The sequence below is a fragment of the Loxodonta africana genome, chromosome 5 (genome assembly GCF_030014295.1).
Source record: "Loxodonta africana isolate mLoxAfr1 chromosome 5, mLoxAfr1.hap2, whole genome shotgun sequence".
NCBI classification, from domain to species: domain Eukaryota; kingdom Metazoa; phylum Chordata; class Mammalia; order Proboscidea; family Elephantidae; genus Loxodonta; species Loxodonta africana.
This window is the reverse complement of record NC_087346.1, coordinates 23,573,602-23,634,549: the sequence shown is the minus strand read 5'-3', so window position 1 is coordinate 23,634,549 and position 60,948 is coordinate 23,573,602. Positions and strand designations below refer to the sequence as shown.

The 60,948-nt window shown below is 40.4% G+C and overlaps 1 protein-coding gene across 2 annotated transcripts; it reads right to left on the bottom strand.

Annotated features, from left to right (window-relative positions):
* Positions 1 to 312: 312 nt before the first annotated feature.
* ANXA5 (annexin A5) lies at positions 313 to 34,456 on the bottom strand. Of its 2 annotated transcripts, XM_010590529.3 has the most exons (13): positions 34,328 to 34,456; positions 34,031 to 34,074; positions 20,329 to 20,413; positions 18,744 to 18,838; positions 16,755 to 16,868; positions 15,115 to 15,205; positions 13,000 to 13,079; positions 12,508 to 12,564; positions 6,545 to 6,638; positions 5,557 to 5,652; positions 3,041 to 3,099; positions 2,678 to 2,800; positions 313 to 835 (listed from the first exon to the last, which is right to left on the bottom strand). In XM_010590529.3, the coding sequence occupies exons 2-13, from the start codon at positions 34,037 to 34,039 to the stop codon at positions 773 to 775; spliced, it is 966 nt and encodes a 321-aa protein (XP_010588831.1). In that variant the 5' UTR covers positions 34,040 to 34,074; positions 34,328 to 34,456; the 3' UTR covers positions 313 to 772. The 2 variants fall into 2 exon arrangements, with proteins under 2 accessions (XP_010588831.1, XP_064141467.1); XM_064285397.1 differs by lacking the exons at positions 18,744 to 18,838; positions 20,329 to 20,413; positions 34,031 to 34,074; positions 34,328 to 34,456 and adding an exon at positions 17,532 to 18,430.
* Between the last annotated feature and the right edge of the window lie 26,492 nt (positions 34,457 to 60,948).

Sequence of the window (60,948 nt, the reverse complement as noted above, 5' to 3'; positions counted from 1 at the left end):
GATGATGAGTAGGAAAAACAAGGGGAAGGCAGTGCTCCGAATTTCTCAGCTTTAAAATTAATGTTTCTATCAGGCAACTAGCACCACGAGCATCACCTTAACTGATGCCCGAGTAAAAGTGCTGCAGATAAATCCGACTTCCCCTTCAACCTCATTGCACTCTGCGGAGCAGAGAAAGGCATTTCAAGCCTATCACCCCAAAAGCTAACTGTAAATTCAGTTCTCAGCTAGCACCACTGTCAACTGATGGGTTTGAAAAAAAGATAATATGATGATAAAAGTTAAATAAATACTCGAAACACACATACATAATTCAGGGGAGAGGAAATGTTTATTTTCATTAATCTTTTGAATGCAACTACCATAATTTTGCAGGCTTAATTTCGTAGCAAAGTTGATTAATAACACTTCCGAGAGTTTACAGTTTCAAGGCTAAGGTTCCGGTTAAGGTAATACAGTTATCGATTTCATATAAATGAAGTTTATATGAAGAGGCTAAAAGCAGTCTGATCTTTAAAAGTAAAATATAAACGACCCAGACTCTAGACTTAGTGACGTCACGTATACTTCAGTACTGTAACAGTCAAAGAGACAGATCTCACTTGAAGATCAAAAAGCAGCAGAGGTATGTACTCCTACAGCATGTACGTTTTGGTCATTAGCATCTTAGCATGAATAAGGCAATATGTCAAGCATTAGCATACAAAAGAAGTGCGGCTAGATGTGCTGGAGACGGTGGCAGGCACAGAGCAGGGTCTCACCAGGAGGCACGTTAGTCATCTTCTCCTCCACAGAGCAGCAGGAGGGCTTTCTTATAGTCCCCAGATGTATCGCTCTGAAATCCAAATGTACTCGGTTAACCTCCAGGAATCACAGAAAACAATAAACTAAGAAATCTACAGGAACAAATTTTATTCATATGATTTTTTTTTCTTCTAAGTGGGTAATCTCTGTGTGCGTGACTTTCACATCAGGAATGTCATCTAGGGAGTTTCCTATCAATGTGACTTAAGTCTAACTTTCTAACTCAAAGGCACAGCTCTCTCAAAGACAGTGAAGTATGTTCTTCCCTCTAGTAACAAAGAGGAAAGGGAAAAGGACCTTTGCCCTTGCTTTTAACAACTATATTAAATTCAAAATTTCTAAATAACCTCTAAATTTCGAATACACTGTAATAATGTGGCTAAGGGGGGAAGGAGGGGCAAGTGAAGGCCAGGTGGTACAGTGGTTAAGTGCTTGTCTGCCATTTCAAGCCTACCAGCCACTCTGAGGAAGATGTGCCAGTCTGCTTCTGTAAAGACTACAGCCTTGGAAACCCTTTGGGATAGTTCTACTCTGTCCTAGAGTGTTGCTGTGAGTTGGAACTGACTTGACAGTAGTGGGGTTTTTTTTTTTTTTGGAAGGGGGACAATGCTGGGGCTGCCTGACTGTGATGGCTTTGCCTCAAAGAACACGTTGGGCCTCGACTTGCCTCACAGACAGATATGCGTGATAAATTACTGTTGGGAGCTACGAGTGAATGGGGAACTCTCTAGCATGTTTCAGCCCAGCCACACCACCACACTAAGTTAAAGGCTTGCTTAATTGAGATTCTGCTTTTGCATATGGACCACATTACCCTTTGAGAAAAAAAAGCTAAAAGACCTTAAGCCAAACTTAATTATAGGCCCTTGCTTCTAAAAGGACAAAAAAGACAGTGATATGTATGGTCTTTAATTACTGCAGGAATGACCTGCTGGGTTCTTTCCTGATCTAGGAACAAATGCCAGAGGCAAGGTGAGAATAGACAAAAAAAAATTAAAAACTGATATGCAGGAAAGGAGGAACTAACAAAGACAGCTAGAACTGACAAGAGAGAGAGAACAAACACGTCACCATCATAAGCAAGGGGCTGGGTCTGCTGAGTCACTCCCACCAAAACACCAAACCCATGGCCGTCCAGTCAATTCCAACTCATAGCAACCCCACAGGACAGAGCAGAACTGCCCCATGGGGTTTCCAAGGACTGGCTGGTGGATTCAAACTGCCAACCTTTTGGTTAGCTGCCTAGCTCTTAACCAGAATTCACAATTTCAAGGCTAAGGTTCCGATTTAGGTAATGTGGTTATCAATTTAATATAAATGAGGTTTTACAAAAAGGCTAAAAGCAGTCTGACCTCTTAAAGGAAATATAAATGCCCCAGACTCTAGACTTAGTAATGTAAATAAAATTCAAAATTATTTAATAGGAAAACAACTACCATCACATATTCTATTACATCACAGATCCTCTTCTTCTAAACCAAATACCACTACTAAATCATGCTGTTAAGATCACTGAGAGTCTAGGGAGCCATCATCCCGACTTCAGGAAACAGAATCCAAGCTTTATAACACGTAGCTCTAAAATTTTAAACTTAACACAAGAATTGGGTTCTTCCACCCATGTCTTGCTTTGCTATACACTGATCTGCTTCAGACAGGAGTCCCTGGGTAGTGCACACAGTTAATGTGCTTGGCTGCTAACTGAAAGGTTGGCAGTTGGAGTCTACCCCAAAGCACCTCAGAAAAAAGGCCTGGCAATCTCCTGAAAAATCAGCCACTGAAAACCCTGTGGAGCACAGTTCTACTACGACACACACGGAGTCACCAGGAGCTGGGATCAATTGGACAGCAACTGTTTTGTTTTTCCTATTACCTTAATCATGGAATAAAGAGAGGTGGCAAAATTCTTCCTAAACTCCTTTCTTATGTTAAACAGGTCAATCTCACTCCTGGAAACCACAACTCTGATGAGGGTATGGTCATCTGTCCCAGCTCCCTTTACACAAGAAAAAGAAAAAGACACATTGTTTAAAAACTTCAATTATAGCATCAAACTCCCCTGAGTTGGGGTAAATCAATAAAGTAAAACAATTCAGTAGAATTGAGCTACATGTTTTAAATTAAAAAAAAAAAAAATCCCAAAATCTATCATCTGAAACATGATCAAATAATTAGATCAGAAAAGAATAATAACTGCCAAGGTAAATTAATTAGAAGACTCAAGGTATCCACTTACCTTCATAGCATAATAGAGGGTTTCTGCAAGGTAGGCAGGTATACTTCGAATAGATTTTACTAAGAAAATAAATAATACAATGGTCTGATGTTATTCTGACATGAAAAACCAAACCCAAAAGCCAAACCCACTGCCGCTGAGTCAACCCTGACTCACAGTGACCCCATAGGGCTTCCAAGACTATAAATCTCTACAGAAGCAGGCTGCCACATCTTTCTCCCACAGAGCCAATGGTGGTTTCAGACCTCACACCTTCAGATTAGCAGTCCATCGCTTTAACCACTGTGCCACCACGGATCAAGGATTAAGTAATTGAAAGTAAATAGCACCTCAAGCCTACAGCTCTACTTCTATAAAAGTAACAAAGGAAGGCACTGCTCATTTGCACGCTAATCTGATCTCACTCACCAAGTTATTATCATCTTAGATACTGGTTTGAGCTTTCCTTGGAGTTTTGAGTTACATAGAAAGGTATGTAGGACAAAGGGTCCAAAATTTTTCTGTGCCTCTTTGTTCGATGGGTACTTCTTTTAAATAGCAGTTTGGGCATCCTGGGGTTGTTATCATGCCACATCTCATTGGTCCCCAATATATTATACAAACATCTTGGAGGTTTTCATTTCAAGAATCTCAAGCAAATGATACAAGATTACTACTCTATCTTTTCTTTTTTTTAATAATAGTTTAATGTGTTTTAGGTGAAAGTTTACATAGCAAATTAGATTTTCATTTAACAATTTTTTATAAGTTGTTCTATGACATTGGTTACAGGTTTCACAATGTGCCAGCATTCTCATTGTTTTTATTGTTGGTTCTCTTTGCATTAACCTAGCTTTCCTGCCCCTCCTTACATTCTCACCTTTGCTTTAGGGTAAATGTTGACCATTTGGTTCATATACTTGATTATGTAAGGAAGCACAGTACTCACAGGTGATACTGTTTATTTTATAACCCAATCTATTATTTGGATGAAAAGAGACCTCCAGAAGCAGCTTCAGTTCCAAGTTCAAAGCGTATCATAGGGTGACAGTGCAGGGAGTTCCTCTCGTCTCCATCAGTCCAATAAGACTGGCCGTTTTCAGGAATCTGAGTTTTGTTCTACATTTTTCTCCCATTCTATCCGGGACCTTCTTGTGTCCCTGGTCAGAATGGTCAGTAGTGGTAGCTACACACCATCTAGTTCTTCTGGTCTCAGGCCAGATGAAGTTGTTCTGTCTAATCTTTGACAAATCTTGGACTATCTTCCTATAATCTTAATCTAGTTACTCTTTAATATCCATGATTCACAGAGCAGCATGAGATTTATTCATGTCAGTAGACAAACTAATACATGAAAAGCTTATCTTCTCTGAACATATATACGCCTAATACAGACTTAAAAAAAAAAAAAAACCCCAAACCTGTTGCCATCGAGTCAATTCTGACTCACAGAGACCCTATAGGACAGAGTAGAACTGCCCCATAGAGTTTCCAAGGAGCGCCGGGGGTTTCGAACTGCCGACCTTTTGGTTAGCAGCCGTAGCACTTGACCACTATGTCACCAGGGTAGACTAGGGTTACTTAAACCTCAGTCAGCTTAGCTTCAGAAAACCTAACACATGAAAATCCTTTAATATACAAAAATAACAATCCTTGAATTGCAGGAATTTGATTTCCCATTTTCTGATGCTTAAGAAAAACATCCGCCAGTAACTAAAAATGTGATAATTTTGATGTGTATTCTAATTACAAAAAGGTGGTCCAAAAGTTTTCTAGTAAAAGTTCATTAACTGCAGACACAAGTGGAAAGGTCTTTCAGTGTTGATTCATGCCCATCTATGGACTTTCTCCAGAGACAGAAAACACAAAAACTTTAGCCTACCACCAATACTCTGAACAAACGTTTTCATATGACAGAGGTTCACTCCAGATCCATATGAAAACTAGGACCACTGGAAACTCGAACTAGATTCTCCCTGGATGTGGAGAGTATATACTACTACAACCAACTGCACAAACTCCATTCTCCAATTTCTCCAGATTATTCTGAATACTCAGCTAAAATAAAATTCCAGATTATTTAATATGAAAACTACTATCTTCATATATTCAGTTACATCAAAGATGCTCTTTTTCTAAACCAAATACCAATTTCTTAGTCTCGAAGTTGAGAGGCTATTATTCAAAACAATTCTAAATTCCATGGGTATCAGGAATAACATTTACAAGCCTCTAAGATAATGTCCGTAACTTTTCAGGTTATAATGAAATAATAATTTCGGTGCAGCTTTAAGATAAACTTAAAATAATTCTGTTAGTATTTCCATAGCATTAGATGAGCTAAACAGATTATTATGAACTTCTAGTATCAAAGCAGACATTCGGTTAGAAATTTAGGAGTTTGCTTCACCCAAATATCCTGTCAAGCTCTCCTTTTAATTAAGAAATAGGTGATTATTTTTAGATACAGCCTCAACTGAATAAAATACTTTAGCTCTTATCACCACAAATATTACATACATTGTAAAATTACCTACCAACGGCAAGAAGTAGTTGCTCCAAATTACCGCAAGTCTCCCGGTCAATGGTTTCTTCAATTTGAAATCCTGATATAGTCATGTATTTGTCAAATACTAAAAAAAATGAAGGTGATTTCTTAACCACATAAAGACCGCTCTTTCCTGAAAGAAGATATTTACTCTGACCAGGTGTTGTCCTACCCAACACAAATCTCTCCTTCTTCCTTGTTAACAGAACCCTCGCTGCGTTCTGAGCCTCAGCGTGCCATGCCCCAAGCAATAGATCATGAAAGTTCTACATTCACTGATTTTCCTGGCTAGTATAGCCACTGAGAGCCAGAGGGAAATCTGCTAGAGGAGATTCTGAGAACTACTTCTCTTTCTTGATAAAAAGTGATAGATGGACATGACTAGTTAACTGCTTCCTTTTCTCCTGCTGTGAAAATATCTGATGTGTTTGGGGCTACAGCAGCCATATTGTGATGATGCCATAATGAGCATAAGGAAGAATCAAAATACTAAGGACAACGGAGCAGAAAAACAGAAAGAGCCCAGGACCTAACAAACCAGACATGAAATCCTAGGGAGAGAAATAAACCCTAATTTTTAAAGTCACTCTTAGTAGGACTTCCTGTCACTTGTCTCTGAATTCATTCCCAACTAACAGCACAAGTACTGGTGGAAATCCAGAGATGAGGTCTTGGATACCACTGTCTGGAAAAAAATACTTGCAGTGAGCTACTACCCAGTGGATTGTGACTATAAAAGAAACAATCTAGAGGTCTGACTGCCTTCACTACCCTCTGACAGTGAGAGGTAGACAGAGGACTTCTAGTTTTATAAAACCTACAATAGCAGCAAAGAGAATTATAAGGAGATTTCTCAAGGTGGCTACAAGAAAGAAAGAAAAAAAAAATCACTCATTCAGTAAGTACCTGCTATGTAACTATTCCGGCATAGTGGTTCATGTACCTTCATCTATTCTATACACATTTTTTTCACTCACCCCTTCTCAAATGAGACACACTTCGTGTTCCAAAGATCGTGATAAATTTTTCTTCATCTGTCCCCCATTTGAGTTCTCCAGCTTGAAACAAAGCCTGTGAAAATTTCAACCTCAATTAGTAAAAGGTTCCTCCACCTCATTCCCAAGTGCTTAGCCACACTTTTTTTATTTATTAAATATTAGTTCCCTGATTCATCATCTTATACTTTGCCATTTCCAATATTTCATACTCTAAAACTCAGATCACTAAATCTGGAGCTACCTGGGAGCTTGCTTTGGGTCAAAGCAATAATGTAGAACAATAGTTCAAGGTTAAATGTTCCCAAAATATCTACCCTAAGTGACAATCTTTCAGGAGCAAGGACACAGGCTGGGGGAAATTTCTGATGGCCTCACTGTTGACAGCTCAGTTTGCAGACTGGGGAAGAAGTTACCTGGGAGCTGAGGCGTGTATTTTGTTTCGCCTGTACTGTGTCAAAAAGCACACATAAAAAGCAAACTCCCTATTTTCTCTTTACAACTGAGATCTAATCAAAGTTAGGTACAAAACATTTTTACATTTCTAAAAGATCACAACAAATTGTTAAAAGGTTGTGAATGCAGCACAGAGCCTGGCACATAGCAGGCACTTAACACTTGCTAAATAGTTTGAGCGCCCACATTTACTTGTGACATATCTTCCAGTGTTCATGTAATTGCCAATAAAATAAAATAAAATTATACACAAACATTGTCATTAAATCTCTAAGTTTACTTGCTGAGAGGTGATGAACTTATTAAAATTCAGAATCAATCTTTAAAATATTATACATACTACCCTTTTAATTTTTCATTTCAAGATAAATATACCTATTAACCAAGATAAACGCAATCTGCTACGGCTGCTATTCAGAGCTGTTCTTACACCCATAAGTAGTAAACCAAATAGAAAAGAAGATGATAATAGCCATGTGTTTGGACTTAGAAGTCCTGACTGCAGTATGTTTAAGAAGAAAATATATGACAGTATAGATCTATTTTATATTGTATTTTCAGAGAATAAAGAAAAGGTAGGACTCACATCCTTACACTCAATTTTCAAATTAATGATAAAAATAGCACATGTTCATTGAGAACAGTTGTAAAACAGAGAAAAAAAAAGCAAATAATAAAAAGTATCATTAATGGAAAAATCCTGAGGGTGCTGGTTACTGCTCCTAGTATGTTTTCTCCACACAGATAAGATATACACACACAGAAACACTTGAAAGGGGGAAGGCTTATCCTGCTCAACCTTGCACGCACTGCTGAAGCATTCATTTTTATTGACTATTCCATGTTTCTGGGAATTTTCTCTAGTAGTTATATCAGTAAAGGTTGTTTTATGGGCATAATAGATGAAGTGGCAGCTTTTTTTTACTATAATGTAATATTCTTGGGATATTATGTTTGGGGTCAATATCTATTCTAAAACAATCACTAAGTAAATCCTACATGATAGTAATAATGGCATCTTTGTATAATGGTATTTAAGAGTTTTGTTTTAACCTAACGATCCTTTCTTCTAAATGAGGATGTCCAATATCCATGGAAATGTTCTAGATGAGGGACCCTCTGCACCTCCTCACCCTCCCCCGTTCCTACCAAAACCCACTGCCGCTGAGTCAATCCTGACTCATGATGACCCCATGTGTTTCAGAATAGAACTGAGCTCCATAGGGTTTTCAAGGCTGTGACCTTTCAGAAGATCACTGGGCCTTTCCTCTGAGGCACCTCTGGGTGGGTTCGAACTGCCAACCTTTAGGTTAGTAGCCCAGCACTTAACCTTTCATGTCACTCAGGGCACCCCCTTCCTCATCTTCCTACAGAGAGGGCTTATAGTTCAGTCCAAGTACAGTTTGATAACTGCTGGCTCAGTAAAGTACAGAGACAAGAAAATCTGGTCCTCTGTGACTAGCCAGTGAGATTTTGGATGAGTTACTTAATTTTTTTCTTGAGCCTCAGCGTCCTCACTTTAAGTGGGACTAATAGTACGTATTTCCATAGAGCTGTTGTTTGTTGTCAGGTGGCACAGAGTCACCCCTGACTCATCGCCAATCCATGCACAGCAGAACAAAATGCTGCTCAGTCCCGCACTAGCCCCAGAATCAACTGCAGGTCGGACAGTTGTGATCCCGAGCATTTTCACTGGCTGATTTTCAGATGGAGATCACCAGGCTTTCTTCCTAGTCTGTCTTAGTCCGGAAGCTCCACTGAAACCTGTTCGGCATCACAGTAACACACAAGCCTCCACGGACAAACAGGTGGTGGCTGGGCATGAGGTGCACTGGTCGGAAATCAAACCTGAGTTTTTGAATGGAAGGTGCGAATTCTACCATAGAATCACCACTGCCCTCAGTACATACAGCTGTTAACGGAGATCGTATAACGTATGTAATGCACTCAACGGCACTACGTAATCAACAGCTGGTGCTCAATAAACATTGATTCCTTTCTCTTTCCCCCTCTTGCCATAAGAATTCAACTTTCTTTCCAGAGAAGGCATAAAACAAGGATTTGGGGGCGGGGGAGATAAAACCCATTTTAACACATTAAAAAAATGTTAAAATGTAATGTGGATTATCTACAAAATGTTCAATTCCCCAGTGAATGACTCACAGTAGCTTATCAAACCTCTGAAATGATAAGAATCCACCTAGTGCCAAGAATCAGCAGAGAGAACAATTCAAAAGCTTATGAAAGGGCTCTTCAGATGTCTCAGCTTACTCTCGTTAAAAAAAATTTAAAAAATCTTCAATTCCTAATCATGGTAACAATCCAGCTGCCATTGCTACAATGTATAAATGGGTGTATTTCTTTTCATGATGAAAGAATATTTTCAACAGGTTGTTTGTATTAGTTAAAAACACTACATCTTAAAGAATCAAAGACTAACACGCAGCATAGCATGTTCTGTGTTGCTCCTGGTTGCTGGAAGGGCAGGGAAAGCCTGGGTTCTATCCAAGGGGTGCTTCAAAGTAACTCCATAAGGCAGTTTTCGGATGTACAAAGTTTCCCTTTCAGGGTTCTCAGTAGTCACGTCCTCTGCAGGACCCAGAAGTGACACCTATAGGGCATATGGAGCCCCTAAGTGGTGCAGTCAAGTACTTGGCTACTAACGCAAGATTGGCTGTTTGAACCCACCCAGAGGCACCTCAGAAGAAAGATCTGCTCCTGAAAGGTCACGACCATGAACCTTTATAAATTGCAGTTCTACTCTGCAACCATGGAGTCTCCATGAGTGGAAAACGACTTGACAACAACTAGAATACAGCATTTGATTCTCAAAGTGTGGCCCCAGCATCTGCATCACCTGAGAGCCTGTTATAATCTCAGGGCCCACCCCAGACCTACAGAATCAGAATCTACAGTCTAACAAGATCCCCAGGTGATTCAAAGGCACATTAAAGTTTGAGGAGCACCGCTCTATGGTGAGTGCTCTGTGGAGAAAAATCAATGAAAACTAAGTCATGCTGTACTGTTTTTCCACTCTTTGGCCTCACACTGCAGCAATGCTCTCGTTACATCACCGACGGTGCTGGGAAATCTGCCCACTGCTTTCTAATGCAGACCTCCCCGCAGTTACCTGAGACGACTAGAGTTGGTTTTGTTACTGTGACCGTGGAAAAGCATCCAGAGCTCCAACTCTGAAGAGAAGGGATGCAAGACTCAGCTCCACCTTGTACTGAAGCCCACAAACAATGTTTGGTAAGCAATAAAGTCAGCTGGGAGTGTAAGTTTGTAGGGCTGTTCTAGTCCTTTTCCCCTCAAAAAGGCAGAGTTAAGCTGGATCTGTGTTTCCAACGTAAATTTAATAAATCCTTTATGTGGCAGAGGAAACCAAAGGGAAGTACTACTGGCCAAGAACACTGGGACTATTGTTTAGTGAAAGAGAAGGCTTTGGAGTCAGTCAGGACCGGGTGAGAATCCCAGCTCCATCGCTTACTTGGAGAGTGAGTGAGGGGGCATGGGCTCATTTCTCAAATCCCTGACCCTCAGTTCCCTTAACTATAGAAGGGAAAGTTTCCCCCCACTTTAGAGTTATACACGAATTCACTCATCAGCTATTTTCTGAAGGCCTTCTAGGTGCTAGGAGCTGAGGACACAAATTGAGCCAACAGAGCTCAAAGTGCCCTGGGCAAAGCAGTCTGTAGCAAGGGCTGTGACAGGAAGCTTGCAGTGCTAGAGTCTTCCCTGTAAAAGGCAGCCGGCTCAGACTTGGAAGTCAGTCAGGGTTACCTGAAAAGTGTCTAAGCTGAGGACTGACCTGTGAAGAGAAAGCGGCCAGGTGAATGAGCGGAATGAAGGCGAAAGAGAGAGCATGTGAGAGAGAGGCTGGAGGTAGAAGCAAGCAAGGGGCAGATAATGAAGGGGTTTATAAGCCACACTTAGGGGCTTGGATTTTATCCTGAGGACAATGGGAGCAAGTAAAGAGTTTTAAAGTTTTAAACAGGGATGTGACATAATGGGTTTGCATTTTATAAAGTGGTAGTGAGGCAAAAAAAAAAAAAAAAAATTTTTTTTTTTTTTTTTTTAGTGAGGCAAAGGGGACATTGGTGGTTCAGTGGCAGAATTCTCGCCTACCACGTGGGAGAATTCTCTGCCAACGCTTCTCATGCACAGCCATCATGCTATGATGCTATGATGCTGAAGAGGTTTCCGTGGATCTTCCAGACTAAGAAGGAAGGCCTAGCAATCTACTTCTGAAAATCAGCCAATGAAAACATTACGGATCACAAGTTCCATGGAGCATGGGGTCACCATGAATTGGGGACTGATAACCGCAGTGCGGCAAGAGTCAGAAAATGCACAGACAGCCCTCAGTAACGACCAGTTCCTTTCTTTATTCACCTGGGCAAAAATACAACAGCATTCTGAAGCCATTATAAAGTCAAACTACCCAAAAGGAAAATAATGTGCTCCTTTTTCCCTATTAGAAAGTCAGATCACACATCTGTAGGTTGTATATCACAGAAATTAGGCTGGAGGCACAAATATGGCTCTTCCTTTTCAATGGTGTATGACTAACAGCCAAGAATTGTGTTATTAAATGAAACACGTGGCCAGACAAACGGGGCTGTGATATGTGATTCTGGGAACCCAAGTAATTCCTTTTTTTATCAATTTCCAGTTTTCAAACAATTCTCACATTTCAAATTTCCTAACACTTGTTTCCTACGTTTCATTACTTTATAAACCACACTAAGCCCACACTGGGATTTAAAAGCCACTTAAGTGAAAAATTTCACTTGGGAGTTACTAAAAAGCCGCTGACAAAAATGCAAACCTACTTAGAATTCTATTAAAGTAAATAACGAGAAAATTCCTAATACTAAAATAACTTGTCATCTGAAAAAAAAAAACCAAACCCACTGCCATCAAGTCAATTCCAACTCATTGCTACCCTACAGGACAGAGTAAAGCTGCCCCACAGGGTTTCCAAGGAGCAGCTGGTGGATTCAAACTGCTGACTTTTTTGGCTTAGCAGCCAAACTCTTAACCACTGAGCCACCAGGGCTCCAACTTGTCATCTACTAAGTAATAAAACACCCTTTACCACTGAAATGTTTTATTCTTTCTTCTCAATCCTTTCCTGCATCATTGGCAGTGGAATCAATGACTCCTGTTTGTAAAATTCTCTATTTTGTGAATGTTTTGTAATCACATAAATTTATCATATATAGGAAGAATTCGTATGCACGTCATTTTGTTTTATTCCAGCTTTAGGCTAAAGTAAATACTTTGATGGCCAGTTCAAAATGAGAGAAATTTATTTATGTTGATTTTATACTTTGTACAGGACCTATAAGCTTAACCAGTGCACTACCAGGACTCCTATAAATAAGATTATTTTTAGAGGTTATTATAATATACATTGATTTTTTATAACCATTCTTTTTTCATTTCTACATCATAATAAATTTATCACGTTAGGCCTCACTCACCTGAGCATCCAGTTCTACTTGAGCTTCATCAATTCGAGCATCAGGGTCTCGGTTAGCCTGTAAGAGGTAATATGTCACAGTATCGAATTATATAATCAGTTTCATTCTAAAGGACAAATGGTTCCACCTGATTGTTATGCACATGAAGGCTTCTCTCTTAGGAATAATATGCAATATTTGCTTTTTCCAAGGTGGTCTCAATCTTGCAATATTTCACACTATCACACAGCACTGTCGAAAACCAACTTGATCTGCTTGATTTTAAATTCTATAGATAAAAAACGATACTGCTATCTAAAACACTCTATGAGTTAGCCATTAAAAAGTTTAGGTCAGACATTCTGAAACACAGACACAGGCCTCATACAGCCAGAAACATCACTGGTTGCAGTAAGAATCAGCACGCACCAAAAATTATTAAAAGATTCAGGCCAGTCCAGCTGCAGATTTTTTAACCAATCAATCAATCTATAAATAGTCCCCACCCAATACCTGAAGGAGAACCACCAACATCCTCTGGTAGTACCCTGAAGTGTCTCCCACCACGTCATCTTCCAGGCTTGAGCCGTATTCTGCAACAGAATAATTTCATACTTATTTTCAGCTTCTTTCAGCTAGATTAGGCAGATAATCCAATGGAAGATACATGAAGAAATATTATATTTGATTAAGAAATTCTTCGTCTCTGAGCACTCTAAAGACTAAAGGCAAATGCTTGAAGTGGGAAGCTGGATGAAAATAAATCATGGACTCAGCCATTTGAAAACACTCTCAACCAAAGTAGTTATTAATTTGTAGACACACCATGGTACTGGAAAGCCTCTTAAATACAATCAATCATAATTTTAAACTCTTGTTTTGTTTTTTTCAATTGTTTTTCATGATTAGTTTCCAAACGTTTTCCACTCTCTAGTATTCTGACTTTTCTGTGTTCATGACCCTTCCTACCCCTTAAAGATATTTTTCCTCTTCAGCAAATTAACTCTAAGACACAGCAGTGATATTTCAAAGTATGCCCCTGCCCCATCTCTATTTCCAGCTATTCAACATATAGTAGCAGTACTGGTTGTCTTCGATTCTGACTCACAGCGACCGCATGTGTTTCAGCATAGAACTGCCCTCCATAAGGTTCTCATGGCTGTGACCTTTCAGAAACAGACCACCAGGGTTTTCTTCCGAGGCACCTCTGGGCGGGTTCAAACCACCAGCCTTTTGGTTAGTAGCCCAGTTCTTAACTGTTTGCACCACCTGAAGACTTTCCTGTTTAACATACAGACCATAGAAAGGGAGAGAACTGGGATCTCCAAGAGGCAATGAGCCATTTTCACTAACTCACAAACAGCTGGCATTAAAGGAAAGGAAGTATTGCACCAAGGCACTTAAATATTTAATCATTATTTGAAAGCAGGCAAGCTTTAAGAGCCTGAAATTTCTATTTTAAAAGGCCCAAGGAGTTCCACGTTTATTTCAACCAGTTACCCAAATATAAAACTTTGAATGACTCTGATTCCTTCCTCTACTCCAACACCTATATATAATCAAACATCAATTTCTACCAAATTATTTCTCCTCTCTCCAATTTAGCCTCTTCACATCTTTCAACACCCTAAATTGCGCCATAATTACTAAATGCCTAGCTTATCTCCCCACACAGTAGCTGCCCAGCCAGCCTGTTGATTCAAATCTCCTTCCTCCCTCTACTGTTTCTTCAGCATTTCATCACTGCCCATTCAGGAACTTGCACTGCCTTTGAAACAAGTTCAAACTCCTAATCCAGTCACGCAAAGCCGTATGTAACCTAGCCTAACCTCACTTATTCAAATTCTCTCCCACAGTGAAAATATACATATCTTCCTCTGCAGCCAAGTTCTGTCCCTAACCAACAAACCAACCCATTGCCAGTGAGTCGATTTTGAATCATAGGGACCCTAAAGGACAGAGTAGAACTGCTCCATAGGGTTTCCTAGGAGTGCCTGGCAGACTCAAATGGCCAACCTTTTGGTTAGCAGCTGTACCTCTTAACCACTGCACCACCAGGGTTTCCAAAACTGCTGCCATGGAATCCTATAGTGACCTTATAGGACAGACCAGAACTGCCCTATAGGGTTTCCAAGAAGCGCCTGGTGAATCTGAACTGCCAACCTTTTGGTTAGCAGCAGAACTCTTAACCACAATGCCACATGGGTTTCCTCTCTGTCCCTGGATGGCACAAATGGTTGAGCGCTTGACTACTAGCCAAAAGGTTGGTGATCTGAACGCACTCAGAGGTCCCTTGGAAGACAGGCCTGGTGATCTACTTCTGAAAGGTCATAGGCTTGAAAACCCTATGGAGCAGTTCTACATTGCATACATGGGTTGACCATGAGTCTGAATCAAGTCCACAGCAACTAACAACAACTGTTCCTTCTGGCAAACCACTAAAATCAGTGAAAAAAAAAAAAAAAAGCAGTCTTTACTGAAGGAGAAAAATGGCTTAAATTGTAGCTCCTTCATTCATTCATTCAACAATCATATACTGCATGCCTCCTGTATCATCCTATGAGTCCCTTAGAGAAATGAAAGGAGTGATCATGGTAATGAAGCAGAAATACCATTTTAAACATTTACCTTCTTCATAAACTTGTTTTACGGCTCTCAGTTCTTCAGGTGTCCTTGAAGCAATAATTTCTGTCAGTACTTTTTCATTTGTCCCAGCTCCCTATTTGAGATTTAATGTCAACAGAGAAAACATATGACAGTAAGATCAAGAAGAAACTTATTTCTTAGAATAGATTTTATCCAAATAACTACACAAATATTACCCAGCATGGGCTTCTTTTGTATACGAGTTCTATTAGTTAAAGAAATAAGAAATTTTTAATTAATTTGCACTCCAAAGACTATTTTTTTTTTAATTAATAATAAGCAATGTTCACTGCATCTATGTGTATAAACATACGATATATGATAAATTATATAAATTTATTATTTCATCAGTTTAATTTTAAATAATATAAAAGTAAAGCATTTTAATGAGACATAAAATAGTTTTTTAAAAAGGCTTAAATAGTAAAAACGAAAGCTCTACATAATTTACCTGAAGGAGCCCCGGTACGTAAACCATCTGTGACTCACAAACCAACCAGTGGCCCCCTGTTAAATTCTCAGTAGAGCCACTGAGAAATCCAGCACCAAAAGTTACAACAAGTACAGCTCTGCTCTGTTATATTCCAGGATCAGTAACAAGGAATTGGGACTTACCTTCTAGATTTCTGAAAAATAATCTTAGTTGGTTTTCCTTTTTCTGATTATAACATCTACACTGCTAAACTAGAAGCTACCAACAACTATACAGCTGAAGGCAGTGAAAAAGATATCGTAGTTCAGCCTTATTTTATTGGTACTTCTGTTTCTTTACCAAATATCAAGCACTGAAAAACCGAGGTCCAGGCTCTGACCAAATTTTAGAGCTACACATCAGGTGCTGCTAACATTTCAGAAGCACTCTGCAAAAATGCCCCTTTTTCAATAACACAAACTTTTATTCATTCCAAAAGAATCATTTTAGAAAAATGAAGAGATTAAGTATACAAAGGCTCCTAAATTTTGATACGCCCTTTCCTCCACCCACTCCATAAACAAGAATCCGTGAGTTACGCTATCTCTCTTTTATAAAATCTCAACTTGTCTATTCAAAATCTGTTAAAAATTGAACTACTTCCTGTCAAGGCAACACACATTTAGTTATCTGTCACAACCGAAAGTATGGCAAGTTTGCCAGCTACGTCATTTTAAATGAATACATGATATCTAGCGTTCAGAAATACAGGAAAGAAGAAAAGGACATTAGAAAATCTTATTTTGAAAATTCTCTCTCAAGCTTCTTTTTACCTAAAATAATGAATGCTATTGTTCCCTAATCATGCAAGTTTCTATTTAAAAAGATGAAACACTTAATTTTGTAACACTTTTATAACACATCTCAAAATCTGAAAACAAGTATGAAAATAAAATATAAAAAGGTACAAAAAACACCAGATTCTTAAAGAAGCCAACATAATTGAGTTAATGATACAAAAAAATTAAATAACATGCTTGTCACTTTTCTTCTTCCTTTTCTTCTTATTGCCTCCCATATATTTTTGTCTTCTAAGAAACCCTCACTGAAATAATTCAAATAAATTTTTTTTAAACATAAGATAAAGCGATTACATAACAAAATAATATATTTCTCACGGCAGAAATTTTCCTTTCATTTATCCTTTCACCTTAAGAGCGTGCTTCAGTTCATAGGCGTCATAAAGCTGAGAGGGTTTCATCAGAGCCACAATTAATTTTTCAAATTTTCCAGTCAGTTCCGATTTCAGGTCATCCAGAAGATCCTAACACACACACACACACACACACAAAAACACACACACACACACACATTTGTTAACAAGGCAGAAATTTAAAGTAGATTCTTTCTGAATATAAATGACTGCCCTTTGCTATAATGAATTCTTTATATTTTAAAATAGGAGTTAGGAAGGCATGAAAAATGATTTTAGAGGATTCCTAACTTGCTCACTTTTACAACAAACTATTGCCGTCTCCAACTAGTACCTGGAAGGCACATCAGCTCAACGAAAACCCTGTAGTCCTGAATAATGTGCTTCTGATATCTGACCTAAAGCTAAAGCAAAGCTATGTGTATATGCATTAAAGTATTAACTTTTAAAAAGATGCTTTTCTTTACCTTAAGAGTTAAAATAATAATAATAATGAATACCTTAAAAAGTAAGTCAAAAATATTTTACTTCTATAAATCTATTTTAAGAAACGTGTACCATAAGAAAAATTTTTCCCGAAAGACATATAAAGGTATTCTACAGATAACAAAGTCTGGCATATATTTCTAAACACACCAATTTTCTGTTTTTTCTCAATATTTATTAATATTGTGATCCATAACAGATTATGCTCATTATTATGCTCCTGATTACTGGACAGCTGCTACTATGTGGAAACTTAGTAAATAATAATGAAAAGAAATGCAGCATTACCTGTTTCAGCATGTCAGGCAACTAGAAATGATGGTTACAATACTCCATTTTTTGTTTTTGTTTCTCAATGGAATGACTAACACAAATTTCAGAAAAACAAGAATATATTTGTAATTTTCATAAATGTGCTAATTTGTTTAATACCAAACCCCTATAAAATACTGTATACACCTATGACAAAGTTTAATTTATAAATTGGGCACCTACCAACTACCGGTTGCAGTCGAGCCATTTCTGACTTATACAAACGCTATAGGACAGAGTAGAACTGCCGCACAGGTTTTCCAAGGAGTGGCTGGTGGATTCGAACTGCTGACTTTTTGGTTAGCAGCCAAGCTGATAACCACTGTGCCACCAGGGCTCAAGAGGTTAATAACAATAACTAAAAAACAGAACAATTATAACAATATGCTGCAGTAAAAGTTATGTGACTGTGGTCTCTGTTTCTCTCTCTGAAAATACCTTATTGTACTAAGTGACTAATGGGAGGGTAGCATACAATGTGTATTCACTGGACAAAGGGACGATTCACATTCCAGGCAGGACGGAGTGGGATGGTGCAAGACTTTATCATGCTGTTCAGAATGGCATGCAACTTAAAACTCATGAATTGTTTATTTCTAGAATTTTCCATTGAATATTTTCGGACCGTAGTTGACCATGCGTAACTGGAACCGTGGAAAGAGAAACAACAGATAAGGAAGGACTACTGCTGTAGTTTAATTCTTTCCTTGAATTGGTAGTCAAATAAGGACATTTTAATGAAGTGGAAAGTCATTTATGAAAACCACTGCAAAAGGAATCAAGACTGTGATTACAGTATGTGTCATTGTACAACATACTGTACAATGTGTAACTGTGTTACAGTATGTGTCATTGTACAACATACTGTAACACAGGTTTACACCTACAAAACAGATAATAAAATAATCCTGGGTGGGAGGCACAGAAGAGAAGCGATGGGCAGTTATCACCATGAGATCGCTGGGACTCTACAGCATCAAGCAAGGAACACAATTAAGTGAGGGTAAGTTGGGTGAACATTGTATACTAATAGCTAATAATTAAGAGGAAAGTGAAAAATAAGCAAAGTGTAGAGAAGTCAGAATCACAAAATCAACGACGTTTACAAAAAAGTATTATTACATTTCAAACGACCCTTAAATTTATAGTTGCTCTCACATTCTACCCGGGGATGAAGTGGACTCTTACCCTGCCATACAGAGTTTTAAAAGCAGCAATGATTTCCTGGCGCTGAGCATTGCTTCGGGATGTCAACAGAGTCAGGATGGTCTCCTCGTCGGTACCTGCAATTTATGTTTAAACAGTTACATCTAGTCTCTGACGTGCCACTCTCCCAATAACCTTCACAACCAGCTCCCCAGTTGCTTTATTTTCTTATCTACATGAAAATATAAAACATTCATAAATACATACATTTCTAGGATATATAAATTTATAATATATAAAATGCTCTATCTATTTCTAACATATACCATTTGACATACTGTGAAATAGGTGGAAAAATATTCCTGACTTTTTAAAATCTGAGTGCCCAGAGCTTTCCATACAACAAATAGTTACTCAAATAACCACTATTCACGAGGCACAACCTGCTGGGTGTTACAGAGGATTCAGAGAGAAGGAATATATAGACCTTGGCTTCAAGTTACAGTTTAGCATGAAAAATATAAAAACACGCAAATAAGTGTGACTTAAGGGAGAATGTGACAAGTGCCTCAGGAGAGGTCCACGTATTAAATGGGGTTCAAAGATGTTTCTTATAACTGATAGGGAGATGGAAGGCAGTTTTGGGAAAGGTTTCAAACCAAAACGATCTTAAAGGATGATACACATTCGACAGGAAGTGATGTAAGGAATAAAGTCAGGCTTTTAAAATGAGGGAAAAGTGCAGCTGCAAGAAAATACCAGGCTTTTGTGAATGGCAGACAATCCAGAGAGCTTGAATCAGGGAACACAGCAAACGGTAATAAGAAACGAGCCTGACAATGTGGGGCGGAGCTACTAAGGAATGTCTGGCCCTGCCAGAAATCCTGCCTCTAATCCTGCTACGACGGGAAATCTTACAAGCTGCTTAGAATGGAGAGTGAGGGATCAGAGCTGAGATTGAGAAGAGTGGATCCTTACACGTGGGCGCTAGTAAGCGAGGGGCCTGAGGACAGACAGATCAGTTACGTGTGGAAATCCTCTAGATGGGGGTTTTTACATGGCTGGAAAGGAGAAGGTATTCCTGTGTGGTGCAAACAGTTAAGCACTCTGCTAACTGAAAAGCTGGTGGCTTAAGTTCACCCAGGGGTGCCTCAGAACAAACTCCTAGCGACCTACTGCCGAAAAATCAGCCACTGAACACCCCACGGAGCACATCTCTACTCTGACACCCATGGGGCTGCCATGTGTCAGAACTGACTGAGGGCAACAGGGTTGGCTTTTTTTTTTTTCCTAGAAACTGGATATCTGATTGGGTATAGGGAGCAAAGAACTAAACAGCTAATCTCTCACAGAGAAGTCTGCTTATCTACTCAATCAACTTCATGTAGGTAAAGCTGAAACACTAAGAAACCAAGAGACTGAATTTCACTTCCTGTTCATCTCTAAAAAAAAACAAAAATGTTTCAGACTGAATATTAGGAATGGTCAGTATTATCTTAATGTACCTTTTCTCTTTCTAGAAACTTCATGTTAAAATATTCTAAAATTAATTATATATAATCAAGAACATTTTGTTTGAAAAAACAGATGCCACATTTTCTGAGAACACAAAAGTGGCTGGATTTACCCAGCCCTTTCATGGCCTTGCGAAGAGTTTCTGCATCAGCCCGCTCATCAAATCCAGGGAAGTCAGTCACAGTGCCTCTGAGAACCTACGAAAAGGAAACATAATGGTATTACTCATGCCATAGCTAATCACAACAGCAAGCTGCCTGCTGTATATCACATTCAGTCTTTAAATAAATTTACCATTTGATAAGATTTGTGACCACACTGGAAATGAGAAAAGGACCATTTGTCCATTTGAAACGTGGATGAGCAGGACCAGCTACCCTGTCTGCCTGCGATACTAGTAGTGGAAAGTCTCACTCCAAAGGCTCCTGTGAGCAAGCCCCACCAACACCTGGGGGTTCACGGAGGGCATGTCCTTGCAGGCTTTCTCCCATTCTTTCCCCACTCTGATCTAAGAGCATGTTGAGCCAGCATTACAGAGGATTCGGAGAGGAGAAATATATAGACCTTGGCTCCCGAGTTACAGACAGTTTAGCATGAGAACACACAAATGATTGTGAATTAAGGTAGAATATGACAAGTGACTCATGGAATTCAAAGAAGGTTCTTGTAGCTGATAGGGAGGTGGAAGGGATACCACCTTGGAATCCCCTGGTTCACATGGCTGCTAATCAAAAGATCAGCAGTGCAAATCCACTACCCACTCTTTGATGTCCTACCCTGCGCACTCAATTCCAAGCAATGCTCTTGACTTTTAATCTAAGCCTTTCTATATACTTACTCAGGTATTTTAAGATAACCCAGCAAAGCCTGAGAAGATATTTGATGGTTCACATGGCAGAAGAACCCAAATCTTTGAATTTAGAACTTCATAAAAGTTTATTAGATGACATTCTTGCTTGTAAGTTTTCCTGTTACATATTATTTTATCATATATAGTATCTTCAATCATCAAAATATTTTAATATTTCCATGAAAGTATGTAACATCATTAGATCTTTAGGATCAGAATGCTTTAATAATACTGAGCTATAACTGTATCTTTGTAAAAATCCCAGTGCTTCTAAATTATGCACTATTCAAAGTAATGCTCACATATTTACCTTTTATGTGAATTAGATTATCCATGTGTACTCAGTGAAAACAGTGATATGATGTTGTGATTCTGGCAATCTCTCAACATTTATTTTTACCAATATATCTTTGTAAAGTCCCTGACAACTATTAAGCTACCATTTGAAACTCAGAAGCAAACAGCTGTGGGGGAGTGCAGGAGCAGAAGGGGGTGAATAAATACCTAGCCTGGTTTACAATCACATGTGTTTTATTATGAATGTACGGAAGCACAGTCACCTACAAGGGAAAACAAAATTATTTTTCACCTCAGCTTCCAATTACAGAATTCGCCAACAATAACATTAAGTGGTTGAGCGTTTGGCTGCTAGCCAAAAGGTCAGCAGTTCGAATCTACCAGCCACTCCCTGGAAACCCTATGGGGCAGTTCTACTGTGTCCTACAGGGTCTCTGTGGGTTGGAATCAACTCCATGGCAATGAGTTTAATCTAATTAAAAAAAAAAGATGACAACAAAGGGAGATAGCCATGAAGAAGAACTTCCACAGAACACCACCAAAGGGAAATAAGCACCCGTGAGATTCCATATCATCTCAAGGACTGTCTCTCTTTAGTGGCTCTGAATTACACCACCTGAAAAAAATGTCATTCATGGAACCAGCGGACAGAATCAGCTGTGTGATTTCCTACAGGAAAACCTGAGCTTATAAGGTCCTTAGAACCAAGTGTATGATTACGAGCCCAGAAGAACGCATTTCAAGAGAAGAGGGGTGTTTCCCAGTTTGATCTCCCAGGCCCACACTGTTGAGTGGTAGCAGCTTTCATTACCTCTGTCTCTTGAGCTAAACAAAGGATTGTGGCCAACTAGTACAAGGAGAGGGGGAAAGACTCTTTCCCCCTTGTCTTAGGACATAGTCATGAAACTAAGCCAGAGCTTCATTTCTCCAAGTGGGAAATCCACCCACAGCCAGTCTAGTCTCCATTTCCATCCCATTTAAAGAGCACAGATACACGAAAACCAATAAATTCCCTTCCATTCATTCTACAGAATGAGCCATATGACACTATAGGGAAAGAACAATTGAATATTGGCAATTTCATGTGTTTTAATACAATTAAGGCACTGGGTGGTTTTTTTTTTAATATAATTAAAAGGAGTAAAATAAAAGAAGAAAAATATTGAAAAAGAAGTTGGCAAGATTTACTTGAGAGGGTGCTCCTTAAAATTAGTGTAGGTCGAGATTAAGTTATTTCCTTCAAAACAAATTGCCAGTTTTTCTCTGTTTAGTGGTAGCATCTCAAAACAATTAGGAAGATAATATCAGTGCCATCTGAAAAATGAACAGATGCCACAAGTTACTTAATGTGAGAATTTAGGACTAACTGTATAATAAGGCATATGAAAGTTCACCTGTCTGTTTACTCACTCACTCAACAACCATTTTTTAATGTCTTCTATGTGCTAAATACTGTAATAATCAACTAGAAAACAACTCTACAGTTGAGTAGAAAAAGGAAGGCACATAAATGCTCAAGTGTGGCGGCCCATGCACACACAGATGTTCGATCAGGGTAATGCTGGCACATAAAGGAGGGAGTGGTCAACGGTCTGGGCAAGGGCAGGGTGGAAGGAAAAGATGCAGAAAAACTTCCAGAGAAGTCTATGCATTTGCCAAGCATGTTCAAGAAAGTTGAGATGTGCAGGAGGGCATTCCAATACACGTAAAGGCATAGAAGAAGGAAACAAACTGGTACTTTGGACAACATGGCAGTATTTCAACAGAGTGGAACAAAAGGTGAGGTTGGATAGGAAAACAAACAAGGTACAGTCATGGTGTGGAGAGGAGCACTGGAAAGCCATGCTAAGGAGTGCAGACTTCACCCTGTAGGGCTGGTGGATGTTTAAACAAAGAAGAATGATGTCAACACTGCACAGTAACATTACTGTGGCATCAGGGGAGACAATGGACTGCACTACCTAAGAGCGGAAACAGGAAGACTGTTTAAAAACAATTGCTGTTGTTGTTAGCTGCCATCCAGTCGGCTTTTGCCTCGTGGCTACCCCATGCACAAAGGAACTAAGCGCTGCCCAGTCCTGTGCCATCCCCATGATCAGTTGTGGATCAGACTGTTGTGATCCATAGGGTTTTCACTGGATGATTTTCTGAAGTAAACCACTGAGCCTTTCCTCCTAGTCTAACTTAGTCTTGAAGCTACACTGAATCCTATTTAGCATCATGGCAACATATAAACCACCGCTGACAGACAGGTCGTGGCTGTGCTGAGGTGCACTGGCTGGGATTCAACCTAGGTCTCCCGCATGGAAGGTAGACTCCTACCACTGGACCACCAATGTCCCCTCCTTAAAAACTATTAACAGAGGAAAAAGGTAAGGAGAACCTGATCTAAAGCAGAAAACAGTAGAAATGGAAAGGAAAAGGCAGGAACGGGCTAAATGGAGAATAGAACTGCTTAGGACGATTCATTTTTTGGATGGGGAGTAGAAGGGTTGGTTTTATACTTTACCACAGCAAAACGCAAGAGTAGAAGAGAAGCAGGCTTGTGAGTTGTCAGCACACACAGGCAATAACTGAAGCTGCATGAGAGGAGGCTAACACACCAGACAATATTAATGGGCAGAAAGAAAAGCCAGACAAGAATGAGAAGGGAAGGTCACCTACCATCAGAATGGCAGCTAACAGTGCTGCAGGAGGTGGTGAGCCAGGCACTGAGCTGAGCTTCATATGGCTCATCTCAGTGAAACCCCATTTTACAGATGAAGAAACACACTGGCTTAGAAAGGTCTAGCAACTCACCTAAGTGACTAGCAAACAAGTAGCCAGGCTGGGGACCTGAACACAGGCCACGGGACTGTAATTCCAGGGCTATACTGTCTCCTACAAGGCAAGGAGAAAATCAGCAGAGGGTGATGACATGGAAGTCAAGGGAGAAAAAAGTTGCAAGAGGAAAGGAAGCAGCAGTGTCCAATACAACAGGGAAGTCAAGTAAGAAGACGGACAAGGACCTACTGAACTTGGAAATTAGGAGGTCTTTGGTAATCAGGATGGAAACCCTGGTGGCATAGTCGTTAAGTGCTATGGCTGCTAACCAAGGGGTCGGCAGTTCCAATCCACCAGGTACTCCTTGGAAACTCTATGGGGTAGTTCTACTCTGTCCTGTGGGGTTGCTATGAGTCGGAATCAACTCGACGGCACTGAGTTTGGTTTCTTTTGGTTTTTGGTAATCAGGTACTTACTTACCTGATTAGGTAATTAGGAGGTTTTTGTCAAAGGAAGAGTGGTGAGGGTAAAAGCCTGCTTGTAGAAGACTGAAGAGTGAATTGAAAGATAGATCATCTCAGTGAAATCCTATTTTACAGACAATAAAAGCACATTAATGGAGAAAACTAATGAAAAAAAGCAGAAAAAGGAATAGTAGAGAGGAAGAAAGGTTTAAAGGAGGCCCTCTTTAGGAAAAAAAATGACCTAGTTTATAGGCTGTGAAGAAGTTAATATCTCCAATAAAGGGATATGCTGAAAGCAGGGCAGAAGGCAGCTCCTAGAGGAAATGGGAGGGATTTGCCATAAAGAGAAGAGACATCTGAGCCCTGAGACTAGAAACAATGAGATGAAAGAAGAAGGGAAGTGTCCTCAGAAACTAGCTACTAACTACAAAGAAGAAATAGCTGCTGGTCATATTTTAGAGAGCTTTCTAGAAATTGGGAAACACTTTTGCTATATTCCATACAATCAGAGTCATCTGACAAAGCTAGCAAAGCCACGTAGCGGTACTAAAGGACCAAATGTGAATCACAGACATGAGTCACAAGGGCAGAACACTTGTTTGGTCATCCTGCCCAAACCTCCCCTGCCGCCCACACAAAATAGTCTGCCCTATGAAAACCTCACTTTAAGTGGCTCATACAAGAGGGTTTCCCCTGCTTCCTGTAGGGAATTCACCCACTAGCCTCAAGTCAAACATGCTTCCTCAGAAATCTAAGATAGGGTTAACTCCAGCTATAGCTAGGTACTGTTCCCTTCACCCACTGTCAATTCATCCTCCATGCCTTTATCCTTGCCACCAATGCCCTACCAAGATAATGATTATACATTCTTAGACAGTACTTGGCCAAAGTACATAATTTACTCTTTTAACTCTCACCTTCAAAAATATCCATTCCTCTAGCTCTATAATTTTGTTGCTTTTCTTTTTCTCTAAATGAAAAAATCTTCTACCTATAAAGATTAGGTGTGCAAAAATAAGACTAACAGAATTGTACAAAAAGACAAGTGAAGGGTTGCTTTTCTAGACGCAGAACGTAAAGACACAGGAAAGTAATATAGAGAGAACCTTCAAGATTCTAGAACAGAAGACATTCACCTGTCTGGTACATTTTAAATAAAGTCTTCCTGAAGGCACAGAGGAAGACTAAACCCTCTTTAAATCTGTCTTCCAGTTTTACGTAATCAATATTTAATCAAATACTCACGCAACATCCCACATAATACCAGTCGGGAATCAGAAATCATGAAGCAAACCAGTACAGCTGAGCAACTGCTAAGCAGCTGAACGGCCATGTGTGTGAGCAAGTACACAAGCGTGAGCACAGGAGTACAGTTCTTCTGGGGCTCAGGTTTCAGCAGAAAGGCCTCAGGGGCCAAATGGAAAGGTGAGGAGGAGGGGAAGCCAGCTGAGCACAGTCCTGCCTCCTCTCCCCAGTCAGAGTAGTTCAGGTCTTACCCAATGTACATATTAAAAATAGCTCCTTGGAAACCACATGGGCAGTTCTACTCCGTCCTATAGGGTTGGAATTGACTCGACAGCACCGGGTTTGGTTTTTTTGATTTAAGTAAAACGTTGCCCTCAAGTCCCTTCTAGTACTGAGCTCCGTAAGGTTTTCAATGGCTATGACCTTTTAGAAGTAGATCATCAGTTTCACCAAAAACACAATAAAATACTTTTTAAAAAGATCTCCAGGCCTTTCTTTGGAGGCACCTCTGGGTGGATTCAGACGGCCAACCTTTAAGCTAGTAGCTGAGCACTTAATCATTTGTGCCATTCAGGGACTACTATGTACACATTAGAGGTCCACATAAGATTTTCTGTGATAACTGGATCCCACTGATGAGCAAAAATAATAATAATCACTGTACTAAGAAAGGTGCCCTGGTGGCACAGTGGTGAAGACCTCAGGCTGCTAACCAAAAGGTCGACAGTTGGAACCCACAGCTGCTCCTCGGAAACCCTATGGGGCAGTTCTGCTCTGTCCTATAGGGTCGCTACGACAGCATCGAGTACGGGTACTAAGAAAGAATTAAGATTAGCAAGAAAAGAGGGCCAAGCTAGGATGGCATAATTACATTTTGGACCGAAAAGTAAAATAAACATCAGAAAAAGAGCCAGAATCTCCAAAAAGACTGAGGGGTACAAATACATACACCATGTATCAGTGATCCAATCTCCACCCCTAATCCTTACTCTTCTCCAGTCCCATCAGAAAAGGTGACTGTTCAGCTCAAAGCCTTAAACTCCTTTTGACCTGTAACTATTGCTTACTCTCACAAAACTTCCTTTCTCTTTCATGATCTTTCTCACTTGTTTTTGCTTCTTTACATTTCTTCTAATTATCCTACCTTGGACCTTTTTCTTAAAAAGACCAGAAAAAGAAAAGTATCACCGAAAAAATTTTATTTGCCCAGTAGTAGGCAAGAAATTGTCGGTAACTTAGCAAAATCCAGATTTCGTAAATATAATTTAAAACTTTGTGTGTTTCTTTAATGTTGCTATGTTCACCTCCCTGTCAGTATGAGAATGTCATCCCTTGACAAATATCAATAAAATGTAAGGATAAACTGTGCACTCTTAGAAGTTACCCATGAATAATAGTGATGACTTGAGACCATTAAAGTTGGCAAATGGCATTAGCTCCCAGTGAGTACACGCTTGTGAGGAGGAGAGGCTGCGTGCTGGCTTACCTAACTGCTCAAACGGGCTTTCTGTAACAGTTGAAAAGCTGTATCACTGACCAATTCATTCACAACAATGCTTCAGAAAACAATCAAGTGTATAGATCACTCATATTAGAAAAGTGTGTACAGATTCCAACTTTATTTCTTCTTGTATGTAAACAAGGGGCGGAAATCTAAGGATTATGGCTGACCCAAATGAGCTTCAAATCTTTTAGTTGAAGAAAGAGATGAATAATGCATAAACAAAGGGATGATCTGTAGAGATGAGAGAAGATTTAGACATCATATATGCCCTGCTGTTTACAAGATAGCACTACCTGAATGTTTTATAAGGAACTCAATTTCAACAAGTCCATTACTAACTCACTGTCTCTTCCTTGCCTCAAAACAACTAATTCTCAATGAATTCTCAAACCATGCCTCAAACCTGCATTTCAATGATTCTCATAGAAAAACACAAACTACTACTCCCTCAACTAAGCCAGTTATCTTGACCCTGACCTGACCATATACCATCAACCAACGCTCCATTCACCCACAGCAATTTCAAAGCACTATAGCAATTTCTAATCAAATCTTGTTCAATTCTCTCTTAAAGTTCCAGCTACCGCCTAGTTTAGGCCCTTGAGATCTCACTGGGATTACTGCAACAGATACCGAAATGGTCTTCCATCATCTAGTTCACCTCCTCTTCCCTCCCTCAACTGCCACCCACCACCCCACCTCTGCAGCACCCAGAAACGTAACCACCACATTGACACCGAAGCAATCTTTGTTAAATACAAACCTGACCATGGCACACCCCAACTTACAAAATGGTTCGTATTCTTTAGCTCTCGCTCCTGTTTGCCTTCAGGCAACCCTTTCCCAGTCAGGGCTCCATGTCCCACCTGATCCCAGCTTCGCTGGGGCAATATCACACTACCTGTAGTTCTGATCATGCCAAACTCATTCACACTCTTGACTTTTTGCATGTGCTGTTGTTGCCTCTACATATCACGCTTTACTTTCCCTCCTTTGTCCCATACAGTTTAATGTCAGCTACGTAACCTCAACTTCCTCTTTGGTGAACTAGAAACAGTAACACTTATTTCCAAAAATGCACTACAAGTATTAAATAATGCTTACAAAGAACTTAGTAGTGTATCTGCTATATCAATAAATCTCAGTTTCATTTCCCTTTTTACGTTCCATGTCTGATAATGCCTGGCATATAGTGGGGACTCAAAAGCTTCATACATTCATGAATGCATGCACGAAATGAAGAGTAAAGAGAACAGTGAGGAACTGGCATACAAAGAAATGAAGGCAACTAGAATATACATCCCTTCCAATTAATCAGCTAGTTATATGTTTATGGAGCACTGGTGGCACAGTGGTTAAAAGCCACTAATCAAAAGGTAGGCAGCTCGAATTCACCAGCTGCTTCTTGGAAACCCTATGAGACGGTTCTACTCTGTCTTATAGGGTTGCTATGTGTCGGAATCAACTCGCAGGTAGCAGATATATGTTTACATATTATGTAAACTACTAGATTGAAAGTCTGGTCCAAAAACCAGTTAAAGCAAATGTTTTAGGAGCACTGATTAAAAAAAAAAAAAAAATCAACTGATATGTTTGTGAAATTCTGGAGTAGTACACCGGTGACATGTGGTCGCCATTAGTGAGAACAGACTTGATGGCAACTGGTTTGGTTTTAGGATATGAGTAAAATTTATTTCAGAAATGAATCTATAATGTAAAAATATTGTTATGTTTCTACCATTTTAAATGCCTAAGTCAATAAAAGAAGAAAAAAGAAACTACAGGCTGCCCACCTATAAGTAGCTTGACCAACTGTATACATCTTCCAAGCAGATGCTAGACATAAGAATTAAGATCTGATGAATGCCAATGAAATGTCAGTGACTTCAAAAGCAGCCAAGCAGTTTCAGATCTAGTTCTTCTCCAGCATCCAAAAATGAAGACAAGAATCAAAGGACTCAGGAACTAGGGATTACCCAAGCAGCATGGTCCATGGGTAAAGAGGTAACCCTGATCCCAGATCCAAAGAGAGAACCATGTGCCACAGAGAGATTTGACCGTAAAAGTGAGTTGCACAAGATGCAATAAATCTCCAGCCAGATCCTCTGGGATGAGCCTCACCAAAAATTTACTCATTTACATTGATCCTGCTTTTCTGCATTGGATCTTTGTAAATCAGGGCACAGCAATTTCAAAGCACTATAGCAATTTCTAATCAAATCTTGTTCAATTTAAATATATATCAGGGACATAATTCTGATATTCCTGAAGTCTGTAGAATTTAAATATATATCAAGGACTGAACTCTGACGTTCACGAAGTTTCTAGTACTCTAATTTTGCCTTCATGACATTCCTGCTGCCCTGAATACATTAACTCTTTATAAACATTATAAACAAAATTAAATTCAGCCGCCCAAACTCAATTTTTTTGACGTTTCATTACCTTAACGAAAATGAAAGACACAAAGGCCTTAAAGTGAATTAAGATTTATAAAATGGATCGTTCTTCATCTCTGAAATACAGTCAACTCTTGATGTTTACAAATGAAGGAACACAGGCCCATTTACTTTTAAGTTCTTAACTAAAACAAATTATTATATCTGTGAAATAATTTGGCTCTAGCTAAACAGTGGGATGAAAAATTGACATGATCAAGTTAAACAATAAGAGAAATATAGCTCAGGACCTAATTTTAAAAATCCAACTCAAAATACAATAAGATTGAGGAAATGACCCCAAGGCTTAATGAAAAATTGACATTCATGTAATCAGAAGTTGACTACAGAAAGATGAAAGGATTAAAAAATATTTACTATATGTAAATAACGCAAACAATCCTTAACAGCTCTGTGGACACTCTTAAAAAATAACTTGAACTAGTTTCCAAGGATAACTAACAATGTAGCTAGAGCATGAAAACATAGTAGAAAATATTACAGTTCCAAAAATCATATTTTATTATTCATTTAACAAAGTTTATGCTAAAATTACATGGGTGTTTCAATGAATGGTTTCAAACATATAAAAAGTAAACATTGTCCAGGAATTGTTTTTATAGGCATGACTTAACTAAGTTACATTTGGGATTTTTATTTTCCTTGTACATAATAGAAGAGATAAAGCTAACCAGTGTATTCTCTTGGACAAAGACTGGGAACCCTCACAGAAGTCTACTTTTCTCCATCATCACAGTCAGTTGGTAAAATCCACGTATTTCAATGCTAATAGACTAAAATTAGGACCAGAAAAGAAGGGTGGGGCTCTAGTGGTGGCTATCCCGCAAAAGCCTCCTGCTCTGATTGCATCTGTCCAACGTGACAACATAAATTGTCTTTTATCAAGTTCCAGTACCATCTCTCTTTTGCCACAGTTTCATCCCCTTACCTTGACATGATTACAGTAAAATTTAACTGGAGAAAATTTTATCAGCATAAATGTGCATTTTAAATGCAACTAAATATTAATACAAATTATGCACAAGAATAAAAAATATCCTCAATAATACCTGTTTAAAAAAGAAACACCAATGTATCTACCAGATACCATCTGATCAATGTTTTCTGGTTAAATTTTTGACAAGAAGGTCATACCTATGATCTGCGTACATGACAACTGGTTCCTGGATTTTGCAGACTATCATAGACAGGGAAACCCTGTTGGTATAGTGGTTAAGTGCTATAACTACCAACCAAAAGGTCAGCAGTTCGAATCCACCAGGCGCTCCTTGGAAACTCTCTGGGGCAGTTCTACTCTGCCCTATAGGGTCACTATGAGTTGGAATCGACTCAAGGGTAACAAGTTTAGTTTTTGTTTTTTTCATTGTTATTACAGGCAGAGTGATGCCAACATAAGTAAAAAAAAGAAACTATTAATGTAGAATATATAGTTCATACGCATGAAGAGTTATTGTCAGGGGACGCTACATTGTAATTTTTCAATAAATGAGAGACATTAATATTTAATCCATATGTCTTAAATTGTTGAAATACGCACCTACCTCTAAGACACGCCCGACTCCATTTTGCTCCAGAGGGCCATAGTAAGGTCTCTGGTTCCCATATCCACAGGCCAACAAAATGGTTTGAAACAGAACACTGATGCTAACCCTGCTTTCCCACAATTACACTGAGGTTGGAAGCAGATTCTAGGCAGTAATAGTGCAATTCCATTATCTGGTCTTTTGCACACCATCAAAAACTCCCCCTCAGTAAATTAACAATTTATTAAACTAACATTTAACAAAATGTTTTTCTTCCTTGGTTTCCAAGGACAACAAACGACAAAGCTAAAGCAAAATGCAGCACTCTGCATCTTTTCTCATATTACCCGTAACTTTAATGACAAGGCACAGTGGTTAAGCACTCAGTCACTAACTGAAACGTCAGCAGTTCAAACCCAAGAAATAAGATGTGGCAATCTGCTTCTGTGAAGATTCACCTTGAAAATCCTATGGGACAGTTCTACTGTGTCCTGTAGGGCCACTATGAGCCTGAATCAACCTGACAGCAGTGGGTTTGGTTTGGTTTTTTGGTAAAAATTGTGCTTTTGATTAAAAAAAAAAAAAAAAAACAGCCCTAGTATTATATTGTGATAGACATCATGTACGCAGCTTTATACTGAATCCCAACAATTTTCCAGGTTTGGCATATTTAAGGGTCTATTAACATGCTCTAAAATTATTAAAATTAACATCCAAAATTGGAAAATATGTTAATTTAAAATACTGAAATCTTCTCAAATGTTAACTTTGGTAAATAGTCTACATAATTAAAAGGAACTAAAAACCTCAGACTAGGTTAACTTATAAGAGATTAGAGAAACAGCCAAATGAGCAAGGACAAATGGCACTGCTCTCTGATGTTTGCTAAATCGCCATGTACGTCACCATACCAGCTTATCAAGACAGGAAAAATATTTCTCAGGAAAGGAAAGCTCATTCCATATAAAAGTATCCTTTATGTGGGGGGTGGGGGACCTAAACCCAAGTTTCCAGTTAAAGTAATATGAGAATTGGGTTACCATTAAGATTTCTTAAGTGTGAATGAAGAAGAATGGAAATACTGTATAAATTTAATAAGGTTACCAACTCAACTTAATCCTTCCATCTTCTCTTGGAAATGACTCTGAAACCTCACCCAGTTTCGGTAAGTCAATCTAATAAAAAGTGAACTACAAATGAGAGAGAGCATTGTTTGAGCAGTAAAAACGCTTGTTTAAAAAAAAATTATCTAGGCTCTGACAAGCCAGTTAGACTGACAAGATCTGTCAAATTAGTTTGAAGTGGAGTTTTTTTTAAATACTGGAGTCTCTAAGTGGCACAAACAGTAAAGTGCTGGACTATTAACGAAAAGGTTGGTGGTCCAAACCCACCCAGAGGCGCCTTGGAAGACAGGCCTGGCAACCTACTTCCTTGAAAACTCTATGAAGCAGTCCGACTCTGCACACATGGGGTCGCAATGAGTCAGAATCAGCTTGATGGCAACTAACAACAACGTATTTTATTGAAAGAATATTCTATACTGTGATCAATTTTTTAAAGACTGCTACATAAATTAGGAGCCCTGGTGGTGCAATGGTTAATCACTCAGCTGCTAGCTAAAGGAAAGGCAGTGGTTCAAACCCACCAGCTGCTTGGGAGAAGGATGTGGCAGTCTGCTTCCACAAAGATTACAGCCTTGGACACCCTATGGAGCAGTTCTACTCCGTCCTATAGGGTAGCTATGAGTCGGAATCGACTCACAGCAACAGGTTTGGTGTTTTCTTCAACATAAATTAAAGGAGTTTCTGGGTGGTACAAAAAGTTAACTTGCTCAGCTGCTAACCAAGAGGTTGAAGGTTGGAGTCTACCCCAGAGGAGCCTCAGAACAAAGACCTAGTGATCTACTTCTGAAAAATCATTCAATGGAAAATTCTGTGGAACACAGTTACACTCTGAGTTGAAGTGGCAAACTGCACGCGTGCGCGCACACACACACACCACATACATGTACATATATGCATACATATAATTTTCTTTTCTATATCTTTAATAAAAAAGCAAGAAAAGCCAATATTAGGTCATCAACTTTTGAAATAGTCCCAAGACAAATTCAGAACTCGTTCCACGAGTTTATTACTTAAGAAAAGCTGCTCTTCTTTTTAATCAGTTGCAAGAAAAAGAAAAAACAAAATCAGCGCGGAATAAGGAACGGTTCCTTTCAGCAAAATCGGGCGGAGTGACTGGAAAAAGCCAATGTCCACCCACAGTATTAAAACACAGGAAACTTGGCTAAAAACTAAAGGAAGCCTAGAAGAAAATACGTGCTCGCCTCACATGACGACAACCAGCTGTTCCTGCTGTTTCTAATTTTAGAGATTCTCTGGATTTTGGGGAGCGCCCACTTTACACACTCAAGAAAAAGCAGTGCACAAAAATCTGGCCACGTCACCGACTCCTGCGCCAGATCCGCGCTTCTCAGGGCGGGGCAGGTTCCGGAGACTCCGCGCGGGAAGCAGCAGGGACACTGGGGAAAGGGGACGAGGGCGGGGGAAAGCAGAATGGAAACAAGAAAGGTGCAGGAAACTTTCCGACGGCAGATTCCTTTTACCCCTAAACTTTCTGGTTGTTCAAACAAATTCTAGAACTCCTTTGACACGACTTACGAAGTTGTTGGTAAATCTGAGCGCTGCTCAGGGCGCACGGCCTTACCTGTGCCATGGCGACTGCTCAGGTCAGGAGAAGGTGATGCAGGACTGCAAGAGAGGAGAGAGACCGCTGGTTCAGCGAGCCAGTCCCGCGCGCCTCTGCCCCGCCCCAGAGCGCAGGTCTGCGCAGGAGCCGCGGGGCTAGCAGCGCACGAGCCGCGGCGCTCGCAGCGCACGGGGCACACCCGCCCTCTCCGCAGGTAGCGGAGAAACCTCGGCCGCGCCTTTGCGCAAGGCGGCCGCCCGGCGACCCTGCTCCCTACTCCAAAGGAAGCCCCCTCCCGAGCTAGGCAGCACTCACCCAGACAGCGGGACCAAGCGCTCCGAACCTTCCGGGCAGCAGCTGAGCGCGGGGCGGCGGCGGCGGCGCACAGGACGGAGCAGTGATGTGGTCAGGGAAGACTCGGGGCAACTGCTCTCGTACAGCTCCGAGCAACGGAAACACCACCGGCCCCGCCCCGGCCCGCCCTGCTGGAGCCTGGCCCGGCCTGGGCGAGCCCGCCCCGCCCACCGCCCTGGCAAGTCCCGCCCACCCCAGTCTCACCACGCCCACCACCCAGGTCCGCCCCGCCTACCGCCTAGCCAGGCCGCGCCCGCCGCCCAGGCTGGCCCCGCCCGGGCCTGCTACACTGAACGACGGCGGAGCCGTTTAGTGCGCTTGCGTAGGGCGAGGTCTGCCCGCGTCTCGGAGCAAAGTTGTGGGCTCGGCTGGTCCCAAAGGCGTCTGTTGCGACGGGAGGGGGTGCTACTCTTCCAAAGACCCGGAGGCCGCCTGTACTCACTCTGCAAAGAGGGCGTGGGAAGTTGTCCTGGGTTCTGGGTCCCCGGGCTCTGAGGCCTTTGACCTGTCCGTGACCTCATCCTCATGCTCCGACATAGTGGTGCAGGGGTGCCTTTTTGGAAGTCACAGTTATTGCATCCAAGGACAGGGAGTCTTTGAACATGGAATAGAAGAAGCTGCAGCTTTGAGGGCCATTTCCAAGGTGTTTGAAGTTTGTTTTTGTTTTTTTAAAGGGGAGGGGGCAATCACTGCCTTCTAGATGATCCTGTCAGCTTTCTAACTCTTTGGTAGCAAATGTGGGATATTTCACAGCTTCTGCCAGGCAGCAGTTTCTAATTTCAAAACTAGCCTTGAACTTTAAAACTGGTCTAAGCCCTGTATTGGTACAACATATAGTATATGAATCTATGAGAGACACATGCGTCTGTGCATATACCCAGAGACAAGAGAGAGAGAGAGACTTACTACGGCACAGTGAACTAAGCCGATGCAGGAAAGCAAAGACAGACACAGTGCATTTCTCAGCCTTGAGGCTCCAGGGCGGGACAACAAGATAAAGCCAGAGAACAAAAGCTTGCAACACTAGACACAGTGAGATATTCTCAGATGGGAAATGCAAAGTGCTGTGGCATTTCGGCAGGGAGAGAGAAGGTCGTAGTCGGCTTTGAGGGATCAGGTCAGGAAGTGCTTTTGCCGTAAATTAAATGAGAACTAATATAGTTCTTTGTGTAAAACGTCTCATTTGCTGTTACATGTGAGTCATATGCTTAATCATACCCTGACCAAGACTGCCGAATGGTTGGTTATTCTCTGGAAAGGGGGCAAAACTGCCAACTATGTGGAGCGAGTCACCCTCCCAACCCCTTTCAGCTTACCTTTCCTCTTCCTGAGAACCTCCTCTCCCACTTGAGCACCTCTCCAGGGGCATTGTTTACAGGCAGCCTTTTCCTTGGCATCTTTCCCTCCTTTCCGGGCTGGTATGCACCTCAGGCTTTTCTGCTGGTGATCCACTTTCTAACCTTTACCAAAAAAAAAAGCAGCCCATTTAATCTGTCCCAGAGCCTTCTTTTTGCGATATATGCTTCACTTAATTCCATTTCTGCACTGCTTCTCACACTTTTTACTCCAAGAGTAATGGAATATGAAAGGACTTCAGAGACCCTGTATTCAACAATCTTATTGATTTTATAGGAAACTGATGCCTATCACGGGTTAATGACTTGCTTTTTGTCCCACAGCTAAATAGCAACAAAACAGATGAATTATTAGGCTCAGTGTATTGATATACCCAGTTTGGTACTTCTTTTTTTTACATTGATTTATTCAACTCCTATGCTGGATCAGGCACAGTTCTAGGCACTGGGGATGATCAGTAAATGAAACAAAGTCCCTGCTCTCATAGGTCACACATTCCCATGAAAGAGACAGACCATAAACCAGCGTCTGATGTTTGCTATAAATAACAATAAAACAGAGATAAAGAATGACAGTGGGGGAACACTGTTTTGCAAAGTGGTCAGGGAAGGCCTTTCTGAGAAGATAACAGCAGAAACCTGAATGAGTAATACAATTATTTGACAACTCTTCACTTAACACCTTTGGAAAATTCGTACATAAGAGTTTTCACTTTAATAATACAGGTAAAATATGTATATATATAAAAAAAAAAAAAAAAAACAGTGCCATGGAGTCGATTTCGACTCATAGCGACCCTATAGGACAAAGTAGAACTGCCCCATAGAGTTTCCAAGGAGCGCCTGGCGAATTTGAACTGCTGACTCTTTGGTTAGCAGCTGTAGCACTTAACCACTACGCCACCAGGGTTTCCCAAAGTATGTATACAAATATTAAAATGAGAGACAGACTGCAAATCATGAAAGGAATATATAAAATACAATCAGAATGCAATTGGTTTCAAAGGAGGAACAGCTAATATTCAGTGAAGGGTTAGAAACTGGTTGAAGTGGCCGTTGAATTAGGTTAGAGAGGGAAGGTGTTTTATCAGGCAATGGAGAGGTGAAAGGATGGTCTGGTTAAGTGAATAGCAAGACCAAAATAGGGAAAGTGCATTCATGTGTATGTATGTGTGTGTGTGAGAGAGAAAGAGAACTGAACTTTCTAAAATGGCTGGAGTGGAAGGTACACAAAGGGAGACTGCCATGTAAAGGTTCTGCTTTGAATGGTATATTTAATGTATGGATTTTGAAGGACTGATGGTTTTTAAATTGCTGGGTGGTATAAATAATGGGCACTTGGGAAATCTCCTTCACTGCTTCCTAAAGATAAATGTCTGTCATCCATCTGCAAAAGTCCGTAATGAATATCCAGAGGTCATGCTCAGAATCTCCACCAGATTCTTCTAATTAAACTTTCTCTTCCTATGTGTTTAAACTGAAGTCCTTCTTTGGTGTAAATGTCTTTATGCTGTATTAATTACAAGTATTGTATAATAATTTTGTTTTGTTGTTTTACTATTCATGGGTACAAATAATGGATTTCAGCCATTTTCTGATGAGATAATCAGGTCTTATCCCCATCTAAAATTTTCTTTTCATATGAAAATATTCCAGTATTAGATAAGTTATTTAGAGGCACACTTTTGACACTCAAATTATTGTAAACTCAGAACTTTCATTATTTCACTCTTTCCCTCAATTATATGGATCATTCCAGAACTAGCCAATGTATTTTAAACAAATCACTGAGCTTCTTCATTTTGCAGTTTCTACATCTCTCAACTCTAATATTCTGATCATTTATTCATTGCCCTATAGCACAAATGATAACCTGTTTCCCTTGATTATACTGATTCATAAAGAGAGGAAAAATGAGTAAAAGTCTTTGTATGAGTAAATACAAAATATTTGCCTAATTTTAAGAGGGCTAGAGTCTTGTTTTATAGAGGAATATAACATTTTCAACTACTCTACTTTTAAATCGATTTTATTTAACAATTTGTTGCAAATTGTAGTTAGTGAAATAAGGAAAAAAAGACAGGAAAATGAATTGCAAGAGGCAGAGGAAGCAAGAGAGAATACCTGAGGGGAGGGCAGGGGACAGACACAAAGGAAAGGAAGGAATGTCCTGTCTCCCAGGACCTTGGGAGCTGGAAAGAGCAAATCCCTCAAAGTCAGAGCAAGCTGGGTTCAAATCCCGACTCTGCCTGCATGCCAGGTGTGTAACTTGGACAAATTATTTTGTTTCTCTGATCCGATCCTTTTTTTTTTTTTTTCTGATCCTTAATTTCCTTATCTACAGTGGTGGTTAGGATTAAATGAGCTAACTTTTATGTAAATGACTAATAAGCTGTCTTAGTCATCTAGTGCTACTATAACGGAAATACCTCAAGTGGATGGCTTTAAGAAACAGAAATTTATTCTTTCACAGTCTACTAGGCTAGAAGTTCAAATTCAGGGTGCCAGCTCCAGGGGAAGGCTTTCTCTCTGTTTGCTCTGGAGGAAGATCCTTGTCATCAATCTTCCCTGGGACTAGGAGCTTCTCTGTGCAGGAACCTCGGGTCCAAAGGATGTGCTCTGCTCCTGGCATTGTTTTCTTGGTGGTATGAGGTAACACAGCCTCTCTGTACACTTCTCTGTTTTATATCTCAAAAGAGATTGGCTCAAGACACACTCCAATCTCGTAGATTGAGTCCTGCCTGATTAACATAACTGCCACCTATCCCACCTCATTAACATCATAAAGGTAAGATTTATGACACATAGGAAAATCACATCAGATGACAAAATGGTGGACGATCACATAATACTGCTGAAAATCATGGCATAGCCAAATTGATGCACATATTTTGGGAGGACACAATTCAATCTATGACATATGTCTAATAAATTCTGTAACCTTTTTTAACCTGTAATTATATACATATTCTTGTCATGGTCCTTGCCCCGCTTCTGTAGTCCCACCTATGACAGTGATGAATTAGCCTGCTACCAATCAAGACCTTGTGATGATTTTCTGTGCCCTCTATAGTATGTAATGGGCTCCATGACTGTGATTCAGTGGATTCCTTCAGCCTCTGTACTGGATACATGCTGATGGTCTCCCTTATTTGAATGACTGTCTCTGTCTTGGCTTAATAAAAATCTGTTTCAATTAAATTTGATTCTGGAGTCTTTTTCCCCTATGACAGTCTTTACTCATCTGGAACAAAAGAGAAGGAAACCAAAGAGCCAGGGAAGAAAGTAGTCTACAGGACTTCTGATAACATGTCCAATGTATGTGAGATGAAAACTCGCCATCCTTGCTTCTAAGGAGTATTCCCAAATGGTCAATAGTACTGTGGTTGAAAAGCCCAAATTTAGAAGAGTAAGTCCTTTCTTCTAGGAAATGCTCCCCCAGCTGCTGTGAACCACATAAACCACAGCCTCGCCTATCCTGAGACCAGAAGAACTAGATGGTACTCAATTACCACTACCAATGGTTCTGCTCAGGGCCACAATAGATGGATCCTGACTGAACAGGAGACAAATGTGGAACAGAACTCAAATTCTTAAAAAGTGCAGACTTACTGGACTGGTTGAGAGTAGAAGTCTCCCCAAGACTATTGCCCTGAGATAATCTTTAAACCTTAAACCAAAATTATCCCATGAAGTCACCTTTTAGCTAAGTAACGGACTGGTTCATAAAATAAAGAATATCACCCATGAGTAATGAGCGTCTTTAAAAAATAATCTATAGGAGACTAAACGGTCAAAAATTGTTCTAAAGCAAAGATAAGAAGGTAAGGGGGCAAGGAAACTAGACTACTAGAAATGGTACAACCAGAATGGAATGAATGAGAATGATGACAAGTTGTGGAAAATGTAACCAGTATCACTGAATAGTTTGCGTAGAAATTATTAAATAGGAACAAAATATGCTGTATAAACTTTCACCTTAAACACAAACATTATTAATATAATAAAAAAAAAAAAGCCAGGAGACATGGGCAAGGGGAAATCTTAAGAGTAGATGTGCACAATGAATCTTGAAGGAGGAGTAGGAGTTCACCGGGGAATGAGGGAGATGTAGAGGAGGTTGTTTGGAGAACACAGGTAACAAATTCAGAACAGGATATTTTAAGTAGTTTGTTAGCAAGAAAGCAGAGGGTGAGATTAAGTTTGAAGAGATGTGCATGGGAAAGTTTATGAAGGGTGGTGTACACCTTGCTAAAGAATTTAACTGTTTTCCTTAAGCAATTGGGATCTGCTAAATATCTATAAATTTGTAAGCAAAGGAGTAAAATCATCAGACTTACATTCAGAAAAAAAGTAAATCTTAAAGCAAATCGGAGGAACAATTATAGAGAGGAGAAGTTAAGAGGACAGCAGAAGGCTATTGTAATAGATAATTGGAGTTTGAAGCAAGCAAATGGGTAAGAGGGAGTTAATACGATATGAGCAAAGGAGTTACTAAAATCTATTTCCTTAGATATGGTAAGGGGGCGGGGTGATGAGAGAAAGTGAAAAATCCAGAATCACTTGCCAGGTTTCTGGAATGAGTAACTGATTAACAGTGATGCTCTTAATCAAAAATCTGGTCTTGGAGGAAAGATGATCAGTTAGGTTTGGACATTTTGGTTTTGAGGTTGTTGTGTGATGTCCTGGTAGAGATAGGAGTAGCAGGTAGGTGGATAGTGAGCATAAAGCTCAGGAGAGCGGTCCAAGCTGGAGGTGGGGATATGCAAGTGTGATTTGCTAACACCAGGCCTGCTGCAGGCTAGGTAAGACAGTAATGAATGATTGCAGAGCAGTGGCTCAGCAAGGAATCCCTTATACAGATCAGTGGTTCTCAACCAGGAATGATTTTGTTTCCCCCGCCCTGCCCTCCCCCACACACACCCAGGGGACATTTGGTAATGCCTGGAGACATTTTTAGTTGTCATAACTTATTGGGTTGGGGCAGTTGCTATTGATACCTAATGAGTTGCTGCTGTTGTTATTGTTGTTAGTTGCCATTGAACCAATTCACAGCAATCCCTATGCGTGTAGAGTAGAACTGCTCCATAGGATTTTCAAGGCTGTGACCTTTCTGAAGCAGATCACTAGGCCTGTCTTCCAAGCACCTTTGCAGGGGGGGTGAACCATCAATCTTCTGGCTAGTAGTTGAGCATTTAACCTTTTGAGCCACTCAGGGACTGGAGATGCTGCTAAACAGCCCGGATCCAATGCACAAGACAGCCTCACCCCAAAACAAATAATTGTTCTGTTAGGTACCATCGAGTCAGTTTAGTGGCACTTAGCAGCCTGCACATAAGGGCTGGTGATGGTGGGGTATCTGGGTGTGTAAAGACAGTCCACTGAGGGGAGAAAGGTGAAGATAATGACAAGATGGTGGATAAAATGATTTGCTATATAGGCCATAGGTTGGATAGAGAAGAAATTGGAAACAAGAGAAAGGGTGGAAGGCTGGGTGAAAAGAGAGGAGTTGTCAGATTGGATGCTGTCAAAGCAATTATAGCAGATGTGGTTGGGATGGCAAGAGAACATTGTGGGCAGGAAGAAATGATCAGGGAGGGTGAATTCGACTTTAAGATTTTAGGGAATGAATGTGTCTAGGATGTGAGAGAATGATTATTACACATTTTCCTTTACTGCTTTTTAGAAAGTGAGTCCTTGTCATTCCCTTTCTCAGGCAAAATTTCTCCTGTTTTCTTCTTCCCTGAACCCTCATTCTCACCTCATCCAAATGACAAGACTGCACAAAGGGAAAAAATTAACATCGTAGTTAATGGGAGGGGAGTGTATATGAGTGGTGGTGCTAGGTTATCCCAGAATCTTTGGCATTTTAGAATTGAAAGAATCCTTGAGATCATAGTTTAACATCTTTAGTTATTAAAGAGAAAACAGACATCAGGAGAGATTAAAGTGTCATGTCCAAGATCACTATGCAAGTTCTTGGCAGTTTCGAGACTAGGATGCAGAAATCCTGACTCCCAGGATTTCTTTCCATATATGTTGATTTCTGTTAGGTTGACTTCTGGGACGCTAACACACACCCACAAATACACACATGCCCTTGGAAAGCTCTCCTTGTATGCCTGTATTTGCGGCTTCTACACACCTGCCTCAGGAACTCCCTGCACCTCCTCCCTCCTCTCACTTGCCTTGGACCCTAACTTTAACAGAAGGCTGCTGTATCACCTCATTCAGCCTGTTAGGCCGAGACCTCTAACTGGAGACCTCTAAACCACACAGTTTCTGTGTATTTTTTATTTTTTAATCCCTGTATCCTTGGTGCTCATTACAGGGTCTGACACACAATAAATTTGTTGAATGAATGAAGAAAAACCCCAGATAAGAAAAAGCATGCTGAGATGACCATCAAACCGACCCCAAGGAATAGGAATGAGGCTGAGGAGGTGTTGTTTAGAAGTTGGCTGGTGATAAGTAGGTTCTGCAACAGCAGAACAGTGGATTCAGAAGGACTTTTTTTTTTTTCTTTTTGAGTGAGAGAGATGGGGACTGAATCATCAGAATGGAAGCTGAGGGTTGGGTTTAGTGGTGAGAGTTTTTGGAAGGAGAAAGAAGGGTGAGAAATTTAAGCTGAACTTCCTATCATTTTTCAGCATTAAACAAATCCTAACCACCAGCCCAAATAAGGAAAAAGCCAATAATTGTCCAAGGTCACACACTTCGTAAGAGCATAGAATAAAATTTTACCCACTCAAGGATATGTCTCCTCCAGAATTCACAATATCTATTCAAAATACATCTATTCTTCTGGCAAAAATTCTCTCCTCCAAGGATTTCACTTAACTGTCTTTCTTATCTCCTGACAATTCTGAGCATCAGTGGTTTGCAGTTAATAGCAACCTCTGTGAAACAAAACAAAACACACCCAAATACAGTCATCTATACATTTATTCATCCATTCACTCATTCATTCAAAATATATTTAATAAGAAGCTACTCTGTGTTCCTGGGTAGTACAAATGGTTAAGAACTCAGCTACTAACAGAAAGGTTGGCAGTTTGAATCCCCCCAGAGGCACCTTGGAGGAAAGTCCCAGCCATCCACTGCTAAAAGACCACAGCCATTAAAAACCCTATGGAGTGCAGTTCTACTCTGACACACATGGGGTCACCATGAGTTGGAGTCAACTCCATGGCAACTGGTTTTGGTTTACACCCTGCTGAGGACTGTGCCAGGTTCTGAGGATTCAGGGAAAACAAGAGACAAGATCTTTGCCTTTATTGTAAGTTGGCTTAGTGTTTTTATTGTTTCTTTTACTAATAGCTGTGAAAATCTTAATTAAGCACAAAACCTTAAGCCTGAAATATTCCTGTGAGATCTCATTATTAACCTAAAGAGCTACATTCAGGTTTTCTGCTAGGGAAGTTGATTTACCTTTTAATGCAGCTACAAATATTGTTTTGACTAAAAACAATGGAAGGACATCTAAAGCTGAAAATCTCGTGTGGAGTTTCTGCTAGTGAGCCCTGGTGGCACAGTAGTTAAGTGCTCACCTGCTAACTGAAAAGTCGGCAGTTCTAACCACCAGCCGCTCCATGGGAGAAAGATGTGGCAGTCTGCTTCTGTAAAGATTTGCGGCCTTGGAAACCCTATAAGGAAGTTCTACTCTGTCCTATAGGGTTGATATGTGTCGGAATCCATTCCACGGCAATGTATTTTTTGGGGCAGGAAGGGGGTTTCTTCTGTTAATTTCTGGCTAGCAAAAGGATCAATAAGGACACTTTTAGCATTGCTGGCTCAGGAGGAGGTTCTAAAGGTAAATCCGGACCTGTTTTTCCCAAGGATGCTACAACCACTTTAAATTTAAAGGGCAAGGATGGGGAGCCACTAGGCTGGGCTCCATTCTAGCATCTCCCACTGTGATGTAGAGGTGATGATGGAAACAGAGCCCGTTGGGGATACAGCCTCAACTCCACTTCTCATCCTAGGACATTCAGGGATGGACGAGGTGAGGTCAGGTAGGCGATTGAATTAAATTCCAGGTGGTGCTTCTAAGAAGGATTCTGGCTATACTTCTTCCGAGACAGATTTGTTTGTTCTTCTGGAAGTCCATGCTATATTCAGCGTTCTTCTCCAACACCATAGTTGAAAGTCTTCAATTCTTCTTCAGTCTTCCTTATTCATTGTCCAACTTTCACATGCATAGAAGGTAACTGAAAACACCATGGCTTGGGTCAGGCACACCTTAGTCCTTAGAGTGACATCTTTGATATTTGTGTAACCATATATATTTTTTTGGTTTTTGGTGTTGTTGCAAAATTATACTTGTTGTATCCTTTACCAAAAACGTACTTTTTTCTCATGCACTTCTTAGTGACATTATTTACCTTGGCCAACCTGTGTGCACTTCACCCACATTCGATGCTACCTTTCCCATCGCCAAAAGTGTCAAGTCCTTCCCCTCACCCATCCCTGGTAACCACAAATGAATGTTGGTCTTTCTCTCTAAGTATATCTATTCTTGTCTTCTTATAAGAAGTGTGATCATAAAATATTTGCTCTTTTGTGACTGACTTATTTCACTCAGCATAATGTCCTCCATATTCATCCATGTTATGTTTTGGGAACACATCACTATTATTTATGGCTACATAGTATTCCATTGTATTATGTATCACATTTTGTTTACCCATTCATCTGATGATGGGCACTTGGGTTGTTTCCATGTCTTTGCTATTGTGAATAATTCTGCAATGAACATGGGTATGCATATATCTGTCCATGTCTCTTTCATTAGATCTCAAGGGTATATGCCTAGGAAAGGGATTGCTAGGTCATAAAGTATTTCTATTTCTAGCTTTCTGAGGAAGTGCCATACCGTGTTCCATAATGGTTGTACCATTTTACAATCTCACCAGCTGTGGATAAGGGTTCTAATCTCCCCACATCTTCACTAGCTTTGCTGCTTCCTATTTTCTTATCAGTGCCACGTTAGCAGGGGTGAGGTTTTAACAGAAGCAAATCATTGTAGTTTTGATTTGCATCTCTCTAATGGCTAATGGGAAACCCTAGTGGCATAGTGGTTAAGTGCTGTGGCTGCTAACCAAAGGGTCGGCAGTTCAAATCCTCCAGGCGCTCCCTGGAAACTCTTTGGGGCAGTTCTACTCGGTCCTATAGGGTTGCTATGAGTCGGAATCGACTCGATGGCACTAGGTTTGGTTTTGATTTGTAATGGCTAATGATCAAGAGCATCTTTTCATGTGTTTGTTGGCTGCTTGAATGTCCTTCTGATGAAGTATCTGCTCATGTTCTTTGCCATTTTTTAATTGGATTTTTTGTCTTTTTGTTGTTGAGTTGTTAAAGTTTTCCGTATATTTTAGAGATTAGACCCTTATCAGATTTATCATCCCCAAAGACTTTTTCTCAGCCTGTAGGTTGTGTTTTTACTCTTTTGACAAAGTCTGTTAATGAGCACATGTATTTCATTTTTAGGAAAAAAAAAAAACGTTTTTGAAAGTCCCAGTTATCTAGTTTGTCCACTGTTGTTCATGCATTTGTAGTTGTGTTTCATAATTTATTTCTGAAAAAAAAAATAGATCCTACAGTTTTGTCCCTATGTTACCTTCCAGCAACTTTATAGTTTTAGCTTTAACATTTAAGTCTTTGATCCATTTGGAGTTAGCTTTTGTGTATGGTATGAGGTATGGATCCTGTTTCGTTTTTCCCCAAATGGATATCCAGTTGTGCCAGCACCATTCGTTAAAGAGACGGTGTCTTCATCATTGAATGGACTTGGACCCCTTGTGGAAAATCACAGATGAAAACCCATAGATGAATGGGTTTATTTCTGGGTTCTCAATTTTATTCCCCTGGTCTATGAGTCTTTCATTGAACTAGTACCAAGCCATTTTGATTACTGTGGCTGTATATATTGTGTGTTTTGACATCAGGAAGTGTGAGGCCTCCTACCTTGTTCTTCTCCTTCAACATTGCTTTGGCTATTCAGGACCTCTTTCCTTTCCATGAAAATTGTTGATGAGTTTTTCCATTTCTGTAAAGAATGTTGTTGGAATATGGATTGGGATTGCATTGTATCTATAGATCTTTTTGGGTAGTATTGACATTATCACAATATTAAGTCTTCCAACCCATAAGCATTGAATGTTCTTCCATTTATTTAGGTCTCTTTTAGTTTCTTGCGGTAGTACTTTATAGTTTTCATTGTATAGGTCTTTTACATCCCTGATTAGGTTTATTACGAGGTATTTTATTACTTGGGGGCCGTTGTAAATGATATTGTTTTGTTGCTTTCCATTTGAGAGTTCTCCTTGTTAGTGTAAAGGCATCTGTCTTAGGCTGGGATCTCTAGAGAAGCAAAACCAGTAAAGCATATAAATTTATACACAGAGAGATTTATATTAAGGAAGTGGTTCACACAGTTGTAGAGGATGGAACATCCCAAGTCTGTGGGTCAGAATAGAGGCTTCTTCTGAGTCACATAGCCACAGAGGCTGGCTAACCCAAGATCAGCAGGTCAGAGAAAAGCGCTCTTGATCACAGGCTGCAAAGATGGGCGAATCCCAAAATTGGCAGGCAAGACTGCAGGTAAGTTGCTAGCTCAAGTGCTAGGAACTGGAGGTCAGATGAACAGGAGCCAGTTGCAGGATCCAGAGCAAGCAAAAGCCCACCAGCCTTGCCAGAAAGTCCACTTATATTTGTTGCAGGCCACATGCACAAGGAAATTTCCTTTCAACTGATTGGCTACTCATAGCAGATCGCATTGTGAAGGTGATCACACTATATCAAATCTCATCATGGAAGTGTTCGTAACTCAATACGACTGCCAGACTACATCATAACTGTCAAATCACTGAGAATCATGACCCAGCCAAGTTGACACACCACCTTAACCATCACAGAACCCAACTGATTTTTGTGTGTTGACTTTTTATCCTATCACTTTGCTGAATTCTTCTATTAGATTCGGTAGCTTTCTCATGGAATCTCTGGGATTTTTCTATGTATAGGATCATGTCATCTGCTAACAGAGGTAGTTTTCTTTCTTCCTTTGCAATTTGGATACGCTTTATTTCCCATTCTTGCCTTATTTCTATGTATGGCTAGAACTTCCAGTATATTATTGAATAAGAGTGATGATAGTGGGCAACGTTCTCATTCTCAAGGGGAAGGTCCTTGGCTGGCCATTGGTTTTGAGAATAATGTTGGCTATTGGTTTTGCATGTTGTTATTGTTGTTGTTAGGTGCCATCGAGTTGGTTCTGACTCACAGCGACCCCATGTACAACAGAGAGAAACACTGCCTGGTCCTGCGCCATCCTCACAATAGTTGCTATGCTTCAGTCCATTGTTGAGTCATTGTATCAATCCGCCTCATCGATGGTTTTTCTCTCCTTTGCTGACCCTTTACTTTACCAATCATGATGTCCTTCTCCAGGGACTGATCCCTCCTGATAACATGTCCAAAATATGTGAGACGTAGTCTTGCCATCCTTACTTCTAAGGGGCATTCTGGTTGTACTTCCTCCAAGACAGATTTGTTCATTCTTTTAGCAGACCATGGTATATTCAGTATTCTTCGCCAACACCACAATTCAAAGGCATCAATTCTTCTTTGATCTTCCTTATTCATTGTCCAGATTTTGCATGCATATGAGGCAATTGAAAGCACCATGGCTGAAGTCAGGCGCACCTTAGTCGTCAAGGTGACATCTTTGCTTTTCAACACTTCAAAGAGGACTTTTGCAGCAGATTTGCCCAATGCAATGCATCTTTTGATTTCTTGACTGCTGCTTCCATGGGTGTTGATTGCAGATTCAAGTAAAATGAAATCCTTGACAACTTCAATATTTTCTTGCTTATAGGTCCAGTTGTGAGGATTTTTGTTTTCTTTATGTTGAGGTACAATCCATACTGAAAGCTGTGGTCTTCGATCTTCATCAGTAAGTGCTTCAAGTTGTCTTCACTTTCAGCAAGCAAGGTTGTGCCATCAACATAACACAGGTTGTTAATGAGTCTTCCTCCAATCTTGATGCCCCATTCTTCTTCACAGAGGCCAGCTTCTCAGATTGCCTGGTCAGCATACATATTGAATAAGTACGGTCAAAGGATACAACCCTTCTTGACTTTAAACCACGTAGTATCCCTTTGTTTTGTTCGAACGACTGCCTCTTGATCTATGTATAGGTCCCTCATGAACACAATTAAGTGTTCTGGAATTCCCATTCTTTACAATGTTATCCACAATTTGTTATGATCCACATAGTCAAATGCCTTCGCATAGTCAATAAAATACAGGTAAACATCTTTCTGGCTTTCTCTGCTTTTCAGCCAGGATCCATCTGACATCAGCTATGATATCCCTGGTTCCACGTCCTCTTCTGAATCCAGCTTGCATTTCTGGCAGTTCCTTCAATATACTGCTGCAGCCACTTCTAAATTATCTTCAGCAAAATTTTACTTTCGTGTGATATTGATGATAATGTTCAATAATTTCCACATTTGATTGAATCACCTTTCCTGGGAATAGGCATAAATATGGATCTCTTCCAGTCAGTTGGCCACATAGCTGTCTTCCAATTATTTTTGGTATAGTGACTCTGTGTATTCCTTCCATCTTCTTTTGATGCTTCCTGCATCATTTAATATTTTACCCGTAGAATCCTTCAATATTGCAACTCCAGGCTTGAATTTTTTCTTCAGTTCTTTCAGCTTGAGAAATGCCAAGCATATTCTTCCCTCTTGGTTTTCTATCTCCAGATCTTTGCATATGTCATTATAATACTTTACATTGTCTTCTCAAGGTGCCCTTTGAAATCTTCTCTTCAGCTCTTTTACTTCATCATCTTTTCCTTTTGCTTTAGCTACTTGAAGTTCAACAGCAAGTTTCAGAGTCTTTTCTGACATCCGTTTTGGTCTTTTCTTTCTTTCCTGTCTTTTTAATGACCTTTTTGTTTCTTCCTGTATGATATCCTTGATGTCATTCCACAACTTGTCTGGTCTTCGGTCATTAATGTTCAACATGTCAAATCTGTTCTTGAGATGGTCCCTAAATTCAAGTGGGATATACTCAAGGTCATACTTCGGCTCTTGGGGACTTGTTCTAATTTTCTTCCATTTCAACTTGAACTTGCATATGAGCAATTGGTGGTCTGTTCTGCAGTCGCCCCGGCCTTGTTCTGGCTGAAAATGTTGAGCTTTTCCATAGTCTCTTTCCTCGGATGTAGTTGATTTGATTACTCTGTATCCCATCTGGTGAGGTCCAAGTGTATAGTCGCTGCTTATGTTGTTGAAAAAACACGTATGCAATGAAGAAGTCATTGGTATTGCAAAATTCAATCATGCCATCTCTGGCAATTTCTATCACCAAGGCCACATTCTCCAATTACCAGTCCTTCATTTCCAACTTTCGCATTCCAATTGCTAGTAATTATCAGTGCGTCGTTATTGCATGTTCAATCAATTTTAGATTGCGGAAGTCAGTAAAAACCTTCAATTTCTTCATCTTTGGCCTTAGTGGTTGGTGTGTAGATTTGAATAATATTTTATTAACTGGTCTTCCTTGTAGGAGTATGGATATTATCCTATCACTGACAGCATCCTGCACCAGGATAGATCTTGAAATGTTCTTTTTGACGATGAATGCAACACCATTCCTCTTCAATTTGTCATTCCTGGCATAGTAGACCATATGATTGTCCAACTCAAAATGGCCAATACCAGTACTTTTCAGCTCACTAATGCCTAACATATCAATTTTTATGCATTCCATTTTAGATGATTTCCAATTTTTAGATTCACACTTTGTACATCCCACTTTCCAATTATTAGTGGATGTTTCTTCTCATTTTGAGTAGTGCCACATATAAGTATATATTTTTTTCCTTCCGTTGATTTTTTTTAGCCTATTTATGTCTTTATGTCTAAGGAGTGTCTCTGCCTTGTAGACAACATATTGATTGATCATGATTTTTATCCATTCTGCCACTCTTTGCCACTTTACTGGTTCATTAATCTATTTACATTCAATGTGATTATCTATAGGTAATTATTATCTATATAATATATATAGATAATGTATACATAGATAATGTATTATGTATAGGTAAGAATTTACTGGTGCCATCTTGTTATACTATTTTGTGGTGTTAATAGATGCTTTGTTCTTTTCTTTCTGTGAAGAGTTCTTTTTGTATAGAGATTTTAGTTTTCTTTTATTTGTTACTGTTTTTTGTGTTTACTGAGTCTTTCCAGTTTTCTTCATTTTTATTTTGGTGAATAGATTTATTAATTTTCTTTGTGGTTACCCTAAAGTTTGTATTTACCATCCTATATTTAAAACAGTCTACTGTATCTGGTAATCATCTTAACATCCTCTCCATATGAAAATACTATACCTACACCATTCATTTCCCCTTTTGGTTTGAAGTTGTCATTAATTATAACTTTATATCTCTGATTCTCTATAATCAGTTTTATAGCTTTATTTTACTTTTGTGAAGTCTTTACCTGGCTTGGTATCTGGGTGATACTGAGATACTGTAGTATGTATTTATTTCAGGTTGTTGTCTGATGTCATTAGTTTTCTATAAGAAGAACTCCCTTTAATATTTCTTATAGGGCTGGTCTGGTAGTTACAAATTCCCTTAATTTTTGCTTATCTGGGAATATCCTAATTTTGTCCTTATTTTTGATTGATAATTTTGTTGGTTATATAATTCTTGATTGCCAGTTCTTTTATTTCAGGGCTTTATATATATCATTCCACTGCCTTCTTGCCTGGATGATTTCTGATGATAAATCAGCACTTAGTTTTATTGAGGCCCCTTTGTAAGTGATATTTTGCTTTTCACAAGCTGTTCTCAAAATTTTCTCTTTGTCTTTGGCTCTGCAAAGTTTGATTATGATATGTCTTGGTGAATTTTTTTGGAAGGGGAGTCTATCCTGTATAGTGTTCATTGAGCTTCTTGGTTGGAAATCTTCCCACCTTCCATGATATTTGGAAAGTTTTCTTCCTTTTTATCTTCAAAAATTCTCTCTATACTCTTTTTAGTGTTTTCCTCTTCTGGGATTCCCCCTACATATATGCTGTTCCTCTCGATGGTGTCCCACATAACCCTTAGGCTTTCTTTGTTTTTCTTCAATCTTTTTTTCTGTTTGTTCCTCAAGAAAATTATTATCAAGAGTTTCGTCCTGTATTTCACCAATTTTTTCTTCCATTTTTTCAATTCTACTTCTGTAGCCTTCCATTGAGTTATTTCTGATAATTGTTAAGCTTCTGAATTTCTAGTTGTTTTTTTGTCTGGTTTCTATTTCTTTATTGAATTTATCACTTTATTCTTGTATTGTTTTTCTGAATTCTTCTTGGCTCTTTTCCCATGTTTTCCTTGGTCTCTTCGAGGGGTCTTAATACTAGGTTTTTTAAATTCCTTGTCAGATAGTTCCATTGTCAGTTCTTCCTCAGAAAGGTTTTCTATCCCTTTATTTTGCTTGTTTGCCTAAGCCATCTTATCCTATTTCTTCATATGATTTGTAATACATTGCTGTCTTCAAGAGATTAAGGTTTTGTTTTGTTTATATATTACTTTATTGGTTGTATGTTTGCTTGTCTTTTTTGGATTGTTTTGCTTTTGTTTTGATATATCTGAAGCTTAGCTTCTTCCTATTCTCTTTATATTGTCTACCTTTCTTTGTATAGTTTTAATTGTTGTTGTTTTATAATATTGGTCCACTTATATCTATGGTGCTGCCAGTTGATTGAAAATAATTCTCTCTTGCTGGTTGTATACCCAAGGGAATCCTTTGTCATTAGGCACATATGTTTGCCCTTGTAGGATTGCATGGAGGTGTATGATCAGGTCCCATCCTTATTGTGGGATTCTGGGTGTCAGATTGTCAAGGCGCCTTCACAGCTCTTGTGGGGCTGTGCGGTCCTACCGCATTGGCATGTGCTGTTAATGAGGCCTCTGGAGAGCAGGACGGGTACAGGCAGTACTACTCTAATGCGTGAGGCAGACCCTCTGCTTGGTCAAAGATTGGTGTCCTATTGAAAGAAGTAGGGCTGGAGGCATCTGTGTATGCTCAGACGGCCTGAGGAAATAAATAGAGTATGGGAGAGGTGCAAGGTGGGTAAGCCACTGAGAGCACCTCACCTCACAGGCTGGGCGGGTTGCATGGTGGGCATGGCCCAGGTGGGGTGAGCAGTGGGTGGATCAGTAGAGGCACCTTTCTCCTTGGGCTTGGCAGGGTGCATGGTGGCACAGTCCAGGAAGGGTGAATTGTAGGCAGGGTGAGTAGTGGGCACCTCGCCATGAAGACCAGGCAAGGAGTGCAGTGGATGGGTCACCAGGTCATCTCGCCATGCTGGTGATGGGGACAGAGGGGCTGCCCAAAAGGGAGGGGAGGAGGGGGTGGCACAAAGCTTGTCAAGGGGGAAACTTCTGATTTTTACTCTGCTGTTTTACTATTCAATGGATGTCTCCCGTTCAAATCGATGGGCACCACCGCTGATAGGAAGTCCGTTCACTAGTTTCTGGTTCCCTTCCTCCTCTGCACTTGCCAGAGACTCTGAAGAGCTTACCCACCTTCCTGCAATCACCCTTGTCCCTCCACAGAAGTGTGCTCCCTGTGCTATCAGTTCCCTGTCCTGAGGTTCCAACAATTCGGTCAGCCTGACTTTGCTCCAGTGGCACTTCCCTGTGTTTTCCTAGTTTCAAAACTATGGCACTCCCACATGTCTCCTTTTTGGGCTAGTTCAGACCTGGAAACATGACCTGTCTACCTTGTTTCTTTCCAGGTTTATTTACTCAGCGTCTTTGGCTTCAGCTGTGTTTTCCATGAAGTTGCCTTCCTGGGCTCCACACCCGAGGATTTTGTTTACTGCCATCTCAAAATGGCCGTGCTGTGCCAGGCCAGCTGGCTTGGCATGAACACTCTGACTATCTCTGAATTCCTACTGATTTCATTGTCTTTCCAATTGGTGCTCAGTTCAATTTTTCAGTCTTCCATTTGATACTGAGGTTTCTAGGGTTATTGTTTATATTCGTTTCACTTGGTTTCTCGAGTCTTTGTTGTAGGAAGACTTTAAGGTATGTTTACCTAAGCTGTCATCTAAACCAGAAGCCTCTTCTCCTGACATCTTGACTGGAACCTCATAAGGGACCCTGAGATAGGGCCACCCAGCTAACCTGCTCCCAAATTCCTGACTCACAGAAACTGCGAGATAAAAAAAATGCTTGATGTTAGTGTTTTCTCTGAGTTTTTATAGTAATTTGTTATGCAGCAATAGATAACAATTTTAGTTTGCTTACAGAGATCAACATGAATGAAATTCTAGACCCAAGTTCCAAGTTTAGAATGCTCAGTCTTTCTAACTCAAGCTTCACCTGGGTTTTGAGTGATACCCATGACTGGTCTTTTATTTCTCCAGTTTCACTGTGAAAGAGAATAAAAATAACTATTTTAAAGAATTTTTTAGTGAATTAGCTAATTAATTTTTAAAAAGTAATATGCAAAGGAAGAGTTTCAAAATCCTATTATTATTTAATAATGGCTTTAATATTTTAAAGAATCAGGATGAGAACTGAGGATGAATCAAGGCACATTCTGCTTTAACATTGAAATTTCCACCTTTCCAAGAACCAGAGTCTATAGAATACAGAAAGGGAATCTAACTCCAATTTTATAGATAATCTGCTAGAAATGTAATTTTGACTTCATAAAGAAAACTTTCTAATATAAAGGAAATTTCTGAACCTTTTACACAGTTTACTCATTTTAAAAATTAGCATGTAGGAGCTACTGAAATCTCCACCAAAAGGAGACTAAATAAATGATGGCATATTCATACAAATGGAATATTATTCAGCAAAAAAAAAATATGGAATAATCTCAAAAACATTATTTGAGTAAGAAAAGCAAGGCACAAAAGAATCAATTCTATCTGTTTCCATTCATATGCAATTCAGGAACAAAAAAATGAAACTATGGTGACAGAAATCAGAATAGTAGTTACCCATGGAGATGAGGTTGACTGAAAAGGGAGATGAGAGAACTTTCTGGAGATGATGGAAGGAAAAGTTCTATATCTTGATTTGGGTAGTGATTACATGGGTGTATATATCTGATCAAAACTCATCGAATTTATTTACTTACATTCATTTCAATGTATGTAAATTTTAAATCGATCTAAAAAAGACAACATTTAAAAAAAAAAGTGTGTTCAATACCAACATCCAATCATGTTTCCATGTTGGAAGGATAACTACTTTTTCTGAAGGCACAAGCAGGGCATTCAGAAATCAAGTAGAAAGAGCTTTCACATCACTCACACAAGTGAAACAAAGTAAATATTTCCAAATACATTCCAAAAACTACCTCTCTGAGTAAAGTAAACCTCAGCCACCTCAGCCACCTGAGTCATGATAAATTCTCTTTGATCCTCTCCCCTTTGCGCAAGTCCTATCCTCTCCCTAAAGTTGCACCCAGGTGGGAAAGTCAACATTCAATTCTGGGACTGCTCTGTTCAGCACACTCACGCTGAGCTGGAAGGGGACCGCTAGCACTGCAGAAAGGCAGGCGGGGCAGAGCCTGAGTCGATGGCTGTGGGCGGGAGCCAGAGGGCTTTAGGAGTGACTCAGTGTCCAGGAATCCCATGAGGCCAGAGGAGGACGGTTTTGGGTACAGAAAGGAGACTAAAACAAACAAACAAACAAACAAAATTAAACTTGTTGCTGTCCAATCAATTCCAACTCATGGCAACCCTGTAGGACAGAGTAGAACTCTCTGTACAGTTTTCAAGGAACAGCCAGTGGATTAGAATTGCCATCTATTTGGTTAGTTGCCAATCTCTTAACCACTGCTCCACCAGGGCTCCAGAAAGGAGACTAAAAAACCAGAAAACCAAACCCGTTGCCATCAAGTCTATTCCAACTCATAGCAACCCTATAGAACAGAGAAGAACTGCCCCATGGGGTTTCCAAGGAGAGGTTGGTGGATTTGAACTGCCCACATTTTGGTTAACAGCTGAGTTCTTCTCACTGTACCACCAGGGCTCGAGAAAGAAGAGAGGGAAAAAAACATTGAAAAGGTCTTCACAGTTGTCACCTGGGGGGTTGCCTGAGAGATGGCAAGATGTGAGCTGCTGGTGGAACAGAAAGGGAGCATCTGACACACTTAAGCAAGACCATGGTAGGCCAGGAGTCTCTGTGTGACAAACGGGAAAAGCAATTCGGAATGAATAAGTCATGCTCCCATCTGCAGTGGGAAAGGCAGTAAAAAGCAAAAAACAGCAGGCTTAGTGAGGCAGAAGGGCACCATGCGGGGGGAAATCATTTCATAAATAATTTGAACTTCTTCTACAATGAAGTACAGAGACCAGATTCCTCATCTGGTGGCCCAGAACCACCTTGCCCCTGCTGCTCCACAGCCTTTTCGACTCACCCTTTTCCTCAGGATGAGGTCTAGAATCATGGAGAGTGGTTAGTAAGCCCTTTATTATTTTTCCCTACTTTATCTTCGAAGACATTAGTGTAAGGGGGAGGGGGAGAGCTTGCACTCAGGAAGAGGAAGAGGCAGGGGCTGGTGACATTCCTCAATAAGATGGTCCGTACGTGGTTAAACTTTAAGCCAAGGAAATGATCTTTACGGGGGCCCTTAATTTGATAATGTCCTTTACTTGATAAAGCCCCTAACTTGATAAGGTCCCTAACTTGGTAATTAAACCTTAAGCCAAGGAAATAGTCTCCATAGGGGGTCCTGTCCTGGCTGTTAAATGTTAACAGAGACAGATAAAGAGACAAAAAGAGTATAAAACCCTAAGAAAATGACTCAGATTCTTGATGCTTCCTAGTCAAGTGTACTTTTACTACTAGCCCTCCGCTTGCTAGTAAACCTTTGCTCGCTTGGCACTATTTGTCTCAGTGTTTGAATTCTTTCCTATACCAAAGACAAGAACCGAGGCCATTCTCTGGTAACATATTCTGGTGCCGTGACTCAGATAACAAGCTTCCTCCTCCTTTGTCCAGGAAGTGGTGAGTTCACCTCACAGCACGGGCTCTCTTTCTTTCTAGCCCAGCGCCAAGGTATCCCTACCTCTACGTGTGTGTGTTTTGTTTCTTCTTGAGAGAGAGGTCTGAGAGGTGCTAGAAAGATTTGTCTGTACTTGGTCTATTAACAAGAGTATGGTAATAATGAGAGCCTGATTCTTTCAGACTCTGAAGAAAAGAGGCATTTCCTCCTTCTGCTTTGTGGAGGTGTCTGGGTCAAACCTTAGATGTGCAGGGGCCTCACAGGGACTTCCAACTTCACATAATTAACAACCAGGCTCATCCAGGGAGAGCACGTAACGGTTGGTCATCCAGTGCTCTGAGCCCTCCTGACTGCCTTAGACAACCAGGAGAGAAACGGAGACACCTAAGACAAACGCTGGCCAACTAGAGGGGTCACCCTCCAGGAGTCCCACTCACAAAGCAGCACATTTTAGACCCAGAACACCTGACTCCCGCTAACCTCAACAATAGTCATGCCAAGCCGGCAAGTCTGTTTAAAAGACCAGTCACCCATTTACCTTTTGCACCTCTCAGCCCCACCCAACTTCCAGCTAACATACTTACATCTATATCCTCTGTGTGTGCTGTGCAGGAGGGATCAGTGCTGTCTTTGTGATAAGCTAAGGGATAAATTGTTCCGGCAAAGGACCTCTCTCCCTTTCCTGTTTATACTGACATTGTGAAGCTAAACACAAGCAGCCTTTCCTTGATCAGCTCCTCCTCCTTTCATGTTTTAAAAGAATGAATAGGGTCACTCTGGTCTGCTTCATTGAATCAAGAATCTTAAGGTTATTCATTAGACTAACTAAAGTTATATCTGTTACCTCCCTTACGAAGAATCTGAATGTCCAAGAGTATACAAAGAAGTGGGCGCCAGGAGCCTACTTTATGACAGCCCTCCATGCCTCGATTCCCTCTTTCAGTGTGCAGAAACAATTCATAAAGTATACAGAGAGGGGCAGACATGAGGAACGGGTTTGTTGGTTCTGCAGAGAAAAGGAAGGGAGGGGCCCAGAAAATAATAAGATTACCCCCCCTTGGGTATGGACAGAAGAGGGGCTCCCATAAATGCTAAATCATCTCCTACACCCAGTTCCAAGGGACCCCCAAGATTATGCGGTACGTCAGGGGACAAGACAATCAAGGTGTCAGCTTCAATGGATAGTAACTTTTGCCAATAAAATGAAGGCTTCCCAGACAGAGGCACAAAGGACCCCCGCCCTAAAATGGCTATAATTAGTTTCTTGGCATAACAAGGACATCAACAAATATACAGGTTCATGTCCCACCAAAACCACAGACATAGACAAGAACAAGAACCCCTGAGACAGAGACAGTAGGAAGTTTCTAGGCAAGAAACTTCAGGACGGGCTACACAGTAAAAAAAAAAAAAAATTTTTTTTTTTTTTTACACAGTAAGACTACTTAATTCTGGAAGCCCAGACCTGAGAAGGGGTGCCTTCTTTGGGTAGTGATTTAACATAGGGGGCACAGGAGACGTCCTACCCCCTATGACTCACTCTGTTCCTTCCCAGATGGGAAACCAAAACTCAGTACCACTGGCCTTGCCTCTGGGATGTATCCTCAAAAATTGGGACAGGTTTGACCCTCAAACCCTGAAGAGAAAAAGATTAATCTTCTTTTGTAACACCACGTGGCCTCAATATAAATTGGGAAACTGACAAATTTGGTCACAACAGGGAAGTTTAAATTACCATACCATTCTTCAGCTAGATATTTTTTGCTGGAAACAAGTCAAACGGACAGAGGTTCCTCATGTCCAGGTTTTTATGGCCTTAAGGGAAAATCCAGAACTGTGTAAAAAGTGTAAGATAGACCCCGCAGTTCTCGCCATCGTTACAAACCAAACAACAGACACCTTAAACCCAAAACCTATCAACCCTGCAACCCCACCCTTAAATACCAAGGAAATGCCTGTTCCTCCTACTCCTCCATACTCCAATCCCTCACCCACAATACCTTTACCGCCTTACCTGTGCCCCCTTCAAGAAGTGGCTGGCCCTAATGGACCACTCATGGTACAGGTTCCCTTTTCAGTGCAGGACTTAGGAAAACTAAAAACAGAGCTAGGAAGTTTCTCTGACAAACCTTACAACTACATAGAAAAATTTAAGAATTTAACATTCACTTTTAATTTGGGTTAGAAAGACATAATGGTAATCTATAACCAAACACTCACCCAGGGAGAAAGATTAAATCTCACCGAGGCAGCCAGACAATTTGCAAAGGGGCTACATATACAAAACCAACAGGCCTACGCCACGAGCACTGAAGCAGTCCCAGGCATAGACCCCAGATGGGATTATAATACCCAAGGAGGCAGACAGGCAAGAGACCACATGTTAGTGTGCCTGGTTGAGGGAATGAAAGCTTGCAGGATAAAACCTACCAATTTTAATAAACTGGCCACCTTCAACCAAAAAAAAAACTGAAGGCCCCAAGAAAATCCCACTGCCTTCCTAGAAAGACTAAAAGAAGCCGTCTTAAAATATACCAATTTAGACCCAGCATCACCAGAAGGAGAACTAGTCTTAAAAGATAGGTTTCTAACTAAAACTGCTCCAGATATTAGGTATAAACTTCAAAAACAAGAACTAGGACCTCAAAGTCCCTTAAAGGCCTCTTCTTCAGTCTTCTATAATAGAGACCAGGAAGAAGAAGAAAGCCTTCAAGAAAAGGAGAAAAAGGATGAGAAGAGACAGGCCTGTCTCCTCACTGCCCTACAGGGCAGGCACCACCCGCTGCCGGCAGGAAGACCCAGGGATACTCCACCCAGTGCATGTCACAAATGTGGTCAACTTGGCCACTGGAAACGGGATTGCCCCCGGAACAAACCACCCCAGAAGCCCTGTCCCAATTGCCAACAGAGTGGCCATTGGAGGCGAGACTGCTCTGAGGGTCAAAGGACTTCCAGGCCCAATCCCTCAATGGAAATGGCCTTAAGCTGACGGGACCCTGGGCTCCAAGAGGCTCCCAGCGAGAACACCAAGAGCATCAACATTGGTGCAGAGGAGCCGAGGGTTACCCTAGATGTGGCAGGAAGGTAAGTAAATTTTCTTTTTGAAACGAGAGCTGCCTTTTCTGTACTAACCTCCTATCAAGGACCCCTTTCTTCTAACAAAAGCACAGTTCAGGGAGTAGAAGGGAAACCCACAGTAAAATGTTTTACTCCATCATTACACTGTCTCTGGGGTGTAACAAGCTTCTCACACCAATTTTTAATCCTCCCAGAATGTTCTGTCTCACTTCTAGGGAGTGACATATTAAGTAAGGTAAAAACTCAAGTGATCTTCTCAACAGAAGTTCTAACTCTTAACCAAATAATGACCTTACAAATTAACCGAAATGGAACTTGCATAGATATAGATGAACAACAGGAGTTAAACCCCCAGGTATGGGCTGCTGAGATACCAGGATGGGCACATAATGCCACCCCGGTAATGGTAAGGTTAAAAGACTCCAACAAATTTCCAAGAAAAAAACAATACCCCATTAACTTAGAAGCTAGGCAAGGATTGCAAAACATAATTACTACATTTTAAAACACGGAATATTAATTCCCTGAAACTCCCCTTGCAATAGCCCTATTCTCCCCATCAAAAAGAAAGATAGGAAATATAGGCTAGTACAAGACCTCAGGATCACTAATGAGGCTGTAATTCCTCTCCACCCTGTGGTCCCTAACCCTTACACCATCTTGGGAGAAATATCACCTAACACCCAATGGTTTTCTGTTTTAGACTTGAAGGATGCATTTTTTTACATCCCTTTAGACCCAGCTTGTCAGTTTCTTTTTGCCTTTGAATGGTCTGACCCTGCTGGTCACAAACAACAGTTAAAATGGACAGCTTTACCCCAAGCGTTCAGAGACAGTCCCCACCTTTTTGGCCAAGCTTTGGCACAGGACTTAGAAGGCCTAACCCTTGAGGGGGGTGGGCAAGTTGTTGAATATGTTGATGACCTGCTCATCTGCTCCCCCACAGAACAATTGGGACACCAACATGTTATTCAGACTCTGAATCACTGGGCAGAAAAGGGGTACAAAATCTCAAAGCAAACGGCCCAACTTTTACAACAAGAAGTAGAATATCTACGACTAAGGCTGCCCCCAGGAGAAAAACGATTATCTCCTCAACGAGCTTTAGCCATAGCAGACATTCTCGAGCCCACCACCACAAAACAGCTTAGATCCTTCTTAGGTTTAATGGGCTTTTGCAGGCTGTGGATTCTCGGATACAGTGAAAAAGCCAGGCCACTATATAACACCCTCAAAATAAACAACCAACAGGAAACTAATGAATTAATGTAGACCGAAGAGCAGAAACATGCCTTTGAAAACCTAAAAAAAGCCCTCCTACAAGCTCCTGCCTTTGGATTACCCAACCCAGAAAAACCCTTCCAACTATATGTAACAGAGAGAAAAGGAGCGGTCCTAGGAGTCTTCACCCGAACCTTAGGGCCCGATAAGAGACCTTTAGGATACCTATCTAATAACTTGATACAGCAGCTCAGGGGTGGCCTCACTGTCTCCAAGTGACAGCAGTTGCCACCGCTCTTATAGAGGAAGCTCTAAAATTAACACTGGGGCAGAAAATTGATTTATATACTTCACACCAAATCAGCCCCTCGTTAAACAAGGGCCCTCAGTAGCTAACAAATACCAGAATCCTAAGATACCAAGTAGTTTTAATAGAAAATCCACAAGTCACAGTAAAAGAATATTCTACTCTAAACCCCACTTCCTTGTTACCTACCCCCAATCCTAAGGACCCAAACCTTCACAACTGCTGTGAAGTCATTAGTCAGGTCTATGCCAGTCAACAAGATCTTACTGACCAACTTCTCATAAACCCTGATGAGGAATGGTTTACTGATGGCAGCAGTTTTGTTAAAGAAGAGAAACGACACGCAGGGTATGCGGTCATATCTCTACACCAGGCAATAGAGGCTAAATCTTTACCCATGGGAACCTCAGCATACTTGGCAGAACTAACTGCATTGACCTGGGCCCTAGAGCTGGGAAAGAAAAAGAAGGTGAACATTTTTACAGATTCTAAATATGCCTTCCTTATACTTCATGCTCATGCAGCTTTATGGAAAGAAAGAAGATATCTAAACACTAAGAATAGTCCCACAAAATATGG

What these genes read in the sequence shown, in the direction of transcription:
- ANXA5 (XM_010590529.3), bottom strand. An exon ending in AACTGAAGCACGCTCTTAAG is followed by an intron (nt 15,206 to 16,754) that starts GTGAAAGGATAA and finishes AATCTCAAATAG; the next exon opens with GGAGCTGGGACAAATGAAAA. An exon ending in CTCTTTATTCCATGATTAAG is followed by an intron (nt 836 to 2,677) that starts GTAATAGGAAAA and finishes TTTGGATTTCAG; the next exon opens with AGCGATACATCTGGGGACTA.